Source organism: Salmo salar, chromosome ssa12 (genome assembly GCF_905237065.1).
Source record: "Salmo salar chromosome ssa12, Ssal_v3.1, whole genome shotgun sequence".
NCBI classification, from domain to species: Eukaryota; Metazoa; Chordata; class Actinopteri; order Salmoniformes; family Salmonidae; genus Salmo; species Salmo salar.
The window spans coordinates 94,184,425-94,252,099 of NC_059453.1; the positions used below are offsets into that span (position 1 = coordinate 94,184,425).

The following is a 67,675-nucleotide window of genomic DNA, read 5'->3' on the forward strand; positions in this document are numbered from 1 at the left end:
AGAGACAGAGAGAGACAGATGGAAAGAGGCATAGAGACGTGATGCTCTGAGTCCTCCAATCACATTATCACCCTCTAATGCGTGCTCCACGTGGACTAACCCTCTAATGAGTGCTCCACGTGGACTAACCCTCTAATGAGTGCTCCACGCGGACTAACCCTCTAATGAGTGCTCCACGCGGACTAACCCTCTAATGAGTGCTCCACGTGGACTAACCCTCTAATGAGTGCTCCACGTGGACTAACCCTCTGAGTGCTCCACGTGGACTAACCCTCTAATGAGTGCTCCACGTGGACTAACCCTCTAATGAGTGCTCCACGTGGACTAACCCTAAAAAAAAGAGTGCTCCACATGGACTAACCCTAAAAAGAGTGCTCCACATGGACTAACCCTAAAAAGAGTGCTCCACATGGACTAACCCTAAAGAGTGCTCCACATGGACTAACCCTAAAGAGTGCTCCACATGGACTAACCCTAAAAAGAGTGCTCCACATGCACTAACCCTAAAGAGTGCTCCACATGGATTAACCCCAACAACAAAAAAATTGTGCTCCACATGGACACATTACCATTCATTTAGGCTGACATGACGACAATATATCTACAGTACGAGTCAAAAGTTTGGACACACCTACTCATTGCAGGGTATGTCTTAATTTTTACTATTTTCTACATTGTAGAATATTAGTTAAGACATCAAAACTATGAAATAACACATTATCATGTATTAACCAAAACAGTGTTGCATAATATGGATCTTTACCAAATAGGGCTATCTTCTGTACCCCCCCACCCCCTTGTCACAACACAACTGATTGGCTCAAACGTATTAAGGAAAGAAATTCCACAAATGAAATTAAGGCACACCTGTTAATTGAAAATTGAAAAGCATTCCTGGTGAATACCTCATGAAGCTGGTTGAGAGAATGCCAAGAGTGTGCAAAGCTGTCATCAAGGCAAAGGGTGGCTATAAAAAATATATTTTGATTTGTTTCACACTTCTTTGGTTACTACATGTGTTATTTCATAGTTTTGATGTATTCACTATTATTCTACAATGTAGGAAATAGTAAAAAGAAAGAAATACACTGCAATGAGTAGGTGTGTCCAAACGTTTTACTTGTACGGTGTATACACACACACACACACACACACACACAGCATTCTAAAAGTATTCAGACTCCTTCACTTTTGCCACATTTCGTTACGTTACAGCCTTACTAAAAAAATTAAAAAATAAAAAAAATAATAGCTGTGCAGTGAAACTTCCCATCCAACCTGACAGAGCTTTAGAGGAATGGGTGAAACTCCCCAAATACAGGTGTGCCAAGCTTGTAGCGTCATACCCAAGAAGACTTGAGGCTGTAATCGCTGCCAAAGGTGCTTCAACAAAGTACTGAGTAAAGGGTCTGAACTTCTGTAAATGTGATATCATTTTTTATTTTTACTAAACCTGTCTTTGCTTTGTCATTATGGGGTATTGTGTGTAGATTGATGATGGGGGAAAAAACTACTTAATTTTAGAATAAGGCTAATGTAACAAAATGTGACAAGGGGTCTGAATACTTTCCGAATGTACTGTATATACAGTCCAAATTTGAGATTTTCGGTTACAACCGCCGTGTCTTTGTGAGATGCAGAGTAGGTGAATGGATAATCTCTGCATGTGTGGTTCCCACCGTGAAGCATGGAGGAGGAGGTGTTATGGTGTGGGGGTGAATTCAAGGCACATCATTCTGCAGAGATACGCCATCCCATCTGGTTTGCACTTAGTTTAGAATCTAAAATATTTTGATTTGTTCAACACTTTTTGGGTTACTACATGATTCCATATGTGTTATTTCATAGTTGATGTCTTCATTATTATTCTACAATGTAGAAAATAGTTTTAAAAAAAATTAAGAAAAAGCCTTGAATGAGTCGGTGTGTCCAAACTTTTGACAGGTACTGTGTTAAATCACAAAGCACCACTACACACTTCATGTGAACTTAACTTGAGAACCTTAAAACAATACCAGAGTATTTTAACCTACCAGAGTATTTTAACCAACCAGAGTAGTTTAACCTACCAGAGTATTTTAACCTACCAGAGTATTTTAGCCTACCAGAGTATTTTTAACCTACCAGAGTATTTTAACCAACCAGAGTATTTTAACCTACCAGAGTATTTTAACCTACCAGAGTATTTTAACCTACCAGAGTATTTTAGCCTACCAGAGTATTTTTAACCTACTAGAGTATTTTAACCAACCAGAGTATTTTAACCAACCAGAGTATTTTATTCAACCAGAGTATTTGTACTTTTTCCACTTTGTTAGGTTACAGCCTTATTCTAAAATGTATCAAATCTACACATTACCCAATAATAACAAAGCAAAAGCAGGTTTTTAAAAATGTTTGCAAATGTATTAAAAATAAATAAAAATGATTTCACATTTACATAAGTATTCAGACCATTTACTCAGTACTTCGTTGAAGCACCTTTGGCAGCGATTACGGCCTCAAGTCTTCTTGGGTATGACGCTACAAGCTTCGGCACACCTGTATTTGGGAAGTTTCTCCCATTTTTCTCTGTAGATCCTCTCAAACTCTGTCAGGTTGGATGGGGAGCGTTGCTGCACAGCTATTTTCAGGTCTCTCCAGAGATGTTTGATCGGGTTCAAGTCTCTGGATGGGCCACTCAAAGACATTCAGGGACTCATGCTGTGGGGATGTTTTTCAGCAGCAGGGACTGGGGGACTTGTCAGGATTGAGGGAAAGATGAACGGAGCAAAGTACAGAGAGATCCTCGATGAAAACCTGCTCCAAAGCACTCAGTACCTCGGAAAGTGAACCTTCGCCCCAGTCTAACAGAACAACAACCCTAAGCACACAGCCAAGACAATGCAGAATTGGCTTCGGGACAAGATGCTGCCACCACCATGCTTCACCGTAGGGATGGAACCTGGTTTCCTCCAGACGTGATGCTTGGCATTCCGGCCAAAGAGTTGAATCTTGGTTTCATCAGACCAGAGAATCTTGTTTCTCATGGTCTGAGTCCTTTAGGTGCCTTTGGCAAACTCCAAGAGGGCTGTCATGTGCCTTTTACTGAGGAGTTGCTTCCGTCTGGCCACTCTACCATAAAGGCCTGATTGGTGGAGTGCTGCAGAGATGGTTGTCCTTCTGGAAGGTTCTCCCATCTCCACAGAGGAACTCTAGAGGTCTGTCAGTGACCATCAGGTTCTTGGTCACCTCCCTGACAAAAGCCCTTCTCCCCCGATTGCTCAGTTTGGCCGGCTGGCCAGCTCTAGAAAGAGTCTTGGTGGTTCCAAACTTCTTCCATTTAAGAATGATGGAGGCCACTGTGTTCCTGGGGACCTTCTATGATGCAGAAATTTGTTGGTACCCTTCCTCAGATCTGTGCCTCGACACAATCCTTTCTCGGAGCTCTACGGACAATTCCTTCAACCTCACGGTTTGGTTTTTGCTCTGACATGCACTGTCAACTGTGGGACCTTATATAGACATGCCTTTCCAAATCATGTGCAATCAATTTAAATTTACCACAGGTGGACTCCAATCAAGTTGTAGAAAACAGGACGCACATGAGCTCAACTTTGAGTCTCATAGTAAAGGGTCTGTATACTTATGTAAATAAATTATCCGTTTTCTATACATTTGAAAACATTTCTAAAACAACAGTTTTTGCTTTGTCATTATGGGGTATTGTGATGTCATTATGGGGTATTGTGATGTCATTATGGGGTATTGTGATGTCATTATGGGGTATTGTGATGTCATTATGGGGTATTGTGTGTAGATTTTTTTTATCCATTTTTAAAATAAGACTAACATAAAATGTGGAAAAAGTCAAGGGGTCTGAATACTTTCCAAAGGCACTGTACATGTTGCCTTCATCAGCACACAAGAAAGAATGGAAACGTGTCCTAGAGCACGGCTACACACCACATACACATGTAGTCTACATGGAGTCTATAACCCATAGAATACTTTGTCATTGCCTCATTTATAAGCACACCAGAAGGAAAGGAGAAAGAAAATGAGGTGTAAAATAAAATATCTGCTTTTACTGAGCGATCATGCATGCCAACAGTGATCAGTCAGACATGACAGTCCCAAGCTGTGGTGTTATAGTACAGACCCATGTTGGGGGGGCTGCAATGCCCTCAGGGTAGTCAGGGCAACACGCACACACACACACACACACACACACAAATGCACATACACACACACACACATGCTTGAAACATACACACAAACGCTTGCAACATGTGCATGCATGCATGCACACACACCATCTGTTCAATAAACTGTTTGGAAAGCTCCATCTCACTCAGACTACACAGCCGTGAGTACACAGACTACACAGCCGTGAGTACACAGACTACACAGCCGTGAGTACACAGACTACACAGCCGTGAGTACAGACAACACAGCCAGTAATTAACAGCTAAAAACACCTAATAGCTGTCAGGGTGTAGACGTTATAGTGCAATTATGTTAATGTTCCTCGCAGGGATGAATTTACCGCCATAATTACTCTAGCATACACTCATGAATCTACGGACACGATTATCCGAATCATTCACACATGTTCATCAATATTATTTTATAAAAATGCCATCCATATTTAGTAGCATATTTAGAGAGCTTGATAAACGGAGTGTGAAACCAGGCATTAACAAAAGTGCATAGCTTTATTTTCACATTAAACACTAAACTCTTGGGTTGCATCCCTATGTGAGCCCTTGTCTAAAGTAGTACACTAAAGATAGGACGCAGCCTTGGTATACAGACAACCTGGGTTACTTGAAAGGGGAAAGGGGGATACCTAGTCAATTGTACAACTGAATGCCTTCAACTGAAATGTGTCTTCCACATTTAACCCCCAACCCCTCTGAATCAGAGAGGTGCGGTGGGGGGCTGCCTTAAAATCGACATCGTCGTCACCCAGGGAACAGTGGGTTAACGGCCTTGCTCAGGTGCAGAACGACAGATTTTTAACTTGCCAGCTCTGGGATTCGATCCAGCAACTTTTCAGTTACTGGCCTAACGTTCTAACCACTAGGCTGCCTGCCACCCAGTTTAGTGTGTGTGTGTGTGTGTGTGTGTGTGTGTGTGTGTGTGTGTGTGTGTGTGTGTGTGTGTGTGTGTGTGTGTGTGTGTGTGTGTGTGTGTGTGTGTGTGTGTGTGTGTGTGTGTGTGTGTGTGTGTGAGAAAATCAGGGAGGGTGAACTAATGAAGTACATCTCATCTTATAATATTGAGCACATGAGCTTATAGAATCGGAATAGTCTGTTTTAAACATCATTGGTGGATGGAGAAGTGCCTGGAAGATCTGCACATCAGTTAACCTCCCTTTACTCTGTCTTGTAGCCAGGCTACCATCCTGGTTTACACCCCACCGGCCTGAAGATAAGATCAGGACACCTTCAGACAGTCCAACCTCTTGGCTCGGATTAGAAAGTACACTTAAACGCGCACACACACCCCAAAAATGTGAAGTTTTATAGCAAACCTCATGCTATTCTATACATTTTTGCAATGAGGCTGATGGAATTTTGCTTTTTTTAAAAGCTAATTTCCTGCTATTCTACACGTTTTCCATGAGGCTGAGAGAACATATAGTGGTTCTACGGCTAATTTCCTGGTTTTCAATTATTATTATTTTTTTAAGGCATGGTTTCTTACCTGTTCATATAGTATCTTGGTTTACAGACAAGATACTGGGACGGATTACCTGTTACCAGTTTTTCCTCAGCTGAACCAGTTGGGTTCTGTGTATTTCTCCCATGATAATATTTATGCAGAGGCAAAAGATAAAAATTGGTTGAGTCTCTCCCTTTAAAATCCCACCTCTGACACCAATGCATAGCAAACAAGCAGGGGAGTTCAGGTGTCCTACTGTATGCCTGGCTGGCACATAAACCCAAACATACAACAGTGATAACAAAAGTTATTTCTCCAGTAATTCATTGTCACGTCACATCCTTTAGAGGTAGAGCACATCTACTGTAGCCCATGAAGTAACAGTGTTTCAGACTAAAATCCACGGACTACATACATGTGCATAATGACAATTTATAGTAAGTAGCATAACAGACAACAGAGTGATTTGGAATTCTGCCAAGTCGAATAGACACACACACACACACACCAATCTGACCCAGAACCAGCTGACTACGGAACCACACTATCTGTGAAGCCAAGGCTCCAGAAGCAGTCAGAAAAACAACACAGCTGTTGCAAGAGGAAAGCGGGAAGTAAAAATCACAAAGACACGTGCTGTTAAGAGCGGCGCGCAGCTCCGAGCGCTTTATTCCAATCTGATACGACATCAAAACTACCCCTCATTTCATTCAACCCGGCTTCAAATAATGTACCTAAATATCTAAGATCAGAAAGAAATGACACAAAGCTCAGCATCACAAGCAACATCGCCTTTTGCTTGGTTTTCATAATAAAAACCCTTGGTCTTACCTTGTTCGTTCATTCTCTGCAGACATAAAGTCAGTTTTATTCTCCAGCCCGGCATGTTGGTAAAGATGAAAGCGGTCTCTGAACACAGATAACGATGATGACGGAGGAGAACGGTCGTAAACGGCTACTTCTCTTCGGGATTATGTGTCAGCGAGCGCCGCAGTAAGTGTCCCTTTTCGGCACTTCAGAGAGAGTGCGACTCCCGGGAGAGAAAAACAGAACCTAAGCAGTTGGACATTGGTCCTTTTTTGGCAACCTGCGCTCAGGGGTAGATGTAACATGGTAAACGTAAAATCAATCTCACTCCATTTGATGGTATGCTACAGTGCCTTGCAAAAATAATTCACCCCCTTGGCGTTTTTCCTATTTTGTTTCATTACAACCTGTAATTAGATTTTTCATATAATGGACATACACAAAATAGTCAAAATTGGTGAAATGAAATGAAAAAAAATGACTTGTTTAAAAAAAATATATATATTAAAAATGGAAAAGTGGTGCGTGCATATGTATTCACCCCCTTTCCTATGAAGCCCCTAAATAAAATCTGGTGCAACCATTTACCTTCAGAATTCACATAATTACAGTCAATAACACAATAGAAAAAATCTATATACAGTGTGTGCAAATGAGGTAAGATTAGGGAGGTAAGGCAATAAATAGGCCGTAGTGGCGAAGTAATGACAATTTAGCAATTAACACTGGAGTGACAGGTGTGCAGATGTGGATGTGCAAGTCGAGATACTGGGGTGCAAAGGAGCAACAAAATAAATAACAATATGAGGATGAGGTAGTTGGATGGGCTGTTTACAGATGGGCTATGTACAGGTGCAGTGATCTGTGAGCTGCTCTGACAGCTGATGTTTAAAGCTAGTGAGGGAGATGTGAGTCTCCAGCTTCAGTGATTTTTGCAGTTCGTTCCAGTCATTGGCAGCAGAGAACTGGAAGGAAAGGCGGCCAAAAGAGGAATTGGCTTTGGGGGTGACCAGAGAAATATACCTGCTGGAGCGCGTGCTATGGGTGGGTGTTGCTATGGTGACCAGCGAGCTGAGTTAAGGCGGGTCTTTACCTAGCAAAGACTTATAGATGACCAGTGGGAGCCAGTGGATTTGGCGATGAATATGAAGTGAGGGCCAGCCAACGAGAACATACAGGTCACAGTGGTGGGTAGTATATGGGGCTTTGGTGACAAAACGGATGGCACTGTGCTAGACAGCATCCAATTTGCTGAGTAGAGTGTTAGAGGCTATTTTGTAAATGACATCGCCGAAGTCAAGGATTGGTAGGATGGTCAGTTTTACGAGGGTATGTTTGGCAGCATGAGTGAAGGATGCTTTGTTGCGGAATAGGAAGCCAATTCTAGATTTGCAGTCTAACCAGACACCTAGGTATTTGTAATTGTCCACATATTCTAAGTCAGAACCGTCCAGAGTAGTGATGCCAGTCGGACGGGCGGGCAGCGATCGGTTAAAGAGCATGCATTTAGTTTTACTTGCATTTAAGAGCAGTTGGAGGCCACGGAAGGAGAGTTGTATGGCATTGAATCTCGTCTGGAGGGTTGTTAACACAGTGTCCAAAGAAGGGCCAGAGGTATACAGAATGGTGTCCTCTGCGTAGAGGTGGATCAGAGAATCACCAGCAGCAAGAGCGACATCATTGATGTATACAGAGAAAAGAGTCGGCCCGAGAATTAAACCCTGTGGCACCCCTATAGAGACTACCAGAGGTCCGGACAACAGGCCTCCGATTTGACATACTGAACTCTGTCTGAGAAGTAGTTGGTGAACCAGGCGAGGCAGTCATTTGAGAAACCAAGACTGTTGAGTCTGCCGATAAGAATGTGGTGATTGACAGAGTCAAAAGCCTTTGCCAGGTTGATGAATACGGCTTTACAGTATTGTCTTTTATCGATGGCGGTTATGATATCGTTTAGGACCTTGAGCGTGGCTGAGGTGCACCCATAACCAGCTCAGAAACCAGATTGCATAGCGGAGAATGTGATCTGTTTGTTAAGTTGGCTTTTGAAGACCTTAGGAAGGCAGGGTAGGATAGATATAGGTCTGTAACATTTGGGTCTAGAGTGTCTCTCCCTTTGAAGAGGGGGATGACCGTGGCAGCTTTCCAATCTTTGGGGATCTCAGACGATACGAAAGAGAGGTTGAACAGGCTAGTAATAGGGGTTGCAACAATTGCGGCGGATAATTTTAGAAAGAGAGGGTCCAGATTGTCTAGCCCAGCTGATTTGTAGGGGTCAAGATTTTGCAGCTCTTTCAGAACATCAGCTATCTGGCTTTGGGTGAAGGAGAAATGAGGGAGGCTTGGGCAAGTTGCTGTGGGGGGTGCAGGGTTGTTGACTGGGGTAGAGGTAGCCTAGGGGAAAGCATGGCCAGCCATAGAAGAATGCTTATTGAAATTCTCAATTATCGTGGATTTATCGGTGGTGACAGTGTTTCCTAGCCTCAGTGCAGTGGGCAGCTGGGAGGAAGTGCTCTCATTCTCCATGGACTTTACAGTGTCCCAGAACTTTTTGGAGTTTGTGCTACAGGATGCAATTTTCTGTTTTTAAAAGCTAGCCTTTGCTTTCCTAACTGTCTGTGTATATTGGTTCCTAACTTCCCTGAAAATGTGCATATTGCGGAGGCTATTTGATGCTAATGCGGTACGCCACAGGATGTTTTTGTGCTGGTCATGAGCAGTCAGATCTGGAGTGAACCATGGGCTATATCTGTTCCTGGTTCTACATATTTTTAATTGAGCATGCTTATTTAAGATGGTGAGGAAAGCACTTTTAAAGAATAACCAGGCATCCTCTACTGACGGAATGAGGTCAATATCCTTCCAGGATACCAGGGCCAGGTCGATTAGAAAGGCCTGCTCGCTGAAGTGTTTTTAGGGAGCGTTTTACAGTGATGAGGGATGGTCACTTGACCGCAGACCCATTATGGACGCAGGCAATGAGGCAGTGATCGCTGAGATCCTGGTTGAAGACAGCAGAGGTGTATTTAGAGTGCAGGTTGGTCAGGATGATATCTATGAGGGTGCCTGTGTTTACAGATTTGGGGTTGTACCTGGTAGGTTCATTGATATTTTGTGTGAGATGGAGGGCATCTAGCTTAGATTGTAGGACAGCCGGGGTGTTAAGCATGTCCCAGTTTAGGTCACCTAACAGTACAAGCTCTCAAGATAGATGGGGGCAATCAATTCACATATGGTGTCCAGGCCATTGCTGGGGGCTGAAGGTGGGCTATAACAAGCGGCAAAGGTGAGAGACTTGTTTCTGGAAAGGTGGATTTTTAGAAGTAGAAACTTGAATTGCTGGGCACAGACCTGGATAGTATGACAGAACTCTGCAGGCTATCTCTGCAGTAGATTGCAACTCTGCCCCCTTTGGCAGTTCTATCTTGTCGGAAAATGTTATAGTTAAGGATGTACATTTCTGGATTTTTAGCAGGAGGGCCTTAAGGGGACGTCGTGACGGAAGAGTCTGTTGTAGCCCCCTCGGACCGATACTTCGGCAGACCAGTCGTGATGGATCGGCGGGGCTCCGTGTCAGCAGTAAAAGGGGTCCAAGCCAATTTGCAAAATAGGTATTGTAGCCCAAGAATTTGGCTGATGGACCTCTTCAGCTAACAGTCCGATTTGCTCTAGACAGCTAGCGGATGGGCCTTCAGGGGACATCACAACGGAGGAGCCTGTTGAAACCCCCTGGGGCGGATTACGTCGGTAGACCAGTCATGATGGATCGGTGGGGCTCCGTGTCAGTTTGCCAATTGGCAAAATAGGTATTGTAGCCCAAGGAGTGGCTAATGGACCTCTTCTGCTAGCCGAGAGATCGGCCTAGCACAAGGCTAGTTCCCGGCTAACTGGTGCTTGCTTCGGGACAGAGACGTTAGCCAGGAGTAGCCACTCGGATAGCAGCTAGCTAGTTGCGCTGATCCAGGTGAAAAGGTTCAGAGCTTGTGGTAGGAATCCGGAGATATGGAGATTTTGGTGGAGAAAAAGCAGTCCGGTATGCTCTGGGTTGAATCTCGCTGTGCAGACTGGCAGGAGTTGTCCGGGCTAAAGGTTAGCTGATGACCGCTAGCAGTGGCTAACTGACTACTAGCTAGTAGCTAGTTAGCTGGCTAGCTTCTGTTGGGGGTTCCGGTTTGTGTTAATGGACAGTCCAGCAGGCATCGGCTGTGTAGCCGAGTGATCATAGGGTCCAATGAACAGCATTAGATGAAACAGGACACAGTCCGATAGTCGATTACTACATTGAGTGAGCGGGAGACACAGCGTTCAGGGAGCTAGCAGGCCGGGGCTAGCAGATGGATCATCACCAAACATCCACAACGCAGAGGCCGGTTGAGAGCACATCGGCCGAGTTACTTCAGCAGACCAGTCGTGATGGATTGGCGGGGCTCTGTGTCGACAAAGGGTCCAGGCCAATTGGCAAGAGAAGTGTTGTAGTTGGTGTACTTCGTTTGCTAGACGGGAGATGGGCCTAGCTCGGGGCTAACTGGTGCATGCTTCTGGAAAAGGGCGTTACATTTACATTTTTACATTTAAGTCATTTAGCAGACACTCTTATCCAGAGCGACTTACAAATTGGTGCATTCCCCTTATAATATCCAGTGGAACAACCACTTTACAATAGTGCATCTAAATCTTTTAAGGGGGGGTTAGAAGGATTACTTTATCCTATCCCAGGTATTCCTTAAAGAGGTGGGGTTTCAGGTGTCTCCGGAAGGTGGTGATTGACTCCGCTGTCCTGGCGTCGTGAGGGAGCTTGTTCCACCATTGGGGTGCCAGAGCAGCGAACAGTTTTGACTGGGCTGAGCGGGAACTGTGCTTCCTCAGAGGTAGGGAGGCGAGCAGGCCAGAGGTGGATGAACGCAGTGCCCTTGTTTGGGTGTAGGGCCTGATCAGAGCCTGCAGGTACGGAGGTGCCGTTCCCCTCACAGCTCCATAGGCAAGCACCATGGTCTTGTAGCGGATGCGAGCTTCGACTGGAAGCCAGTGGAGAGAGCGGAGGAGCGGGGTGACGTGAGAGAACTTGGGAAGGTTGAACACCAGACGGGCTGCGGCGTTCTGGATGAGTTGTAGGGGTTTAATGGCACAAGCAGGGAGCCCAGCCAACAACGAGTTGCAGTAATCCAGACGGGAGATGACAAGTGCCTGGATTAGGACCTGCGCCGCTTCCTGTGTGAGGCAGGGTCGTACTCTGCGAATGTTGTAGAGCATGAACCTACAGGATCGGGTCACCGCCTTGATGTTAGTGGAGAACGACAGGGTGTTGTCCAGGGTCACGCCGAGGCTCTTAGCACTCTGGGAGGAGGACACAAGGGAGTTGTCAACCGTGATGGCGAGATCATGGAACGGGCAGTCCTTCCCCGGGAGGAAGAGCAGCTCCGTCTTGCCGAGGTTCAGCTTGAGGTGGTGATCTGTCATCCACACTGATATGTCTGCCAGACATGCAGAGATGCGATTCGCCACCTGGTTGTCAGAAGGGGGAAAGGAGAAGATTAATTGTGTGTCATCTGCATAGCAATGATATGAGAGACCATGTGAGGATATGACAGAGCCAAGTGACTTGGTGTATAGCGAGAATAGGAGAGGGCCTAGAACAGAGCCCAGGGGGACACCAGTGGTGAGAGCACGTGGTGCGGAGACAGCTTCTCGCCACGCCACCTGGTAGGAGCGACCTGTCAGGTAGGACGCAATCCAAGCGTGGGCCGCGCCGGAGATGCCCAGGTCGGAGAGGGTGGAGAGGAGGATCTGATGGTTCACAGTATCAAAGGCAGCAGATAGGTCTAGGAGGATGAGAGCAGAGGAGAGAGAGTTAGCTTTAGCAGTGCGGAGAGCCTCCGTGACACAGAGAAGAGCAGTCTCAGTTGAATGCCCAGTCTTGAAACCTGACTGATTAGGATCAAGAAGGTCATTCTGAGAGAGATAGCAAGAGAGCTGGCCAAGGACGGCACGTTCAAGAGTTTTGGAGAGAAAGGAAAGAAGGGATACTGGTCTGTAGTTGTTGACATCGGAGGGATCGAGTGTAGGTTTTTTCAGAAGGGGTGCAACTCTCGCTCTCTTGAAGACGGAAGGGACGTAGCCAGCGGTCAAGGATGAGTTGATGAGCGAGGTGAGGTAGGGGAGAAGGTCTCCGGAAATGGTCTGGAGAAGAGAGGAGGGGATAGGGTCAAGTGGGCAGGTTGTTGGGCGGCCGGCCGTCACAAGACGCGAGACTTCATCTGGAGAGAGAGGGGAGAAAGAGGTCAAAGCACAGGGTCGGGCAGTGTGAGCAGGACCAGCGGTGTCGTTTGACTTAGCAAACGAGGATCGGATGTCGTCAACCTTCTTTTCAAAATGGTTGACGAAGTCATCCGCAGAGAGGGAGGAGGGGGGGGAGGGGAGGAGGATTCAGGAGGGAGGAGAAGGTAGCAAAGAGCTTCCTAGGGTTAGAGGCAGATGCTTGGAGTTTAGAGTGGTAGAAAGTGGCTTTAGCAGCAGAGACAGAAGAGGAAAATGTAGAGAGGAGGGAGTGAAAGGATGCCAGGTCCGCAGGGGAGGCGAGTTTTCCTCCATTTCCGCTCGGCTGCCCGGAGCCCTGTTCTGTGAGCTCGCAGTGAGTCGTCGAGCCACGGAGCAGGAGGGGAGGACCGAGCCGGCCTGGAGGATAGGGGACAGAGGAAATCAAAGGATGCAGAGAGGGAGGAGAGGAGGGTTGAGGAGGCAGAATCAGGAGATAGGTTGGAGAAGGTTTGAGCAGAGGGAAGAGATGATAGGATGGAAGAGGAGAGAGTAGCGGGAGAGAGAGAGCGAAGGTTGGGACGGCGCAATACCATCCGAGTAGGGGCAGAGTGAGAAGTGTTGGATGAGAGCGAGAGGGAAAAGGATACAAGGTAGTGGTCAGAGACTTGGAGGGGAGTTGCAATGAGATTAGTGGAAGAACAGCATCTAGTAAAGATGAGGTCAAGCGTATTGCCTGCCTTGTGAGTAGGGGGGGAAGGTGAGAGGGTGAGGTCAAAAGAGGAGAGGAGTGGAAAGAAGGAGGCAGAGAGGAATGAGTCAAAGGTAGACGTGGGGAGGTTAAAGTCACCCAGAACTGTGAGAGGTGAGCCATCCTCAGGAAAGGAACTTATCAAGGCGTCAAGCTCATTGATGAACTCTCCAAGGGAACCTGGAGGGCGATAAATGATAAGGATGTTAAGCTTGAAAGGGCTGGTAACTGTGACAGCATGGAATTCAAATGAGGAGATAGACAGATGGGTCAGGGGAGAAAGAGAGAATGTCCACTTGGGAGAGATGAGGATTCCAGTGCCACCACCCCGCTGGCTCGATGCTCTAGGGGTATGCGAGAACATGTAGGCAGACGAGGAGAGAGCAGTAGGAGTAGCAGTGTTCTCTGTGGTAATCCATGTTTCCGTCAGCGCCAGGAAGTCTAGGGACTGGAGGGTAGCATAGGCTGAGATGAACTCAGCCTTGTTGGCCGCAGACCGGCAGTTCCAGAGGCTGCAGGAGACCTGGAACTCCACGTGGGTCGTGCGCGCTGGGACCACCAGGTTAGAGTGGCAGCGGCCACACGGTGTGGAGCGTTTGTATGGCCTGTGCAGAGGGGAGAGAACAGGGATAGACAGACACATAGTAGGCAAGCTACAGAAGAGACTACGCTAATGCAAAGGAGATTGGAATGACAAGTGGACTACATGTCTCGAATGTTCAGAAAGTTAAGCTTACGTTGCAAAAATCTTATTGACTAAAATGACGAAAATGATACAGTACTGCTGGCTGGTGGAGTAGGCTAGCTAGCAGTGGCTGCGTTGTTGACTTTGAACGTGTAGCTGGCTAGGTAACCTCGATAGTTTCAGTACTACCCCTTGTCATGATACAAAGCAACTTTGTAGCTAGCTAGCTAACATAACACTAATCAAGACGTTCCTTGTAATGTATTTAGTTTCTACAATGCTGCTCGTCGGTAATAGTTGGCTGGGTTAGGAAAAATGGCGTCGCGGGGGACGGAAATAGCTGGCTAGCTGACCTCAATGGCTGGCTAGCTAACCTCGGTAATTACTAAACTACACAATTATCAAGCTATGACAAAGACAACTAAGTTGCTAGCTAGCTAACACTGCACTAGTCAAATCGTTCCGTTGTAAAGTATTAGTATCTACAGCGCTGCTAGTCGGTAACGGTTGGCTAGCTCGCAATGGGTTAATGATGACTAGGTGTGTTGACTAAGTCTGGCGCCGCGTCGCGGCTGGCTAGCTCACCTCGATAATTACTCAAACTACACAATTATCTTAGATACAGAGACAGCAAAGACAACTATGTAGCTGGCTAACTAACACTAACACCACACTAATCAAGTCGTTACGTTAGCCACAATAGCTCCTTGGTAGCAACTAGCTAGCTGAAAAGATCTGGTGTAATGGTCCAGAGCTTGAGGCAGGAATCCGTTGATGTAGTGGAATAGAGCAGCCCGATATGCTCCTGCGCTGTGCAGACTGGCAGGTATTATCCGGGCTAAAGGTAAAGACCGCTAGCAGAGGCTAACAATGACTAAATAACTAGTAGCTAGATTCTGATGGAGGTTCCAGTTATAAGGTCTAAAAAAAATAGCTGATCTGTACCACAATGGGTGAGGGGGGTTGCAGGAATGTATATTTATTTCGAAAATGGAAAAAAAGAGATTAAAATGCATGCAAAAAACCCCCAGAAAAAGACAATATTTACATGGGACGAAAACAAACACGTCTTACTGCTGCGCCATCTTGGATACTCAGCTGGCCCCTCCCTGGATTTTGTGTTAAATGACAGGTATTCCCAAACTGGGGATTTGGAATTCTGCCAAGTCGAATAGACACACACACCACACAAATCTGACAATGCCGTAGGAGTAAATAAAAATATAAATGAAAATGTGATTCACATTAAAAAAAAATATATATGTTTTCATTTTTTTAGTTGTAATTTTTTTTTTTTTTTTTTATTTCTTCACATTTTCAAACAGTCCATTTATATTTTCCAACGGGGCTATACATTTGGGTGAGGTTTTTTTCTTGCCTGAGTGGCCTCATTTGACTGCCAAAAATAAAATTAAACCATCTAGTGTTCAGCGAAATAACAACACAACACAGCAAAATAACAACACAATGTCAAATACAGGTAGCCTAGTCAAATAATGAACATCCGATCACATTAACCGTTACTCTCTCGCGGGAATTCCACTAACGGTCCGTATGTAGCCAAACGTAGCTGCTGCTCATGTTGGTGTCTGTACTGATGGCGCAAAAGCCATGACAGGGAGACATAGTGGAGTGGTAACGCGCTCCCGATGCCACTTGGTTACACTGCAGCATCCACCGAGAGGCTCTTGCTGCCAAGGGCATGCCTGACAGCTTGAAAGACGTTTTGGACACTTCAGTGAAAATGGTTAAGGCCCCTGAACTCTCATGTATTTTCTGCACTATGCAATAATATGGGCAGCGACCATGTAACGCTTTTACACTGGTTATTAAGGGGCAAAGTATTGACACGTTTTTTTGAATTGAGAGACGAGTTTAAAGTTTTCTTTACTGACCATAATTTTCCCTTGTCTGACCACTTGCATGATGACAAGTTTCTCACACGACTGGCCTATCTGGGTGATGTTTTTTCTCACCTGAATGATCTGAATCTAGGATTACAGGGACTCTCCGCAACTATATTCAATGTGCAGGACAACATTGAGGCTCTGATTAAGAAGTTGGAGCTCTTCTCTGTCTGCATTAACAAGGACAACACACAGGTATCATTGTATGATTTTTTGTGTGCAAATGAACTCAAGCTTATGGACAATGTCCAATGTGATATAGCAAAGCAACGGAGTGAGTTGGGTGCGCAATTACGCAGGTACTTTCCCGAAACGGATGACACAAATAACTGGATTCGTTATCCCTTTCATGCCCTGCCTCCAGTCCACTTACCAATATCTGAACAAGAGAGCCTCATAGAAATTGCAACAAGCGGTTCTGTGAAAATTTAATTTAATCAGAAGCCACTGTCAGATTTCAGGATTGGGCTGCGCTCAGAGTATCCTGCCTTGGCAAATTGCGCTGTTAAGACACTGATGCCCTTTGCAAACATGTACCTATGTGAGAGTGGATTCTCGGCCCTCACTAGCATGAAAACTAAATACAGGCACAGACTGTGTGTGGAAAATGATTTAAGACTGAGACTCTCCAATACAACCCAACATTGCAGTTATGTGCATCCTTTCAAGCACACCCTTCTCATTAACCTGTGGTGAGTTATTCACCATTTTCGATGAACAAATAAGATTTTATTTGTAAAATGGTTAAATAAAGAGCAAAATTATTGATTATTATAATATTATTATTTGTGCCCTGGTCCTATAAGAGCTCTTTGTCACTTCCCACGAGCCGGGTTGTGACAAAAACTCACACTCATTCTTATGTTTAATAAATGTATCATATAGTGTGTGTGTGGAATGCTTACAATGATGGCAAAAAAAAAAACATTTGAGAGTGCGCTGACCCTGGTGCTAGAAGGGGTACGCAGCTGGAGGTTGAATGTTTGAAGGGGTACAGGACTATAAAAAGTTTGGGAACCACTGGTCTACAACAAAGCTTTCTTAGTGTCCAACAAGCTTTCTATACCCTTAACCTTGTTCTGAACACCTCCAAAACAAAGGTCATGTGGTTTGGTAAGAAGAATGCCCCTCTCCCCACAGGTGTTATTACTTCCTCTGAGGGTTTAGAGCTTGAGGTAGTCACCTCATACAAGTACTTGGGAGTATGGCTAGATGGTACACTGTCCTTCTCTCAGCACATATCAAAGCTGTAGGCTAAAGTTAAATCTAGACTTGGTTTCCTCTATCGTTATCACTCCTCTTTCACCCCAGCTGCCAAACTAACCCTGATTCAGATGACCATCCTACCCATGCTAGATTACGGAGACATCATTTATAGATCGGCAGGTAAGGGTGCTCTCGAGCGGCTAGATGTTCTTTACCATTCGGCCATCAGATTTGCCACCAATGCTCCTTATGGGACACATTACTGCACTCTATACTCTTCTGTAAACTGGTCATCTCTGTATACCCGTCGCAAGACCCACTGGCTGATGCTTATTTATAAAACCCTCTCAAGCCTCACTCCCCCCTATCTGAGATATCTACTGCAGCCCTCCTCCTCCACATACAACACCCGTTCTGCCAGTCACATTCTGTTAAAGTCCCCAAAGCACACACATCCCTGTGTCGCTCCTCTCTTCAGTTCGCTGCAGCTAGCGACTGGAACGAGCTGCAACAAACACTCAAACTGGACAGTTTTATCTCCATCTCTTCATTCAAAGTCTCCATCACGGACACTCTTACTGACAGTTGTGGCTGCTTTGCGTGATGTATTGTTGTCTCTACCTTCTTGACCTTTGTGCTGTTGTCTGTGCCCAATAATGTTTGTACCATGTTTTGTGCTGCTACCATGTTGTGTTGCTACGATGCTGTGTTGTCATGTGGTGGTGTTTATGTGGTGTTGTGTTGTCTTTCTTGTTGTGATGTGTGTTTTGTCCTATATTTATATTGTATTTATTTATTTATTTTAATCCCAGGCCCCTGTCCCCGCAGGAGGCCTTTTGCCTTTTAATAGGCCGTCATTGTAAATAAGAATTTGTTCTTAACTGACTTGCCTCGTTAAATAAAGGTAAAATAAAGGTAAAATACAATAAAAATTACAATCTGTACAATATGTTACGAATTTGTAATGCATATGATCTGTTACAAATTCCAATATGGTGTGGCTAACCTTAGCTAAACTAGGGGTTAGGGGTTAAGGTTAGGGATTAAGGCAGCGTTTCCCGAACCTGCTCCGAGGAACCCCAAGGGGTGCACGTTTTTTTTTGTTGCCCTAACACCACTCGGCTGATTCAAATGATCAAAGCATGATGATTAATTGATTATTTAAAGGCAAAAACCAAAATGCCTATCCCTTGGCGTCCCGAGGACTGAATTTAGGATAGCCTGGGTTAAAGTTAAGGGAAGGGTTAGCTAACATGTTAAGTAGTTGCAAATTAGCTAAAAAAAAAATATATATATATAGACACCGCTTGGGAAGCAGAGAGAGAGACAGAGAGCATCACACACCGCTTGGGAAGCAGAGAGAGACAGAGAGCATCACACACCGCTTGGGAAGCAGAGAGAGACAGAGAGCATCACACACCGCTTGGGAAGCAGAGAGAGAGACAGAGAGCATCACACACCGCTTGGGAAGCAGAGAGAGAGACAGAGAGCATCACACACCGCTTGGGAAGCAGAGAGACAGAGAGCATCACACACCGCTTGGGAAGCAGAGAGAGAGACAGAGAGCATCACACACCGCTTGGGAAGCAGAGAGAGAGACAGAGAGCATCACACACCGCTTGGGAAGCAGAGAGAGACAGAGAGCATCACACACCGCTTGGGAAGCAGAGAGAGAGACAGAGAGCATCACACACCGCTTGGGAAGCAGAGAGAGAGACAGAGAGCATCACACACCGCTTGGGAAGCAGAGAGAGACAGAGAGCATCACACACCGCTTGGGAAGCAGAGAGAGAGACAGAGAGCATCACACACCGCTTGGGAAGCAGAGAGAGACAGAGAGCATCACACACCGCTTGGGAAGCAGAGAGAGAGACAGAGAGCATCACACACCGCTTGGGAAGCAGAGAGAGAGACAGAGAGCATCACACACCGCTTGGGAAGCAGAGAGAGAGACAGAGAGCATCACACACCGCTTGGAAAGCAGAGAGAGACAGAGAGCATCACATCACCGCTTGGGAAGCAGAGAGAGAGACAGAGAGCATCACACACCGCTTGGGAAGCAGAGAGAGAGACAGAGAGCATCACATCACTGCTTGGGAAGCAGAGAGAGAGACAGAGAGCATCACATCACCGCTTGGGAAGCAGAGAGATTTGCGCCGCTGCTTGCACGTCTCGGGAACAGGAACGCTGGGGAACGGAGAGTCTCTGCTGATAGGCTACTCAGTTTGACATCTCACTGGCTTCAGTAGCGGAGGAGGCAGACTCCTCAACAGCCCATCTGTATGATCCCAACACTTACAAGCTCATGATTTTCTCAAACATGACAATGCTTATGGCATTATAAAATGGCGGAAAATGGTTAATTAGGGTGCATCTATTTAGTTGAATATTCTGTATATGCTACTCTCTCTCTCTCTCTCTCTCTCACACACACTTTGAGATGGCACTGCTAAACATGTTACCTCTGTTGCAATTCCATTCCTCCTCAGAGAGCTGAATGATGATGATGGTAGTGATGATGGTAGTGATGATGGTAGTGATGATGGTGATGGTAGTGATGATGATGGTAGTGGTGATGATGATGGTAGTGGTGATGATGATGGTAGTGGTGATGATGATGGTAGTGGTGATGATGGTAGTGATGATGATAGTGATGATGGTAGTGATGATGATTATGGTAGTGGTGATGATTATGGTGATGATGATTGTAGTGGGTGATGATTATGGTAGTGATGATGGTGATGGTAGTGATGATGATGGTAGAGGTGATGATGATGGTAGAGGTGATGATGATGGTAGAGGTGATGATGATGGTAGAGGTGATGATGATTATGGTAGTGGTGATGATGATTATGGTAGAGGTGATGATGATGGTAGTGGTGATGATGATGGTAGTGGTGATGATGATGGTAGTGATGATTATGGTAGTGGTGATGATGATGGTAGTGGTGATGATGATGGTAGTGGTGATGGTGATGGTAGTGGTGATGGTGATGGTAGTGGTGATGATGATTATGGTAGAGGTGATGATGATTATGGTAGAGGTGATGATGATTATGGTAGAGGTGATGATGATTATGGTAGAGGTGATGATGATTATGGTAGAGGTGATGATGATTATGGTAGAGGTGATGATTATGGTAGAGGTGATGATGATTATGGTAGAGGTGATGATTATTATGGTAGAGGTGATGATGATTATGGTAGAGGTGATGATGATTATGGTAGAGGTGATGATGGTGATAGTGATGGTGATGGTAGTGATGATGGTGATAGTGATGAGGGTAGTGATGGTGATTATGGTAGAGGTGATGATGATTATGGTAGAGGTGATGATGATTATGGTAGAGGTGATGATGATTATGGTAGAGGTGATGATGATTATGGTAGCGGTGATGATGATTATGGTAGAGGTGATGATGATTATGGTAGAGGTGATGTTGGTGATTATGGTAGAGGTGATGATGGTAGTGATGGTGATTATGGTAGAGGTGATGATGATTATGGTAGAGGTGATGATGGTGATAGTGATGGTGATGGTAGTGATGATGGTGATAGTGATGAGGGTAGTGATGGTGATTATGGTAGAGGTGATGATGATTATGGTAGAGGTGATGATGATTATGGTAGAGGTGATGATGATTATGGTAGAGGTGATGATTATGGTAGAGGTGATGATGATTATGGTAGAGGTGATGATGATTATGGTAGAGGTGATGATGGTGATAGTGATGGTGATGGTAGTGATGATGGTGATAGTGATGAGGGTAGTGATGGTGATTATGGTAGAGGTGATGATGGTGATTATGGTAGAGGTGATGATGATTATGGTAGAGGTGATGATTATGGTAGAGGTGATGATGGTGATAGTGATGGTGATGGTAGTGATGATGGTGATAGTGATGAGGGTAGTGATGGTGATTATGGTAGAGGTGATGATGGTGATTATGGTAGAGGTGATGATGGTAGTGATGGTAGAGGTGATGATGGTGATTATGGTAGAGGTGATGATGGTAGTGATGGTGATTATGGTAGAGGTGATGATGGTGATTATGGTAGAGGTGATGATGGTAGTGATGGTGATTATGGTAGAGGTGATGATGGTAATTATGGTAGAGGTGATGATTATGGTAGAGGTGATGATGGTGATTATGGTAGAGGTGATGATTATGGTAGAGGTGATGATTATGGTAGAGGTGATGATGATTATGGTAGAGGTGATGATGATTATGGTAGAGGTGATGATGGTAGTGATGGTGATTATGGTAGAGGTGATGATGGTGATTATGGTAGAGGTGATGATGGTAGTGATGGTGATTATGGTAGAGGTGATGATGGTGGTCGTAGTGATGGTGGTCGTAGTGATGATGATGGTAGTGATGATGATCAAATCAAATGTTATTTGTCACATGCACCGAATACAACCGGTGTAGACCTTACAGTGAAATGCTGAATACAACAGGTGTAGACCTTAAAGTGAAATGCTGAATACAACAGGTGTAGACCTTAAAGTGAAATGCTGAATACAACAGGTGTAGACCTTAAAGTGAAATGCTGAATACAACAGGTGTAGACCTTAAAGTGAAATGCTGAATACAACAGGTGTAGTAGACCTTACAGTGAAATGCTGAATACAACCGGTGTAGTAGACCTTACAGTGAAATGCTGAATACAACAGGTGTAGACCTTAAAGTGAAATGCTGAATACAACAGGTGTAGTAGACCTTACAGTGAAATGCTGAATACAACAGGTGTAGTAGACCTTACAGTGAAATGCTGAATACAACCGGTGTAGTAGACCTTACAGTGAAATGCTGAATACAACCGGTGTAGACCTTACAGTGAAATGCTGAATACAACCGTTGTAGACCTTACAGTGAAATGCTGAATACAACCGTTGTAGACCTTACAGTGAAATGCTTACTTACAAGCCCTTAACCAACAAATGTCGTTTTAAGAAAATACCTAAAAAAAGGTAAGAGATAAGAATAACAAATGATTAAAGAGCAGCAGTAAATAACAATAGCGGGGCTATATACAGGGGGTACCGGTACAGAGTCAATGTACGGGGGCACCGGTGTCGAGGTAGTTGAGGCAATTGAGGTAGTATGTACATGTAGGTAGAGTTATTAAAGTGGCTATGCATAGATAATAAGAGAGTAGCAGCAGCAGTGTAAAAGAGGGGGGGGGGGGGGTGGCAGACGATGAAAATAGTCTGGGTAGCCATTTGATTAGATGTTCAGGAGTCTTATGGCTTGGGGGTAGAATTTGTTTAGAAGCCTCTTGGACCTAGACTTGGCGCTCCGGTACCGCTTGCTGTGCGGTAGCAGAGAGAACAGTCTATGACTAGGGTGGCTGGAGTCTTTGACAGTTTTTAGGGCCTTCCTCTGGCACCGCCTGGTATAGAGGTCCTGGATGGCAGGAAGCTTAGCCCCAGTGATGCACTGGGCCGTTCGCACTACCCTCTGTACTGCCTTGCGGTCGGAGGCCGAGCAGTTGCCATACCAGGCGGTGATGCAACCCGTCAGGATGCTCTCGATGTTGCAGCTGTAAAACCTTTTGAGGATCTGAGGACCAATGCCAAATCTTTTCAGTATCCTGAGGGGGAATAGGTTTTGCCGTGCCCTCTTCACGACTGTCTTGGTGTGCTTGGACCGTGTTAGTTTGTTGTGGACGCCAAGGAACTTGAAGCTCTCAACCTGCTCCACCACAGCCCCCTTGATTAGAATGGGGGCGTGCTCGGTCATCCATTTTTTGTAGTCCACAATCATCTCCTTTGTCTTGATCACGTTGAGAGAGAGGCTGTTGTCCTTGCACCACACGGTCAAGTCTCTGACCTCCCTATAGGCTGTTTCATCATTGTCGGTGATCAGGCCTACCACTGTTGTGTCATCGGCAATGATGGTGTTGGAGTCATGCCTGACCGTGCAGTCATAAGTGAACAGGGAGTACAGGAGGGGACTGAGCACGTACCCCCTCAGTTTCTAGACTTTCCTCTCCTCCCTAGATTAGAGGAATATTGGAAGAGGCCTCTTTCCTGTCGTAAGTTTTCAGAGGTACAACTAGGTAATCTGTAGTTCACATTGTTTTACTTTGTAGCAATGTTTTTTTGCCTTAACTTGTCTTACACACACATTATTAGATTACTGTCTTATAATTCTAATACATTTCACACAATCATACAGGTTCAGAGTGGAACACTTTAGCCATTTTAAAACATACAAATTATTCTATCACCTAGAAAGAGATTGGAGACATCGCCGGTGTGGCGGACATCACAATCAGACAGTTGTACAGACTCATCTACCCCCGCGCTGCCGACCTTTTTCCCCAAGACTTCAAATTCGACACTCCCGTGGACCAACTGCCCCAGCTTTGATGACCTGCTCGCCCCAACAACACATTCTTCTCTACTGGGTTCTTTGTTTATTGAATTTCTATGTGTTGTTACCTACCCTTACCACCTGGGGGCAGCCCATCAGGAAGTCCAGGATCCAGTTGCAGAGGGCGGTGTTCAGTCCCAGGGTTCTTAGCTTAGTGATGAGCTTTGAGGGCACTATGGTGTTGAACGCTGAGCTGTAGTCAATGAATAGCATTCTCACATAGGTGTCCCTTTTGTCCAGGTGGGAAAGGGCAGTGTGGGTGCAATAGAGATTGCATCATCTGTGGATCTGTTGGGGCAGTATGCAGATTAGAGTGGGTCTAGGGTTTCTGAGATAATGGTGTTGATGTGAGCCATGCCCAGCCTTTCAAAGCATTTCATGGCTACAGACGTGAGTGCTGTGGGTCAGTAGTCATTTAGGCAGGTTACCTTAGTGTTCTTGGGCACAGGGACTATGGTGGTCTGCTTGAAATATGTTGGTATTACAGACAGGGAGATGTTGAAAATGTCAGTGAGGACACTTGCCAGTTGGTCAGCGCATGCTCGTCGGAGTACAAGTCCTGGTAATCCGTCTGGCCCTGCAGCCTTGTGAATGTTGACCTGTTTAAAGGTCTTACTCACATCGGCTGCGGAGAGCGTGATCACACAGTCGTCCGGAACAGCTGATGCTATTTAGCTCGTCTGGTAGGTTCATGTCACTGGACAGCTCTTGGCTGTGCTTCCCTTTGTAGTCTGTAATAGTTTACAAGCCCTGCCACATCCGACAAGCGTCGGAACCGGTGTAGTACGATTCGATCTTAGTCCTGTATTGATGCTTTGCTTGTTTGCAAATGTTGCCTGTAATCCATGGCTTCTGGTTAGGGTATGTACGTACAGTCACTGTGGAGACGACGTCCTCAACGCACTTATTGACAAAGCCAGTTGCTGATGTGGTGTACTCCTCAATTCCATCTGAAGAATCCCGGAACATATTCCAGTCTGTGCTAGCAAAACAGTCCTGTAGTTTAGCATCTGCTTCATCTGACCACTTTTTTATAGACCGAGTTACTGGTGCTTCCTGCTTTAATTTTTGCTTGTAAGCAGGAATCAGGAGGATAGAGTTATGGTCAGATTTGCCAAATGGAAGGCGAGGTGGTAGAGGTGATGATGGTGATGATGGTAAAACAAATAATAAAAAACAAATACATATTTTAGGAATTAAAGTGAGTTATGCTTCTGTACTGCTTATGAAATCGGTTATGAAGACTTCAGTAAAGTGTTGCCTTAAATACAGCCTTACCTAATTACTTTGGCTCGTCATTCCCCAGGGAGCCTAGTCCATCGATGACTCCCCTCCATCACACTCTGTTCTGGACTGTCACCTCCAGCTCCTTCCACCCCATGCTGGATCCTGTCACCTCCAGGTCCTTCCACCCCATGCTGGATCCTGTCACCTCCAGCTCCTTCCACCCCATGCTGGATCCTGTCTTCTCCAGGTCATTCCACCCCATTCCGAATATTTTGGTGTCTGCTTTAAGTGCCCGCTTCTAGGTGTTTCCTTGGCACCTCTGTAGTTGTTTCCTTGGCACCTCTGTAGTTCTTTCCTTGGCACCTCTGTAGTTGTTTCCTTGGCACCTCTGTAGTTCTTTCCTTGGCACCTCTGTAGTTGTTTCCTTGGCACCTCTGTAGTTCTTTCCTTGGCACCTCTGTAGTTGTTTCCTTGGCGCCTCTGTAGTTGTTTCCTTGGCACCTCTGTAGTTGTTTCCTTGGCACCTCTGTAGTTGTTTCCTTGGCACCTCTGTAGTTGTTTCCTTGGCACCTCTGTAGTTGTTTCCTTGGCGCCTCTGTAGTTGTTTCCTTGGCACCTCTGTAGTTGTTTCCTTGGCACCTCTGTAGTTGTTTCTTTGGCGCCTCTGTAGTTGTTTCTTTGGCGCCTCACTTGGTGTTTCTTTGGCTCCTCTCTTGGTGTTTCCTTGGTGCCCTCTTTTCCTCTTGCCTTGTGGGTTTTAGCAGAGATCTTGCCTGGTGACGGTGGAGTGCCTTTCAGAGGATGTGGCCAATCTCCATCATCAGCTCCGGATCTCCTCATCCACAGGAACCTTGTTGCTGATCTCGAGTGCGTTCCTGCCTGACTACATTGCTGACGCATCCCAGATCTTACAACGCCTGGATAGGTGTATTTTACATATCAGCTAACCAACATCATGGTATAGCAATCTGGTGCCTGACGGCACAGTCTTTGATGTGGCACGCAAACATTGGTTGATGCAATGTAATGGGACCACGGCCAATGAGGGGATTCAATTAAGGTGGCCTGGTTACCCGGAAAGTTTTCACCTGGCTGCCTCCCAGGTATGAGCCGTGTGCCTCACTCAAAGCTGATGGTGAAGTAAGCTCAAAACAAAGTGATGTATGCCAGGCATGTTATGATTTAAGATTGAGTTTTCACGTTTAAGGGTTTGCTCTTGATAAAATCCCAATATGTGCGTTCAATTCAAACATATTTTATGGAAAAGACATGTTCCTGAACAATGCACCATGCTTGTTGAAAAATCACCAGGAGGAGCAGATTACTGTTCGGTTTGTCAAGGGCGCTTCTCCCTCACCATTTTTCCCCCAGTCACGATACGGGCCATAACTCAGTGCACTCCGGTTCAGCATAATCAAACTCCCAGTGTCTCACCATCTGATGCAGGGTTGACAACTCTAGTTCTTAGGGGCCTGATTGGTATCACACGTTTTCTCAGCGCTAGCTAACACACCTGACAAAACTAATTGTATTCTAAACTGGAGACCATAATTAGTTCATTACTGGAGTCAGGTGTGTATCAGCTGGGGTAATAGTGTGTCACCAATCAAGCCCCTGAGGACTGGAGTTTCCCCCCCCCCCCCCCCATCCCTGTTAGGATCTGTTATAGACAAATAAGGCCGTTGGCATGGAATAAATAGCCGAGCCAGAAGCGAGACAATCCACTCGCTGTTATTTTCTGGTTCAATTGAAGTCAAATGAACTAAGCAGACCAAAGCCAGAGAGCCAACCCATTAAGCAGACAGGAACTGGCTATTTTATTCCCCGATGGTAAACGACCTGAGTGAACTATGTTCATTTATCCAACATCTTCCGCTGAGCTATACTGATTTTCCCTTTGAAGTTCTTTTTATTTATTTTTTTTTAAATCATTTGAAAATATGAAAATGTAACATTCTCGCTTTTAACAATCAATTGGAAAAATCTCAACAGTTTCATATTTGACAAGCAAGTATAATCTTTGAATAGTTTTAAGGCTGTTTCCTGCAATGTTCACCATTTAATATTCTAATTTCACCCTCCAATTGCATAATTGTGCATTAAACGAGTATCATTAAACAAACTAGTAAAAATAACACTTCATTATTAATAATTTATTAACACCTTGAAGTTCAGGAGCTGCGAAAAGTGGAGTTACATGACAACCCACGCATGGACCACATCTCAAATGGCATACTATTCCCTACATAAAAGCCAAAACCTATTTGCGAAACACGGCCAAAAGTAGTGCACTGTATAGGGAATAGGGCTCTGGTCTAAAGTAGTGCACTATCTAGGAAATAGGGCTCTGGTCTAAAGTAGTGCACTATATAGGGAATAGGGGCTCTGGTCTAAAGTAGTGCACTATATAGGGAATAGGGGCTCTGGTCTAAAGTAGTGCACTATATAGGGAATAGGGGCTCTGGTCTAAAGTAGTACACTATATAGGGAATAGGGCTCTGGTCTGAAGTAGTGCACTATCTAGGAAATAGGGCTCTGGTCTAAAGTAGTGCACTATATAGGGAATAGGGCTCTGGTCTAAAGTAGTGGACTATATAGGGAATAGGGGCTCTGGTCTAAAGTAGTGCACTATATAGGGAATAGGGGCTCTGGTCTAAAGTAGTGCACTATCTAGGAAATAGGGCTCTGGTCTAAAGTAGTGCACTATATAGGGAATAGGGGCTCTGGTCTAAAGTAGTGCACTATATAGGGAATAGGGGCTCTGGTCTAAAGTAGTGCACTATATAGGGAATAGGGCTCTGGTCTAAAGTAGTGGACTATATAGGGAATAGGGGCTCTGGTCTAAAGTAGTGCACTATATAGGGAATAGGGGCTCTGGTCTAAAGTAGTGCACTATATAGGAAATAGGGCTCTGGTCTAAAGTAGTGCACTATATAGGGAATAGGGGCTCTGGTCTAAAGTAGTGCACTATATAGGGAATAGGGGCTCTGGTCTAAAGTAGTGCACTATATAGGGAATAGGGCTCTGGTCTAAAGTAGTGCACTATATAGGGAATAGGGTGCCATTTGGGACTCACACCTGTGTTTTACTGAGCCAACAAACAAATTGGATCAATTTATAGAATAACTATTTAAGCTGGATCATTAAAGACGACGACACCTTAAACGGTCTGTAAGAAAATGCCATAAAATATGGTCCGTTACACAGAGCAAGAAGGGCTGCTCCTGAGTTTAACAGAGCTAGAAGGGCTGCTCCTGAGTTTAACAGAGCAAGAAGGGCTGCTCCTGAGTTTAACAGAGCAAGAAGGGCTGCTCCTGAGTTCAACAGAGCAAGAAGGGCTGCTCCTGAGTTTAACAGAGCAAGAAGGGCTGCTCCTGAGTTTAACAGATCAAGAAGGGCTGCTCCTGAGTTTAACAGAGCAAGAAGGGCTGCTCCTGAGTTTAACAGAGCAAGAAGGGCTGCTCCTGAGTTTAACAGAGCAAGAAGGGCTGCTCCTGAGTTTAACAGAGCAAGAAGGGCTGCTCCTGAGTTTAACAGAGCAAGAAGGGCTGCTCCTGAGTTTAACAGAGCAAGAAGGGCTGCTCCTGAGTTTAACAGAGCAAGAAGGGCTGCTCCTGAGTTTAACAGAGCAAGAAGGGCTGCTCCTGAGTTTAACAGAGCAAGAAGGGCTGCTCCTGAGTTTAACAGAGCAAGAAGGGCTGCTCCTGAGTTTAACAGAGCAAGAAGGGCTGCTCCTGAGTTTAACAGAGCAAGAAGGGCTGCTCCTGAGTTCAACGGAGCAAGAAGGGCTGCTCCTGAGTTCAACAGAGCAAGAAGGCTGCTCCTGAGTTTAACAGAGCAAGAAGGGCTGCTCCTGAGTTTAACAGAGCAAGAAGGGCTGCTCCTGAGTTTAACAGAGCAAGAAGGGCTGCTCCTGAGTTTAACAGAGTAAGAAGGGCTGCTCCTGAGTTTAACAGGCGGTAGTTAGCCCAGATCTGGGACCAGGCTAGGTGGTAGTTATCCCAGATCTGGGACTAGGCTAGGTGGTAGTTAGCCCAGATCTGGGACCAGGCTAGGTGGTAGTTAGCCCAGATCTGGGACCAGGCTAGGTGGTAGTTAGCCCAGATCTGGGACCAGGCTAGGTGGTAGTTATCCCAGATCTGGGACCAGGCTAGGTGGTAGTGAGCCCAAATCTGAGACCAGGCTAGGTGGTAGTTAGCCCAGATCTGGGACCGGGCTAGGTGGTAGTTAGCCCAGATCTGGGACCGGGCTAGGTGGTAGTTATCCCAGATCTGGGACCAGGCTAGATGGTAGTTAGCCCAGATCTGGGACCAGGCTAGGCGGTAGTTAGCCCAGATCTGGGACCAGGCTAGGCGGTAGTTAGCCCAGATCTGGGACCAGGCTAGGCGGTAGTTAGCCCAGATCTGGGACCAGGCTAGGCGGTAGTTAGCCCAGATCTGGGACCAGGCTAGGCGGTAGTTAGCCCAGATCTGGGACCAGGCTAGGCGGTAGTTAGCCCAGATCTGGGACCAGGCTAGGCGGTAGTTAGCCCAGATCTGGGACCAGGCTAGGCGGTAGTTAGCCCAGATCTGGGACCAGGCTAGGCGGTAGTTAGCCCAGATCTGGGACCAGGCTAGGCGGTAGTTAGCCCAGATCTGGGACCAGGCTAGGTGGTAGTTAGCCCAGATCTGGGTCTAGGCTAGGTGGTAGTTAACCCAGATCTGGGACCAGGCTAGGCGGTAGTTAGCCCAGATCTGGGACCAGGCTAGGCGGTAGTTAGCCCAGATCTGGGACCAGGCTAGGTGGTAGTTAGCCCAGATCTGGGTCTAGGCTAGGTGGTAGTTAACCCAGATCTGGGACCAGACTAGGCGGTAGTTAGCCCAGATCTGGGACCAGGCAAGGCGGTAGTTAGCCCAGATCTGGGACCAGGCTAGGCGGTAGTTAGCCCAGATCTGGGACCAGGCTAGGCGGTAGTTAGCCCAGATCTGGGACCAGGCTAGGCGGTAGTTAGCCCAGATCTGGGACCAGGCTAGGCAGTAGTTAGCCCAGATCTGGGACCAGGCTAGGTGGTAGTTATCCCAGATCTGGGACAAGGCTAGGTGGTAGTTAGCCCAGATCTGGGGCCAGACTAGGTGGTAGTTAGCCCAGATCTGGGACTAGGTGGTAGTTATCCCAGATCTGTGACCAGGCTAGGTGGTAGTTAGCCCAGATCTGGGACAAGGCTAGGTGGTAGTTAGCCCAGATCTGGGGCCAGACTAGGTGGTAGTTAGCCCAGATCTGGGACTAGGTGGTAGTTATCCCAGATCTGGGACCAGGCTAGGTGGTAGTTAGCCCAGATCTGGGACTAGGTGGTAGTTATCCCAGATCTGGGACCAGGCTAGGTGGTAGTTAGCCCAGATCTGGGACAAGGCTAGGTGGTAGTTAGCCCAGATCTGGGGCCAGGCTAGGTGGTAGTTAGCCCAGATCTGGGACTAGGTGGTAGTTATCCCAGATCTGGGACAAGGCTAGGTGGTAGTTAGCCCAGATCTGGGGACTAGGTGGTAGTTAGCCCAGATCTGGGACAGGCTAGGTGGTAGTTAGCCCAGATCTGGGACCAGACTAGGTGGTAGTTAGCCCAGATCTGGGACTAGGTGGTAGTTAGCCCAGATCTGGGACCAGGCTAGGTGGTAGTTAGCCCAGATCTGGGACTAGGTGGTAGTTAGCCCAGATCTGGGACCAGGCTAGGTGGTAGTTAGCCCAGATCTGGGACCAGGCTAGGTGGTAGTTAGCCCAGATCTGGGACTAGGTGGTAGTTAGCCCAGATCTGTGACCAGGCTAGGTGGTAGTTAGCCCAGATCTGGGACTAGGCTAGGTAGTAGTAGTCATTCTCTGTGGGGACCTCTCGACTTACTTCCAGAGTTTGACCAGGTTGTCACAGCCTCCTGAGACAAACCTCTTGATGCAGTTGGGCTTCTGACCCGATGGCTGGTCTATCAGTCTACCTGGCACCACCGCCGGAGCCCAGCTCGTTACGGCCAATCTGACAGGACAGAGGGTTGTTACAACAGACAGTCACATTGACAGACTGTTTAAAAAGCCTTGTTCATACGACTACAATACGTCTAACAATTAAAATGTCAACTACTTTAGTCTGAAACATTCTGGTTTATTCATACGAACACAGCATACTGTTATGAGAAAAGAAAGCTGGAGGGTTTTTACGTCAGACCACACAGTGAAATGTACATTCATTTAAACGGTAAACGTTGTTCTCACTGTTGTGTGCATTGTTGATCTTCTTAATGTCCCATTGTTGATCCCCGGAGCAGGTGATCAATGAGATGGCTCCATCTGAGCTGCCGCAGGCCAGGATCAGACCAAAGTCATATGGACCCCAGCACACTGAATTCACTGAAGATACACATAATGGGATAATTAAGCAATAAGGCCTGAGGAGGTGTGGTATATGGCCAATATACAACCTCTCTGGGCTAGGCGGGACGAATTCGTCCCACCTACGCAACAGCCAGTTGAATCCTGTGGCGCGATTTTCAAATACCTTAGAAATGCTATTACTTCAATATCTCAAACATATGACTATTTTACAGCATTTTAAAGACAAGACTCTCGTTAATCTAACCACACTGTCCGATTTCAAAAAGGCTTTACAACGAAAGCAAAACATTAGATTATGTCAGCAGAGTACCCAGCCAGAAATAATCAGACACCCATTTTTCAAGCTAGCATATAATGTCACATAAACCCAAACCACAGCTAAATGCAGCACTAACCTTTGATGATCTTCATCAGATGACACACCTAGGACATTATGTTATACAATACATGCATGTTTTGTTCAATCAAGTTCATATTTATATCAAAAACCAGCTTTTTACATTAGCATGTGACGTTCAGAACTAGCATACCCCCCGCAAACTTCCGGGGAATTTACTAACAATTTACTAAATTACTCACGATAAACGTTCACAAAAAACATAACAATTATTTTAAGAATTATAGATACAGAACTCCTTTGTGCAACCCCTGAGATCTACACCCCCCAAAAGGTGCTGGAAGCACAGGGTCAGGGGTCAGCCAAGGTCCCGTGCCCTTGGAGCAATTAAGGGTTAAGTGGTTATAGGAGAGGCTCTTACCTGAGGAGTCATGTACGGTGTACTCGTACATTTTGTCCCCAAGTACCGTTCTCCTCCTTCCAGATGATCACCTTCCTGTCGTAGGAACACGAGGCCAGGATGTTGCCGTACATGGGGTGAGCCCAGGCCACCTGCCACACAGGACCCTCGTGACTGTGGCGAGAGAGGAAAATGATAAAACAGCAACATTATACTTCCCTCCATGTGGGTTTGAAAATGTGAAAAAGTTCCAACACCACAATCACATGTTTTCTTACTAAGCTGACACTTGGTAGAAATCTTCCCCTCAAATTCACACACTGGTGGAAAATTTTTTAAATATATAGCTAGGTTAAATAACTAATAAAAGATAAGAACTGCGATCATAGAACAACCACAATAGATCTGAAATCATTTAGGTCACACTTACCCTCTCAAATCCGCCACAAGGATGTGTCCTCCATTGTTGACATGGAAGATCTTGACAGACCTGTCAGAAGAGCAGGTGGCCAGTCTGATGCCGTAGTAATTCATCTGGGCATCATGCTTTACACACAACACACCACATCAAGACAGATCAAAGGTTGCAGTCATATCAAATCAGTCAAGGTATAGTTAGTAATAGACTAGGCATAGCTAGATACAATCAATTCAGGAGGATAGTTTGTTGCGTAACAGTCGAGTGAGGAAAGCTTAATAAAGATTTACAGGGAAATGGAATTAACTTAATACACAACTCATTCAAAATCAAATCAATGACACACAGTCAACTATCTTAGCTACACTGAACAAAAAATATAAAACGCAACATGTAAAGCGTTGGTCCCATGTTTCATGAGCTGAAATAAAATATACCAGAAATGTTCCATACTCACAAAAAGCTTTTTTCTCTCAAATTTTGTTGAAATCCCTGTTAGTGAGCATTTCTCATTTGCCAAGATAATCCTTCCACCTGACAAATGTGTCATATCAAGAAGCTGATTAAACAATGTGACCATTACACAGGTGCACCTTGTGCTGGGGACAATAAAACACCCCTCTAAAATGTTTTGTCACAACACAATGCCACAGATGTCTCAAGTTTTGAGGGAGGATGCAATTGTCATGATGACTGCAAGAATGTCCACCAGAGCTGTTGCCAGAGAATTAAATGTTCATTTCTCTACATCGTTTTAGAGAATTTGGCAGTACGGCCAACCGGCCTCACAACCGCAGACCATGTATAACCACCCCAGCTCAGGACCTCCACATCCTGCTTCTTCACCTGTGGGATCATCTGAGACCAGCCACCCAGACAGCTGATGAAACTGTGGGTTTGCACAACCGAAGAATTTCAGAACAAACTGTCAGAAACCGTCTCAGGGAAGCTCATCTTCCTGCCCGTCGTCCTCACCAGGGCCTTGACCTGACTGCAGTTTGGTGTCATAACCGACTTCAGTGGGAAAATGCTCACCTTCGATGGCCACTTGAACGCTGGAGAAGTGCTCTTCACAGATGAATTCCGGTTTCAACCGGGCAGAAGGTAGACAGCGTGTATGGCATGGTGGGCGAGCGGTTTGCTGATGTCAATGTTGTGAACAGAGTGCCCCACGCGGGCGGTGGGGTTATGGTATGGACAGGCATGAGCTACAGTCAACAAACACAATTGCATTTTATTGATGGTAATTTGAATGCACAGAGATACCGTGGACGAGATGCTGAGGTCCATTGTTGTGCCATTCATCTGCTGCTATCATCTCATGTTTCAGCATGAAAAATGCTGGGCCCCATGTCACAAGGACCTTTACACAATCCCTGGATCTGTATACAATTCCATGGCCTGCATACTCACCAGACATGTCACCCATTGAGCATGTTTGGGATGCTCTGGATCGACGTGTACGATAATGTGTTCCAGTTCCTGCCGATATCCAGCAACTTCGCACAGCCATTGAAGAGGAGTGGAACAACATTACACAGGCCACAACCAACAGCCTGATCAACTGTATGTGAAGGAGATGTCGCGCCACATGAGGCAAATGATGGTCACACCAGATACTGACTGGGTTTCTGATCCACGCCCCTGCCTTTTTTTAAACGGTATCTGTGACCAACAGATACATATCTCCATTCCCAGCAGTGGTGGTAGGAGCTATAGGAGGCCGGACTCATTGTAATGGCTGGAATGGAATTAATAGAACAGAGTCAAACGTGTTGTTTCCATGTTTGATATCGTTCCATTTATTCCATTCCAGCCATTAATGAGCCTGTCCTCCTATAGCTCCCCCCCACCAGCCTCCACTGATCCCCAGTCATGTGAAATCCATAGAGTACTGACTGATTTTCTTATATGAACTGTAACTCAGTTCAGTGTATTTAGCTAATATAGCTGGCTGTCACAGAGTTCACAGTTCATCGATGAGGAACTTGTGGTGTCCACCGTGTTGATGACGGACACCTATATGCAAGACAAACAGATGGGATGATCAGATATCTGGAAAGCCACATTCTTCAGTGTTACATGAGCTGCTAACTAAATTATAGAGAATGCATACAATAATTAACAGATATAAACCTATGTTTAGTGGTCTAGCTAATTAAATAATAGTAAACAACAAAAAATCTCAGTGAAAAAGACACTTGTAAACGTTTGCATCTTGGCCAGCTCGCTACTGTTAAGTGATGTTTGAATGAATTTACCATCATTGATGAGTATTGTAATACTTTTTGTTTTTTGTCTCTAAACAGAGCAATAGCACTCCAAATCGTGTAACCCTGTTAACAAATGATCTCGATTTTACGATATGTCATCAAGAATTGTTTTCTGATCCGACGTGGCAACAAATATTAGCGTCTCCACAGCAACACTAAACAAAAAATGACTTCCGGTTCACGGAATTTCGGAAATGTTCAATATAAATGTCCCCCACGTTTTAGTAAATAAACATCTCATTAACATGTATTTATTTATTTATTTATTTATTTATTGTGTATGACAAATAATTCTCTAAACATGAATAAACTCACCTGTTCTGTGTTCTAGGTACTCTAGTGAGTAAACTGAATGTATTTAATCTTACCATAACAAAGGGGTTGAATACTTATTGACTCAAGATATTTCAGCTTTTCATTTTTAATGAATTTGTAAAAATGTCTAAAAACTTAATTCCACTTTGACATTATGGGGTATTGTGTGTAGGCCAGTGACACAAAATCTCAATTTAATAAATTTAAAATGTAGGCTGTAACACAACAAAATGTAGAAAAGAGGTGTGAATATATTCTGAAGGCACTGTAACGCTATTAACTAACGTTATCCAGATATCTGATCATCCCATCTGTTTGTCTTGCATATAGGTTTCTGTCATCAACACGGTGGACACCTCTTATGAGGACATTATCGTGAGTCAAGTTCCTCATCAATGAACTGTGAACGCTGCTGTGACATCTAATAAAATGGCCACACAGACTATTTGCATTGCCCCCCAAACCCCCTCTTTTACACAGCTGCTACTCTCTGTTGTTATCATCTATGCATAGTCTCTTTAATAACTTTACCTACATATTACCTCAACTAACCGGTGCCCCCGCACATTGACTCTGTACCGGTACCCCCCCCCCCCCCTCTATATAGTCTCGCTATTGTTATTTTACTGCTGCTCTTTAATTACTTGTTCCTTTTATTTCTTATCCGTATTTTTTTAAACTTCATTGTTGGTTAAGGGCTCGTCAGTAAGCATTTCACTGTAAAGTCTACTGCTGTTGCATTCATGTGACTAGTACGATTTGATTTGATTTGACAGCTTCTAACTACTATAGTTGACTGTCATTGATTTGATTTTGAATGGGTAATTTATTATCTTAATCCCATTGCCCTGTAAAACTGTATCTAGCTGTAGGTAGTCTACTACTTACTGTACCTTGACTGATTTGATATGACCGCAACGTTTGATCTGTATTGACGTGGTGTGTTATGTCTCAGCATGATGCCTAGATGAATTCATTCGTATCATACACATAGCGTTTACTGTGGACTTTTATTTTTGAAGGTAAAAATCTGAGAAACCGGAAGTCTTCATTTGGATAGGAACCCGCTCAAAGACAGTAGAATAAGAAGAACTATTCAACTATTTGCACATTGTTATAACACTGTACATAGCCATAATATGACATTTGAAATGTCTCTATTCTTTTGAAACTTTTTAATGATTGTAATGTTTACTGTTCATTTTTTATTGTTTATTTCACTTTTGTTTCTGATCTATTTCACTTCTACTGGCAATGTTAACATATGTTTCCCATGCCAATAAAGCCCATCGAAATGAACTGCTTCTCCGATCAGACTTGTAGGCGATGTCATGGCGCAACCCAGTCGCTTATTAATTCTGTACTATGTGTACAAATTAGCACAATGTTTATATGTACTAATAACGAGAGACTGGGTTGCATGGCGACGTTGGCGAGCTAAACTCATGCGTCAAGTCATCGGGTCAAACGGTCGTCTCGCTACGAACTGCGCGTCTTTCGATATAAAGTAGTTTTTTGACGAAAATGAAAACGTGTCAGTTGGTCACTTTCACGAGGTTGGAGTAATAACACGTTCAACTACTTAAGACACTGGCTCGAACATAGGTTGTGCCATTAGATTTGGAGAAAATGTACAATTTTAAGGGAGAAAAACCTTTCGGTGCGCTGAGCGCTGGTTGCTGATTGGTTCCACCAGGTGTCAGTATAAACTATGAGTTTATTCTCCACTCACTCATAACACGGTCCTATTTATAACGGACCCTGAAAGTGTCGTGTTTCTCAGTTTGTTCTTGTCCAAATTTAGCTCGTCACTATTGCCACCCTGTCTCTCGCCATGTTCTCCGGCTGAAACTTCTGCTACACTATTTCTAAGTTATTCATTCAACTTTTATCATATATAAATCAACTGTAATTGGTAGTCAAGATGTCGAATATCTCCTACCATATCTCCAATCTGTTGGAGAAAATGACATCTACTGACAAAGACTTTCGGTAAGAAGGCCGAGTGCTTTGCAATGCATGTTTGCGTGTTGGATGACACAGTAATAATGTGGGCTATCAACAATGACTGTCATTTTTTTGCCTACTTTTATTACAAATGACTTTAAAAGTGGCCTATAACGTATCTCACCTATTCAAATGATATGCTTAGTGTAGATTAGGCTATTATTACAAATGAAATGCATAAGAATAATAATAACGTCAAGGTTATGATAATATAAATAAACTCCTTTCACTAAAGTGGGTCCAACAATAATAATTATGATGTAATGCTATTTTCTAGAACCTCAGAATGACTTATCACTGTACATTATGATAATTGGATGACAGGTGTGATAAGGAGAGACATGAAAATAAGAGGTAGAATAGAATATACAGTTGAAGTCGGACGTTTACATACACTTAGGTTGGAGTCATTATTAAAACTCGTTTTTCAACCACTCCACAAATTTCTTGTTAAACAAACTATAGTTTTGGCAAGTCGGTTAGGACATCTACTTTGTGCATGACACAAGTCATTTTTCCAACAATTGTTTCACTTATAATTCACTGTATCACAATTCCAGTGGGTCAGAAGTTTACATACACTAAGTTGACTGAGCCTTTAAACAGCTTGGAAAATTCCAGAAAATGATGTCATGGCTTTAGAAGCTTCTGATAGGCTAATTGACATCAGTTGAGTCAATTGGAGGTGTACCTGTGGATGTATTTCAAGGCCTACCTTCAAACTCAGTGCCTCTTTGCTTGACATCATGGGAAAATCATTGTAGACCTCCACAAGTCTGGTTCATCCTTGGGAGCAATTTCCAAACGCCTGAAGGTACCACGTTCATCTGTACAAACAATAGTACACAAGTAGAAACACCATAGACCCACGCAGCCATCATACTGCTCAGGAAGGAGACGCGTTCTGTCTCCTAGTGATGAACGTACTTTGGTGCGAAAAGTGCAAATCAATTCCAGAACAACAGCAAAGGACCTTGTGAAGATGCTGGAGGAAACGGTTACAAAAGTATCTATATCCACAGTAAAACAAGTCCTATATCGACATGACCTGAAAAGCTGCTCAGCAAGGAAGAAGCCACTGCTCCAAAACTGCCATAAAAAAGCCAGACTACGGTTTGCAACTGCACATGGGGACAAAGATCGTACTTTTTGGAGAAATGTCCTCTGGTCTGATGAAACAAAAATAAAACTGTTTGCCCATAATGACCATCGTTATGTTTGGAGGAAAAAGGGGGAGGCTTGCAAGCCGAAGAACACCATCCCAACCGTGAAGCATGGGGGTGGCAGCATCATGTTGTGGTGGTGCTTTGCTGCAGGAGGAACTGGTGCACTTCACAAAATAGATGGCATAATGAGGAAGAAAAATGATGTGGATATATTGAAACAACATCTCAAGACATCAGTCAGGAAGTTAAAGCTTGGTCGCAAATGGGTCTTCCAAATGGACATTGACCCCAAGCATACTTCCAAAGTTGTGGCAAAATGGCTTAAGGACAACAAAGTCAAGGTATTGGAGTGGCCATCAGAAAGCCCTGACCTCAATCCTATAGAAAATGTGTGGGCAGAACTGAAAAAGCGTGTGCGAGCAAGGAGGCCTACAAACCTGACTCAGTTACACCAACTCTGTCAGGAGGAATGGGCCAAAATTCACCCAACTTATTGTGGGAAGCTTGTGGAAGGCTACCCAAAACATTTTACCAAAGTTAAACAATTTAAAGGCAATGCTACCAAATAATAATTGAGTGTATGTAAACTTCTGACCCACTGGGAATGTGATGAAAGAAATAAAAGCTGAAATAAATCATTTTCTGTACTATTATTCTGACATTTCGCATTCTTAAAATAAAGTGGTGATCCTAACTGACCTAAGCCAGGGAATTGTTACTAGGATTAAATGTCAGGAATTGTGAAAAACTGAGTTTAAATGTAGTTGGCTAAGGTGTATGTAAACTTCCGACTTCAACTGTATATATACTTTATATTGTTCATTTTGTGAGAATCAAAACTGATAGTGGACTCATTTCCTCCACGTTCATGACCATCATAAAGTAATACTGTCTAAAATACATTACAATACCAAAAGATAACTTTATGTTACTAGAATAAGTGTCATGTTGGACTCATCTTTTCCTCCAGCTTCATGGCCACCAATGACCTGATGATGGAGCTTCAGAAGGATTCTATCAAGTTGGATGAAGACAGTGAGAAGAAGGTGGTCACCATGCTCCTGAAGCTACTGGAAGATAAGAATGGAGAGGTGCAGAATCTAGCTGTCAAGTGGTAGGCTAATGCTGGCATGTCTCTTTTTATAATAACCATTGTGTTTGTAATGTCTTAAAATACACAAGGCATCACCACTCGGGCTTCTGAGTGTCGCAGCGGTCTAAGGCACTGCATCTCAGTGCTAGAGGCGTCACTACAGACCCTGGTTCGATTCTAGGCTGTATCACAACCGGCCGTGATAGGCAGTCCCATAGGGCGGTTCACAATTGGCCCAGTGCCGTCATTGTAAATAAGAATTTGTTCTTAACTGACTTGCCTAGTTAAATAAAGGTGAAATAAAATCTCCTGTGTGTCATAGACATGTTGATAGTTAAGTCTTTCTCAAGGAGCACTTGCAGATATAACAACTTTATTTGTTTTTCAATCAGTTAGTTAGGTAATGATTTGTGTCTCTCTGCTGCAGTCTGGGTCCCTTGGTGAGCAAGGTGAAAGAATACCAGGTAGAGATCATGGTGGATACTCTCTGCTCTAACATGATGTCAGACAAGGAACAACTCAGAGACATCTCCAGTATGGGTCTGAAGACAGTCATCGCTGAGCTGCCCCCATGCTCCATAGGTAGGAGTCTTTTTTTTTGTACAAGCTACACTACAGTATGGTTCTCCTCCTTGGAGGAACTCTGAAATGGAAACTGTACATTGAGAGTTTATTATATTATGTCAGCTAACCATGTAGCGAAATGGATCGGTGAAAGCAATGACTGGAGGAAGTGTCCACCATTTGTTAAATCCATGACAGTTTCTCAATCCCAAATGCACCCCTAAACCTTATAGGCAAAGGTTTTAGGGTTTAGTGGTCCATTTGGGATTGGACCAGGTATTGTAGCCTACAAGTGAACACTTTATTGGAAGGGTAGAGAATCTGAACGCAGAAAACTATACAGTTGTAGAATTCCTCTTTTGCTTTGAGTTACCAGGTCAAAGTCTGACTGCCAACGTATGTAAGAAGATCACATCTCAGCTGATAGGAGCCATGGGGAAACAGGAAGACGTTTCTGTTCAGCTGGAGGCCTTGGACATCCTGTCGGACATGTTGGGAAGGTAAGTACTGCTTTTCTAGAGTGTAATAAACAGGATTTTTTTTAAGCAGAAGACTCCATGATGACCAGTATTTATTTTATACAGATCTGGGTCAAATACAGGTCAATTCTAGTGTTGAAGTGTTATAAACATTATTTTTTTTAAAGCAGAAGACTCCATAATGACCAGTATTTATTTTATACAGATCTGGGTCAAATACAGGTCAATTCTAGTATTGAAGTGTTATAAACATGATTTTTTTTAAAGCAGAAGACTCCATGATGACCAGTATTTATTTTATACAGATCTGGGTGAAATACAGGTCAATTCTAGTATTGAAGTGTTTTTTAATTACATTTAGAGTTTTGGGGACTAAACCACAGATTCCGTTGTACTCGGGAAATCAAGCACAGCTCAGATATTTGAAAGAATAAAATCTGATCCTTTACCCTCTCTGTTCACCCCTATAGGTTGAGTGGTACGTTGATCAGCTTCCATGCCTCCATCCTGACCAGCCTGCTCCCCCAGTTGACCAGCCCCCGTATGGCTGTGAGGAAGAGGGCCATCATGGCCCTGGGTCACCTGGTGCCCAGCTGCAGTAAGACTCTCTTCACCCAGCTCACTGAGCACCTGCTGGCTGAGCTGGGCCGAGGACAGCAGACCTCCACCACACGCACCTACATCCAGTGTCTGGCCACCGTCAGTCGCCAGGGAGGCCATCGAGTCGGTGAGGCAGATAGCTAACCTTAGCATGGGGTGAGGTGCTGTTCAACAGGCAGGAGAGGGCATTGAGTCTGTGAGGCAGGAGAGGGTAGGGTGAGGTGCTGTTCAACAGACAGGAGAGGGTAGGGTGAGGTGCTGTTCAACAGGCAGGAGAGGGTAGGGTGAGGTGCTGTTCAACAGACAGGAGAGGGTAGGGTGAGGTGCTGTTCAACAGGCAGGAGAGGGTAGGGTGAGGTGGGCTGGGGATCAGTTTCTTTAAGCTTGATTGTTGAATTTATAGTTTTTTTTTATTAGAGTTCTGGAACTGAAATGACATCAAGACATTTTTTTTTTACTAAACCATCTTTATATCTGTCACGTGGTTGCAAATAAAGATGGACATTGTTGAACTTTTTAGTCACCAGAGAGCAGCATTGCATTGGTCAGTCTGGTAAGTGGTGGTGGTATTGTTCCTGTTCCAGGCGAGCACCTAGAGAAGATCGTCCCCATGGTGATGACGTTCTGCAGTGTGGAGGATGATGAACTCAGGGAGTACTGCTTCCAGGCCTTTGAAGCCTTCGTCCGCAGGTAAAAAAAAAAAACTCTCTAGTGAATCTCTCTCTCTCTCTCTCTCTCTCTCTCTCTCTCCCCTTGAGGTTTCTCTTGTGATTTATTCCACCCATTACTAGCTGACCAGAGCCCAGTGCTCACACAAGATTAGACACAGATGAAAAACAGACACATAACTACTAAATAAATTCAATACCTGATCTGTTATTGATCTGTTATTTCTATATAAGATGCCCCAAGGAGATGTCCCCTCATATATCCACGGTGATCAAGCTGTGTCTGAGGTACATCACCTATGACCCCAACTACAACTATGATGTGGATGAGGATGAGGACGGGGATGAGTCCATGGACACAGGGGACGGAGAGGATGAGGACCAAGGTACTCAAACTATCAACAAACCTATCAACAGCAACTATGCTGATTATGCAATTATTAAATAGAGTTAGGGTCAGGGTCAGATTTTGGGTTATGGTTAGGTTTAGAGTTAGGGTTAGGGTCACGTTTGGGGTTAGGGTTAGGGTCAGGTTTGGGGTTAGGGTTTGGGTCAGGTTTGGGGTTAGGGTTAGGGTTAGAGTTAGGGTCAGGTTTGGGGTTAGAGTTAGGGTCAGGGTCAGGTTTGGGGTTAGGTTTGGGGTTAGAGTTAAGGTCAGGTTTGGGGTTAGAGTTAGGGTCAGGGTCAGGTTTGGGGTTAGAGTTAGGGTCAGGTTTGGGGTTAGAGTTAGGGTCAGGTTTGGGGTTAGGGTCAGGTTTGGGGTTAAAGTTGGGGTCAGGTTTGGGGTTAGGGTTAGGGTTAGGGTCAGATTTGGGGTTAGGGACAGGTTTGGGGTTAGAGTTAGGGTTAGGGTCAGATTTGGGGTTAGGGACAGGTTTGGGGTTAGAGTTAGGGTCAGGTTTGGGGTTAGAGTTAGGGTCAGGTTTGTGGTCAGGTTTGGGGTTAGAGTTAGGGTCAGGTTTGGGGTTAGAGTTAGGGTCAGGTTTGGGGTTAGGGTCAGGTTTGGGGTTAGAGTTAGGGTAAGGTTTGGGGTTAGGGTTAGGGTCAGGTTTGGGGTTAGAGTTAGGGTTTGGGGTCAGGTTTGGGGTTAGGGTTAGAATCAGGTTTGGGGTTAAGAGTTAGGGTCAGGTTTGGGGATAGGGTCAGGTTTGAGGTTAGAGTTAGGGTCAGGTTTGGGGTTAGGGTCAGGTTTGAGGTTAGAGTTGGGGTCAGGTTTGAGGTTAGAGTTAGGGTCAGGTTTGAGGTTAGAGTTAGGGTCAGGTTTGGGGTTAGAGTAAGGGTCAGGTTTGAGGTTAGTTAGGGTCAGGTTTGAGGTTAGTTAGGGTCAGGTTTGGGGTTAGAGTTAGGGTCAGGTTTGGGGTTAGAGTTAGGGTTAGGGTAAGGGAATTTAGGGAATTTAAATGCAATCTATTGGACATTAATTGTAATATGGTATGCGTGTATGGACATTGGAACAAAGTCAACGTTCTTTTCCCTTGCAGAGTCAGATGACGAGTACAGTGATGATGACGACATGAGCTGGAAGGTACGGAGGTCATCTGTGAAGTGTCTGGAGGCTGTGATCAGCACCAGGAGAGACCTGCTAGTGGAGCTGTATGGTTCAGTAGCTCCAACCCTGCTGGCTCGGTTTAAAGAGAGGGAGGAGAACGTCAAGACAGACATCTTTGTAGCCTTTGTTGCCTTACTCAAACAGACCAGGCCTTCTCAGGGCCTCATCACCACAGCAGCAGAGCCTGGAGTCAAAGAAGACCAAGCCATCACTCTACTCAAGAAACAGGTCATTTGTTTTGTTTGGTGTTGTTTTCTAACCCTTATTCAACCAGGTTAGTCTCATGGAGATAAAATGCCTTTTAAAGTGGGTCCTCGTCCAAGACAGCAGCAGGACATACAGTAATAGCAATATTGTGTATTTCACAATACAGAGATCACAAGGTGAATTATGAGACATATTTCAGTACGTTTTTATGTGAGCTTTCATTCGTTTGAGGTGTTTCTCAGTGCTTTATTTGTTGTTTCCCAGGTCCCCACAGTAGTGAAGGCTCTCCACAAGCAGCTGAAGGAGAAGAGCATGAAGTCTAGACAGGGCTGTTTCTGTCTGCTGACAGAGCTGGCCAACGTACTGCCAGGAGCCCTGGGAAAACACATACCAGCTCTCATCCCTGGTAACCTCACTCACACCCTCACATACCAGCTCTCATCCCTGGTAACCTCACTCACACCCTCACATACCAGCTCTCATCCCTGGTAACCTCACTCACACCCTCACATACCAGCTCTCATCCCTGGTAACCTCACTCACACCCTCACATACCAGCTCTCATCCCTGGTAACCTCACTCACACCCTCACATACCAGCTCTCATCCCTGGTAACCTCACTCACACCCTCACATACCAGCTCTCATCCCTGGTAACCTCACTCACACCCTCACATACCAGTTCTCATCCCTGGTAACCTCACTCACACCCTCACATACCAGCTCTCATCCCTGGTAACCTCACTCACACCCTCACATACCAGCTCTCATCCCTGGTAACCTCACTCACACCCTCACTGCACTGAGGCTAGGAAACACTGTCACTACCAATAAATCCACAATAATTGAGAATTTAAATAAGCATTTTTCTACGGCTGGCCATGCTTTCCACCTGGCTACCTCTACCCTGGTCAACAGCCCTGCGCTCCCCACAGCAACTTGCCCAAACCTCCCCCACTTCTCCTTCACCCAAATCCAGATAGCTGATGTTCTGAAAGAGCTGCAAAATCTGGACCCCTACAAATCAGCCAGGACTAGACAATCTGGACACTCTCTTTCTAAAACTTTCTGCCGAAGTTATTGCAACTCCTATTACTAGCCTGTTCAACCTCTCTTTCGTGTCGTCTGAGATCCCCAAAGATTGGAAAGCTGCCGCGGTCATCCCCCTCTTCAAAGGGGGAGACACTAGACCCAAACTGTTACAGACCTATATCTATCCTACCCTGCCTTTCTAAGGTCTTCGAAAGCCAAGTTAACAAACAGATTACCGACCATTTCGAATCTCACCGTACCTTCTCCGCTATGCAATCTGGTTTCAGAGCTGGTCATGGGTGCACCTCAGTCACGCTCAAGGTCCTAAACGATATCATAACTGCCATTGATAAGAGACATTACTGTGCTGCTGTATTCATCGACCTGACTAAGGCTTTCGACTCTGTCAATCACAACATTCTTATTGGCAGACTAAACAGCCTTGGTTTCGCAAATGACTGCCTCGCCTGGTTCACCAACTACTTCTCCGATAGAGTTCAGTATGTCAAATCGGAGGGCCTGTTGTCCGGACCTCTGGCAGTCTCTATGGGGGTGCCGCAGGGTTCAATTCTCGGGCCGACGCAGATGACACCATTCTGTATACCTCTGGCCCTTCGTTGGACACTGTGTTAACTAACCTCCAGATGACCTTCAATGCCATACAACTCTCCTTCCGTGGCCTCCAACTGCTCTTAAATGCAAGTCAAACTAAATGCATGCTCTTCAACCGATCGCTGCCCGCACCTGCCCACCCGTCCAGCATCACTACTCTGGACGGTTCTGACTTAGAATATGTCGACAACTACAAATACCTAGGTGTCTGGTTAGACTGTAAACTCTCCTTCCAGACTCACATTAAACATCTCCAATCCAAAATTAAATCTAGAATCGGCTTCCTATTTCGAAACAAAGCATCCTTCACTCATGCTACTTTCGTGCCTTTGGCTGTGCCGGATTAAGTGCTATTCTATAAAAGAATTTCTCTGTAATTAATATCACCTGATTAGCTAATCATGTAAATGTAATTAACTAGAAAGTCGGGACACCACGGAAGAGTGTTTATAGAGCTGTTATCTTCTGAATAAACTCTTAAAGACCTAGTCATATTTTACATCAATAGCAGTCAATATTAATCATCACCTTATTTCAGTCTCATCTGAAAGTTGTAAATTCTTGGTTATCTTCACGAACCCTGGCTAACATGTTGAATCAGCAATACAAAATTGGGTTTAATTATTTATTTACCAAATACCTAACTAATCACACAGAATTACATATACACAGAATACAAATTATGTCATACAGAAAACATCCCTGGTGAACGGAACCTGTATGAAAGCTGGTTACACAAAGGAAAGGGGGTTGGGCTTGAATGAAAGAGCGGGAAGACTTAGGAATAAAGAAACAGCAGCTATGCTATCGTAAATACATTATCTTATGCATTCTAAATTACCGCCCATTTGGAAAAGGAAAATGCAATAAATATTTACTCTGAGCTGCGCTTCGGTAGGTTGGTCGTAGATGCTGGCCGTGTTGGCCAACAGAGATCTTCCTGTCCTCGGAAGAATGTCTCTGGTGGTAAATTGGATACGTTGTAGTTTCTTCGTTGTGTGTTAGACTGGATACGTCGTCCGTCCTTCCCTAGCCCACGTTTACAGCGGCCGCTGCTAACTCAATGGCTAGGAGGTATCACTTTTGTAGTGAATAAGAGTTCAAAGTTCATACCATTCGCAACCAAAGCTCACGCTGAGGTTGGCTTCGTTCTGTAGTTATTATCTGAATCCTTCTGACATCGGGCCGTCGCCCTAATGTACCCGGAACACAGGTTACATTTTCGTCAAGGGCTTATATAGTGGAGGGGGAGAAGGGTGTGTTTCATAGTTTATAACCCATGTCTCTTCACAGGGGCGAGCCACTGATTGAGCAGGCCTCTAACCTTATGAAAACCCAATTCTCTCATTTGGAAGATAAAATTACATTTAATCTTCTAACAAACAGTTTCAATATCAAACATTTAAATTGAACAACAATTCCATGTGAATCTGATAACTAGAATGTGTAGACTTTCCCAGGTACAGTTTATGTCGTCCTGTCATCAGTCATAATGTCTCAGATGACAACCGAACTGACATCCATACTCATATTTCCAACTGGTTCTATTACCGAAATATGGTTCCTTTCCCCCCACTTGTTTGATGTTCCCAGACTCTCTATGTTTAACAAAGGTTATTCAAGAGTCCTTCAGTAGAGTCAGAGAGAGAGAGGGGAAGGGAGAAAGCTATTTATGGGGGGGTCATAAACCTTACCCACAGGCCAACGTCATGACACTGCCAAACATACCCTCGTAAAACTGACCATCCTACCGATCCTCGACTTCAGCGATGTAATTTACAAAATAGCCTCCAACACTCTACTCAACAAATTGGATGCAATCTATCACAGTGCCATCTGTTTTGTCACCAAAGACCCATATACTACCCACCACTGCGACCTGTATGCTCTCGTTGGCTGGCCCTCGCTTCATACTCGTCGCCAAACCCACTGGCTCCAGGTCATCTACAAGTCTCTGCTAGGTAAAGCCCCGCCTTATCTCAGCTCACTGGTCACCATAGCAGCACCCACCCGTAGCACGCACTCCAGCAGGTATATCTCACTGGTCACCCCCAAAGCCAATTCTTCCTTTGGCCGCCTCTCCTTCCAGTTTTCTGCTGCCAATGATTGGAACAAACTGCAAAAATCTCTGAAGCTGGAGACTCTTACCTCCCTCACTAGCTTTAAGCATCAGCTGTCAGAGCAGCTCACAGATCACTGCACCTGTACATAGCCCATCTGTAAACAGCCCATCTACCTACCTCATCCCCATACTGTATTTATTTATTTATTATTCTTGCTTCTTTGCACCCCAGTATCTCAACTTGCACATTCATCTTCTGCACATCTACCATTCCAGTGTTTATTTTCTATATTGTAATTACTTTGCCACCATGGCCTATTTATTGCCTTACCTCTCTTATCTTACCTCATTTGCACATGCTGTATATATATTTTTCTACTGTATTATTGATTGTATGTTTGTTTATTCCATGTGTAACTCTGTGTTGTTGTATGTGTCGAACTGCTTTGCTCTATCTTGGCCAGGTCGTAGTTGCAAATGAGAACTTGTTCTCAACTAGCCTACCTGGTTAAATAAAGGTGAAATAAAAAATAAAATAAAAAGATACCATCTCTCATCCTTGGTAACCTCACTCACACGCTCACTTAAACACTTCTTCTTCATTAAATTACTACATTCCTTTGTTAATTTCTGGGGCCAGTAGTTTTTCCATTACAAATAGGATTTTATTTGGATCCCCATTGGCTGGTGCAAAAGCAGCAGCTACTCTTCCTGGGGTCCACAATAAAACAAGAATCATAACAGAATACAGGACAATAATAGACAAGAACAGCTCAATAACAGAGCTACATAACATTTAAAATAATCCTGACCATCTGCTGAGTGACCAGTAGGGCCTCGGAGGTACATTGAGGAAAGAGAGGGCATCGATCATGTGACCTGGCCAGGAAAAACCCAGGGCCTACTGTAGTTATAGGCTACAACAATTGTTAATTTCTTCTCTGTAGTTAGTCAAAGGACCAGGACTATTTCTCGTTCTAGCCACATGGTCAGAAAAACTCCTGTCCCTAATAGTATAGTACTATAACTTAAAAGGAAATAGTGTTTGGAATGGTTATTGTTACAATGTAAAAAAAAAGTCATCTTGACATTTATATTAACCTTTTGTCTGGCATCTCTCTTTTTCAGGTATAGTTCACTCCCTTACAGACAAGTCTACCTCGTCCAACATGAAGCTCGATGCCCTCTCTTTCCTCAATGTCCTCCTGTGCAGCCATCCTCCTGCCGTGTTCCAGCCTCACATGAAGGTATGCTGCCTGCGGTGGTGCAGTGTGTGGAGGACACCTTCTATAAGATCACCTCCGAGGCCCTACTGGTCACTCAGCAGATGGTCAAGATCATACGCCCGTTAGGAGGTAGGTACTGTAGTCCAGAGGTTAGAGAGGTGGATCAGTAATCGAAAGGTTGCTGGTTCAAGTCCTGGGCCAGGGGGGATGAAATAGTGGGGACTGAACTGGCTACTGGTGTCAGATCATTGTGTGTCTGGGGTTGGGATGAAAAGGTAGAATAAGAAATTCTGTTCCAAATAAAAGTATCTATTCTACTCTAGACAAACTACCCGCCTTTGACGTCAAACCCTACGTGAAGGATATGTTCTCTGCCACTCTGAAGAGGCTGAAGGCTGCAGACATTGACCAGGAAGTGAAGGAGAGAGCTATTTCCTGTATGGGTCACATTGTGTGTCACGTAGGAGACCAGCTGGGTGGGGACCTCCAGCCGACACTGCAGATCTTCCTGGAGAGACTGAAGAACGAGATCACCAGGTAGGTAGCCTAGTGTGTTGCAGGTACAAATCCCTGCTCCAACTGTAAAAAAAATCTGATGTAGGGTGGGAAGTAGCCTGCAACAGGACAGTTACTGGCATCAGTATCCCAATACCATCTTGTGCCATTGAGCAAGACACTCAACCCCCTAAACTGCACTGTGGCTAACTCTTTCCTCCAAGCTTCCCTGTGGGTTTATGAGTATATTGGGGGGGATAAGACAAAAAGTGTCTCCATGACAATAATGTATCTTATCCATAGAGTTGGAGGGTTCATCTTTGTATCTCTTCAATAATGGCTTCTGTGACAACATGTGCAGCATCACTATCTCTGTTTCAAAGTAGTCCAATTCTTCTCCTAACAGGCTGACAGCGGTGAAGACCCTGACTCTCATCGCCACATCGCCCCTCAAGATCGACCTCCGACCTTTACTCACTGAGGGCATCCCCATCCTAGGCTCCTTCCTCAGGAAGAACCAGCGTGCCCTCAAGCTGAGCACACTGACTGCCCTCAACATGATAGTTATGAACTACAGCGACAGCCTGAAGCCGCCCATGATCGAGGCTGTGCTCAATGAGCTACCTGCCCTGATCGAGGAGAACGACATGCACATATCCCAGGTGGCGGTGATGCTTCTCACCTGTATAGCTAAGGTGTGCCCCTCCTCCCTGTCTAAGATCGGGAACACCGTCTTACCTGGTGTGTTTCATCTGGTTCATTCCCCGTTGCTGCAAGGAGGGGCTCTGTCGGCCATCTTGGAGTTCTTCAAGGCCCTGGTGGTCACTAAGGCTGGGAACATGGGATACAACGACCTCTTGAAAGCTCTCACCGGTCCTTTCCACAGCTCAGGGAAGGCGACAGACCCCACACCCACGCACAGACAGTCTTACTACTCTGTGGCCAGGTAGGAGTAGTGGTTTGTTCGATTGATTGATTGATTGATTGATTGATTGATTGATTGATTGATTGATTGATTGATTAAGTGGAGAGATAAAGAGGATAGATATAAGTGATATACCTATAGTGTCCTGTAGAGGCATGGAGGAAACACAAAATGAGGTTTTTATTTTTTTTCTGTTTTATATTATCTCATGTTTGGCCAGGTGTGTAGCTGCTCTATCCTCCGTGTGCCCTAAAGAAGCATCCGGAATGGTCACCAGCTTCATCCAGGAAGTCAAGAACCCCAAGTGTTCCGAGTCCGTCAGAATCCTGTCCTTCCTGTGTCTGGGGGAGGTGGGGCGTACCATGAACCTGGGGGGTCAGAAGGAGCTAAAGACTGTGATCCTGGAGGCCTTCTCCTCTCCCAACGAGGAAGTCAAGTCAGCCGCTTCCTGTGCTCTGGGGAACATCTGTGTGGGCAACCTGGAGGAGTACCTTCCCTTTATGCTGAAGGAGATAGGTAGCCAGCCAAAGAGAAGGTACCTGCTGTTACACAGCCTCAAAGAGGTGATCGGCGCCTGCTCGGCGGAGAGCTTGTTGGCCCACGTCGAGGATATCTGGGCTCTTCTCTTTAAGAACCGCGAGTGTGCCGAAGAGGGGACGAGGAATGTGGTGGCGGAGTGTCTGGGGAAACTTACCATGGTCAATCCGGCTCAGCTCCTGCCCAGGCTCAAACAACAGCTTTCCTCAGGGTCTCCTGTGGCCCGCAGTACTGTGGTCACTGCTGTTAAGTTCACCATCGTTGATCAGCCTGTACCTATAGATTCACTACTCAAAGGATGCATAGGTAAGATGTCAAAGTGACTCAACATATATATATTTTTTTACACTGGTTATATGACAGCCTTATTCAACCGTAGTCCACTTTTTAGGGTTAAAGCCACATCTGGTTAAAAATAGTGCACTGTATGGAGAAATCCGGTGTCATTGAAAATGCACCCACAACATGCTAAAATGTCCAGGGTTGTATTCATTCAGGTAACGGGACAATGATGAAAAAATAAATAAATTGCAACGGGGAAAAAAATGAGTGTTTGCCTCCCTGTTTCCGTTTGATTTCTTCCATTTGGTTCTTAATGATCATCACCCTGTTCTCTATGCCAGGTGATTTCCTGAAGACTCTGCAGGACAAAGACCCGAATGTACGTCGTGTGGCCTTGGTGATGTTCAACTCAGCGGCCCACAACAAACCTTCTCTGATCCGCGGTCTGCTAGCCTCAGTACTGCCTAGCCTCTACAACGAGACACAGATCAGGAAGGACCTCATCAGAGAGGTAGTGTGTCTTATCAGAGAGAGTGTGTGTGTGTGTGTGTGTGTGTGTGTGTGTGTGTGTGTGTGTGTGTGTGTGTGTGTGTGTGGCCTGCTAGCCTCAATATCACCTAACCTCTACAACGAGAAACAAATCAAGAAGGACTAGGGCTGTTGCCGTGACCGTATTTCCGCCACACCTGATGTCATGTGTCATGACCGCAGTACAATTCTATGTGACCGTTGAGTCAGTGTGTAAACTCCTTTTATTCACTCTGGACACGTGTTAGTAGTACCCAACTCGCTAACGATCATCAGTTCACTAATGGATCTAATGTTCTTCTAACCTCAATGCAAATGAGATGGAAAAATCACATCAAAACACTGAAACAGTATGATGCTTTTAAAACTCACCTCACTGTGATTGATACATGTGAAGAAAGAAGTTCAACAGCAGGTTGAAACTGAGTGGGAAAACATGGTTGTTGTGGATGTTGTTTCAAATCCAAACACAATGAAATGGACAGCTGCTTTCTAAGGTGAGGATTCATTCAGAACACTCATATGCATATTAGAGATTATGATATATGAGTCCAAGCCCGAAAAAAACTCCTCCTGAATTAAAATAATGATTGTGTCGTTATACTACCTCATATTACACATGGCACAATAAAAATACTAAATAACACAGATTTCAGAAACCTTTGGTACATAATTGGTCTAGCCTAAACTTATTCACTTATTCAGAGTTGGGCTACAGTTATAGTGAATTTGTATTTTGAATAGCCTCGTAATAGGTCATATTTTATATTTTCATAATTAATAGGCTGACACATTACAGAATATCTGACCACCGTGCGTTTCCATCTCATCCTCTTTCTCCTTCATTCCTTTATTGAGCACGTAGAGGGGCTGTCAAACAGATTAATGGAATATGTTTCCTTGTGAAAACATGTTACTAAACTCAGCAAAAAAATAAACGTCCCCTTTTCAGGATCCTGTCTTTCAAAGATAATTCGTAAAATTCCAAATAATTTCGCAGATCTTCATTGTAAAGGGTTTAAACACTGTTTCCCATGCTTCAATTAACCATAGACAATTAATGAACATGCACCTGTGGAACGGTCGTTAAGACACTAACAGCTTACAGACGGTAGGCAATTAAGGTCACAGTTATGAAAACTTAGGACACTACAGAGGCCTTTCTACTGACTCTGAAAAACGGCAAAAGAAAGATGCCCAGTGTCCCTGCTCATCTGCGTGAACGTACCTTAGGCATGCTGTGAGGAGGCATGAGGACTGCAGATGTGGCCAGGGCAATAAATTGCAATGTCCGTACTGTGAGACGCCTAAGACAGCGCTACAGGGAGACAGGACGGACAAAGGATTGTCCTCGCAGTGGCAGACCACGTGTAACAACACCTGCACAGGATCGGGACATCTGAGCATCACACCTGCGGGACAGGTACAGGATGGCAACAACAACTGCCCGAGTTACACCAGGAACACACAATCCCTCCATCAGCGCTCAGACTGTCCGCAATAAGCTGAGAGAGGCTGGACTGAGGGCTTGTCGGCCTGTTGTAAGGCAGGTCCTCACCAGACATCACCGGCAACAACGTCGCCTATGGGCACAAACCCACCGTTGCTGGACCAGACAGGGCTGGCTAAAAGTGCTATTCACTGATGAGTCGCGGTTTTGTCTCACCAGGGGTGATGGTCGGATTCGCGTTTCTCGTCAAAGGAATGAGCGCTACACTGAGGCCTGTACTCTGAAGCGGAATCGATTTGGAGGTGGAGGGTCCGTCATGGTCTGGGGCGGTGTGTCATAGCATCATTGGACTGAGCTTGTTGTCATTGCAGGCAATCTCAACGCTGTGCGTTACAGGGAAGACATCCTCCTCCCTCATGTGGTACCCTTCCTGCAGGCTCATCCTGACATGACCCTCCAGCATGACAATGCCACCAGCCATACTGCTCGTTCTGTGTGTGGTTTCCTGCAAAACAGGAATGTCAGTGTTCTGCCATGGCCAGCGAAGAGCCCGGATCTCAATCCCATTGAGCACGTCTGGGACCTGTTGGATTGGAGGGTGAGGGCTAGGGCCATTCCCCCCAGAAATGTCCGGGAACTTGCAGGTGCCTTGGTGGAAGAGTGGGGTAACATCTCACAGCAAGAACTGGCAAATCTGGTGCAGTCCATGAGGAGATGCACTGCAGTACTTAATGCAGCTGGTGGCCACACCAGATACTGACTGTTACTTTTGATTTTGACCCCCCCTTTGTTCAGGGACACATTATTCCTTTTCTGTTAGTCACATGTCTGTGGAACTTGTTCAGTTTATGTCTCAGTTGTTGAATCTTGTTATGTTCATACAAATATTTACACAAAAACGCAGTTGACAGTGAGAGGACGTTTCTTTTTTTTTGTTGAGTTTATGTATTTGATGTTTCCCAAATTAAGCCCTGGGTAGCTGCAGGAACGGGGGTGGATAGCCCATGTTATACAGAGTTTGGGCGGAATATCACCTGTCGTGTAGGGAGAAGCTACATGCTCCCTAAACAGTGGTTTATGTGTGGAGTGAAATAACTAGCTGTTATTGGCAGAGAGGTTTGGAACTCTTTTTCTTATTGGTCTATTGAGTAATTTACCGCCTGGTGATGTCACCAAAACTCTATCCCACAGCAACAAGCAGATATTTCAGGCGGTCTTTTCAAACCTCTCTTACACTAAAAGAGAGTTATCATCATGTTCACAGTATTATACCAACCTCATAGTGTGGAAATATACACTGAGTGTACACAACATTAGGAACACCTTCCTAATATTGAGTTGTTCCTACCTCTTCCCCTACTGTATTTATTTATTTAGCTCCTTTGCACCCCATTATTTCTATTTCTACTTTGCACTTTCTTCTACTACAAATCTACCATTCCAGTGTTTTACTTGCTAAATTGTATTTACTTCGCCACCATGGCCTTTTTTTTGCCTTTACCTCCCTTATCTCACCTCATTTACTCACATTGTATATAGACTTATTTTTCTACTGTATTACTGACTGTATGTTTGTTTTACTCCATGTGTAACTCTGTGTTGTTGTATGTGTCAAACTGCTTTCCTTTATCTTGGCCAGGTCGCAATTGTAAAGGAGAACTTGTTCTAAACTTGCCTACCTGGTTAAATAAAGGTGAAATATATTTTTTGTTTTTTAAGATCGAATCCCCGAGCTGACAAGGTAAAAATCTGTCGTTCTGCCCCTGAACATGGCAGTTAACCCACTGTTCCTAGGCCGTCATTGAAAATAATAATTTTTTCTTAACTGACTTGCCTAGTTAAATAAAGGTAAAATAAAATTCTAAAAAACATGATCTCAGTATATATACACACCTGTTCTGAAAGGCCCCAGAGTCTGCAACACCACTAAGCAAGGGGCACCACCACTAAGCAAGGGGCACCACCACTAAGCAAGGGGCACCACCACTAAGCAAGGGGCACCACCACTAAGCAAGGGGCACCACCACTAAGCAAGGGGCACCACCACTAAGCAAGGGGCAACACCACTAAGCAAGGGGCAACACCACTAAGCAAGGGGCACCACCACTAAGCAAAGGGCAACACCACTAAGCAAGGGACAACACCACTAAGCAAGGGGCACCACCACTAAGCAAAGGGCAACACCACTAAGCAAGGGGCAACACCACTAAGCAAGGGGCAACACCACTAAGCAAGGGGCACCACCACTAAGCAAGGGGCACCACCAAGCAAGCAATGTTCTGGGAGAAGTACAGATCAGGGTTGGGTTATACAAAAATATCTGAAACTTTGAACATCCCACGGAGCACCATTAAATCCATTATTAAAAAATGGAAAGAATATGGCACCACAACAAACCTGCCAAGGGAGGGCCACCCACCAAAACTCACGGACCAGGCAAGGAGGGCATTAATCAGAGAGGCAACAAAGGGACCAAAGATAACCCTGAAGGAGCTGCAAAGCTCCACAGCGGAGATTGGAGTATCTGTCCATAGGACCACTTTAAGCCGTACACTCCACAGAGCTGGGCTTTATGGAAGAGTGGCCAGAAAAAAGCCATTGACAAAGAAAAAAATAAACAGACACGTTTTGTGTTCACCAAAAGCCATGTGGGAGACTCCCCAAACATATGGAAGAAGGAACTCTGGTCAGATTAAATTAAAATTGAGCTTTTTGGCCATCAAGGAAAACGCTATGTCTGGCACAAACTCAACACCTCTCATCACCCCGAGAACAACATCCCCACAGTGAAGCATGGTGGTGGCAGCATCATGCTGTGGGGATGTTTTTCATTGGCAGGGACTGGGAAACTGGTCAGAATTGAAGGAATGATGGATGGTGCTAAATACAGGGAAATTCTTGAGGGAAACCTGTTTGTCTTCTGAGATTTGAGACTGGGATGGATGTTCACCTTCCAGCAGAAAAATGACCCTAAGCTGCTAAAGCAACACACATGTGGTTTAAGGGGAAACATTTACATGTCTTGGAATGGCCTAGTCAAAGCCCAGACCTCAATCAAATTGAGAATCTGTGGTATGACTTAAAGATTGCTGTACACCAGCGGAACCCATCCAACTTGAAAGAGCTGGAGCAGTTTTGACTTGAAGAATGGGCAAAAATCCCAGTGGCTAGATGTGCCAAGCTTATAGAGACATACCCCAAGAGACTTGCAGCTGTAATTGCTGCAAAAGGTGGCTCTACAATGTATTGACTTGAGGGGTGAATAGTTATGCACGCTCAAGTTTTCAGTTTTTTTTGTCTTATTTCTTGTTTGTTTCACAAGAAAAGATATTTGTATCTTCAAAGTGGCAGGCATGTTGTGTAAGTCAAATGATACAACCCCCCCCCAAAAATCAATTTTACTTACAGGTTGTAAGGCAACAAAATAGGAAAAATGCCAAGGGGGGTGAATACTTGTATGCATTTAAAAAAATCCCCTGTATTGACTATGTGTTGAATATGTGTATGCTACAAAACGAGAGGATGGTAACACTGTGTCTATGTCAGGTGGAGATGGGTCCGTTCAAGCACACAGTGGACGATGGTCTGGACGTGAGAAAGGCAGCGTTTGAGTGCATGTATACCTTACTGGACAGCTGTCTGGACTGCTTGGACATCTTCGAGTTCCTCGACCGCGTAGAAGAAGGCCTTAAAGACCACTACGACATCAGAGTAAGACTGCACGCAAACTAACTTCCTCAAGGCCTTTGCAATCTCTAAAAACATGGTACTAGTGTGTTGGGGCACTCCTAAACCGGACAAATGATGTTTAATAAAGTACACAGCCAACTTAATGGTTTTCGATGAGAGCGGTGCATTGTTAGGGACCCGGGGATGGCCATGCTGTCTGTCAGAAAAGTTGGGGAGGTTAAATCTAAACCTTAATCACCCAGAACTCTGTTTTGTTACGAGAGACCAACTTTGATGCAATGAGAGATTTGTCAACCAATGCCGAAGGTGCATAAAGATGTACTTACCACAACCGCCTCATTTGCTAAGTTCTCCGTATTGTACAGTGTTCTCCATTACTCTTGTTTTGTATCGGCATTAGCACTGTATATATGACCCCAATTCTAACTCCAAGACGGTGGCAATTTGAAAACATGAACAAGTAGATTGTGCTGATTTAAAAAGGCACATTGAACCATGTTGCACGCTCCATATTCTGTGGCTAGTGCTCAAACTGAATTCCTCCATTTTTATGCACGTCCGGCATTGAAAACAGAATGTCTCTCCCATCTTATTTCTCTAAAATGTCTTCCCCCCCAGATGTTGACATTCATCATGCTGGCCAGACTCTGCTGTCTGTGTCCCAATGCTGTGGTCCAGAGACTGGACAGACTGATCGAACCTCTCAGGGTTACCTGCACCACTAAGGTAAGGAGACTTATGACATGGCAGTCCACAAAAGCCTCAAATAATTAAAAGTGAGGGCCTACCCGAGTGGCGCAGTGGTCTAAGGCAGTGCTAGCTGTGTCACTAGAGATTCTGGGTTCGAGTCTAGGCTCTGTCGCAGCCGGCCACGACCAGCAGATCCATGGGGCGGTGCACAATTGGCCCAGCGTCGTCTGGGTTAGGGGAGGGTTTGGCCGGCAGGGATGTCCTTGTCCCATCGCGCACTAGCGACTCCTGTGGCGGGCCGGGCGCAGTGCACACTGACACGGTCAAATCAAATCAAATTTATTTATATAGCCCTTCGTACATCAGCTGATATCTCAAAGTGCTGTACAGAAACCCAGCCTAAAACCCCAAACAGCAAGCAAAGCATGTGAAAGAAGCACGGTAGCTAGGAAAAACTCCCTAGGAAAAACTCCCTAGAAAGGGCAAAAACCTAGGAAGAAACCTAGAGAGGAACCAGGCTATGAGGTACTTAGACAATATGCCAAGTAGGAAATTGTGTGAACTAACGTACAGCTTTACCTTCTGGCTGTGCAGGGTGGATATTATAACAGAACATGGTCAAGATGTTAAAATGTTCATAAATGACCAGCATGGTCAAATAATAATAATCATAGTAGTTGTCGAGGGTGCAACAAGCACGTCCGGTGAACAGGTCAGGGTTCCATAGCTGCAGGCAGAACAGTTTAAACTGGAGCAGCAGGACGGCCAGGTGGACTGGGGACAGCAAGGAGTCATCATACCAGGTAGTCCTGAGGCATGGTCCTAGGGCTCAGGTCCTCCGAGAGAGAGAGAAAGAGAGAAAGAGAGAATTAGAGAGAGCATATTTAAATTCACACAGGACACCGGATAAGACAAGAGAAATACTCCAGATGTAAAAGACTGACCCTAGCCCCCCGACACATAAACTACTGCAGCATAAATACTGGAGGCTGAGACAGGAGGGATCAGAAGACACTGTGGCCCCATCCGATGATACCCCCGGACAGGGCCAAACAGGCAGGATATAACCCCACCCACTTTGCCAAAGCACAGCCCCCACACCACTAGAGGGATGTCTCCAACCACCAACTTACCGTCCTAAGACAAGGCCGAGTATAGCCCACAACAATCACCGCCATGGCACAACCCAAGGGGGGGCGCCAACCCAGACAGGAAGACCACGTCAGTGACTCAACCCACTCAAGTGACGCACCCCTCCTATGGACGGCATGGAAGAACACCAGTAGGCCAGTGACTCAGCCCCTGTAAAAGGGTTAGAGGCAGAGAATCCCAGTGGAAAGAGGGGAACCGGCAAGGCAGAGACAGCAAGGGCGGTTCGTTGCTCCAGCCTTTCCGTTCACCTTCACACTCCTGGGCCAGACTATACTTAATCATAGGACCTACTGAAGAGATAAGTCTTCAGTAAAGACTTAAAGGTTGAGACTGAGTCTGCGTCTCTCACATTGGTAGGCAGACCATTTTATAAAAATGGAGCTCTATAGGTCACCAGGTGTACAGTGTTTCCTCAGACACATTGGTGCGGCTGGCTTCCGGGTTAAGTGGGCAGTGTGTCAAGAAGCAGTGCGGCTTGGTTGGGTCGTGTTTTGGAAGACGCACGGCTCTCGACCTTCGCCTCTCCCGAGTCCGTACGGAAGTTGCAGCGATGAGACAAGACTGTAACTACCAATTGGATACCAGGAAATTGGGGGTAAAAAAAGTTTAGAAAAATAATAATAATTAAAAGCGCCACTTTTCTTATCTGGATGTCAACAAACTACAACAGATCCACCTTGACTTGTGCACAGGACACATATTTGTACTTTTCGTCTCGGGCTGAATTGACTAACCATCCATAAACATCTTACCATTATTACGCTAAGCTATGCTGGCTAGGAAATATAACTGTGAATAGAACACCAATCAAAACAATGATCCTGGTAATTAAAAGATGGCATCATCTTCATTCCAGGTGAAGGTAGGGCTTGTGCCAGTCCACAGTCTAAGAACCGTCTATCTGGGTTGCATAATGTACTTAGACAATATGCCAAGTAGGAAATTGTGTGAACTAACGTACAGCTTTACCGTAAACAAAGTGGTTGAATACTTATATACTCAAGACATTTCAGCTTTCTATTTTTTGTTAATTTGTAAAAATGTCAAAAAACGTTATTCCACTTTGACATTATGGGGTATTTATTGTGTGACACAAAATCACAATTTAATTCATTTTTAAATGTAGGCTATAACACAACAAAATTAGGAACAATTCAAGAGGTGTGAATACATTCTGAAGGCACTACAGTTACAAACCGTTAGTAAATCTAACCGGTTAGTTTAGAGCTGCAAACACATAGTTACAACCGTTAGTTAATTTAACCTGTAAGTTTAGTGCTGCAAACACATAGTTACAACCTGCTAGTTAATTTAACCTGTTAGTTTAGAGCTGCGAACACATCGCTCTGTGTGCAATAATAGTGTTTAACATGATATTTGAATGACTACCTCATCTGTGTACCCCACACATACAATTATCTGTAAGGTCTGCTGACCTCCCCCCTTTATTGTAATGGTGAGAGGTTAGCATGTCTTGGGGGTACGATATTTGTCTGTAACTTTCTCACTCATCATTATTCCCGATTCATTCAGGGTTATCCGTAACCATGGTAGCATCCACATTAATGTAGAAGTGTTTAGAAACATATTCTATTCTTATTTACAATTTTTTTTTAAAGTGACTCCAAAATGACACAAATCATTGTATCATTTCAAATCAAAAGTGCTGGAGTACAGAAACAAATGACGTGTCACTGTCCCAATACTTTGAGCTCGCTGTATTTACGTTAACGTCGCCAATAAAAGATGAGTGTTTAAATTAATATTTGCTTCTTCTTCTTCTATCGTCGTCCCAGGTGAAGGCGGGGTCAGTGAAGCAGGAGTTTGAGAAGCAGGAGGAGCTGCGTCGTTCAGCGATGAGGGCCGTGGCAGCCTTGCTCTCTATCAGCGAGGTGGAGAAAAGCCCTGCCATGGCCGACTTTGCCAACCAGATACGCACCAACGCAGAGATGGCCTCCATCTTAGAGAGCATCCAGGGAGACACACGCTCCGGCGCAGTGGAAAGCATGGACACCAGTTAGAACTAAACGATAGGAGGGGACACCCTCCCAGGATAATTTGAAGTTATTCTTTAAAATAGAACAGAAACAGAAACCGAAGCCAATGCCCAGCATTTTGGCTAGATGCAAATTGTATGACTGTCATAGGCCGTATTCACTGCCACTGAAATCCTTCATATTATGCCTTGAAAGTTGAGTTGGAAACGTGTTTTATTGACTCGTCAGGATGTCGTAGGGCCTAATCAATGACAATTATTCCTCTGCCTTAAAAATCAACGTTGAGATGAAAACGTGCCTTCCGGTCATTGAGATCATACTTCATTCAAAGGACTTTAAGGCCAGTGGTATTCAGTGCCATGTTGGTAGGGCTGTGATATTGATACAGTATTCTCCATGAATACATTGCAAATAAACAAACGTTTTGTTCATTTAACTGTGCATCATCTAGTGTGTAAAATGTAAGACTTGCATAATGCATTACAAACCCCCCCCCCCCCCCCCCCCCACACTAATATACAGTGCATTCGGAAAGTATTCAGACCCCTTCACTTTTTCCACATTTTGTTACGTTACAGCCTTATTCTAAAATGGATTAAATAGTGGTTTCCCCCTCATCAATCTACACACAATACAACATAATGACAAAGCAAAAAATATGTTTTTAAAGTAATCTTAAATATCACATTTACTTAACCCTTTACTCAACATTGTTGAAGCAGCTTTGGCAGCAATTACAGCCTCGTGTCTTCTTGGGTATGACGCTACAAACTTGGCACATCTGTATTTGGGGAGTTTCTCCCATTCTTCTCTGCAGATCCTCTCAAGCTCTGTCAGGTTGGATGGAGAGCGTCACTGCACAGCTATTTTCAGGTCTCTCCAGAGATGTTTGTTCGGGTTCAAGTCCGGGCTCTGGCTGGGCCACCCAAGGACATTGACACTTGTCCCGAAGCCACTCCTGTGTTGTCTTGGCTGTGTGCTTAAGGTAGTTGTCCTGTTGGAAGGTGAACCTTCGCCCCAGTCTAAGGTCCTGAGTTCTCTGGAGCAGGTTTTCATCAAGGATCTCTGTACTTTGCTCCGTTCATCTTTCCCCAGTCCCTGCCACCACCATGCTCCACTGTCGGGAAGCTGTCAGTGACCATCTGGTTCTTAGTCACCTCCCTGACCAAGGCCCTTCTCCCCCCATTGCTCAGTTTGGATGGGCGGCCAGCTCTAGGAAGAGTCTTGGTGGATCCAAACTTCTTCCATTTAAGAATGACGGAAGTCACTGTGTTCTTGGGGACCTTCAATGCTGCAGACATTTTTTGGTAACCTTCCCCAGATCTGTGTCTCGACACAATCCTGTCTCGGAGCTCTACGGACAATTCCGTCGACCGCATGGCTTGGTTTTTGCTCTGACATGTACTGTCAACTGTGGGACCTTATATAGACAGATGTGCCTTTCCAAATCATGTGCAATAAATTACCACTGGTGGACTCCAAGTTGTCGAAACATCTCAAGGATGAGCCTGAGCTCAACTTCGAGTCTCATAGCAAATGGTCTGCATGCTTATTTTCAATACAAAATTGTTTTAACTTTGTCATTATGCAGTATAATTGTGTGTAGATTAGTTTATTTATTTATCCATTTCAGAATAAGGCTGTAACACTAAAGCCGGGTTCCCTAACTAGCAGCCTGCGGGGGGCTTTATTTTACATTTTCATTGTTGGATATAAGACAAAAAAATATATAAATGTAATTCGTTTATAAAGCCCTTTTTACATCAGCCACCAGGAAATCAGCTCTAAGTGATTTAACTTTTGTAAATCAGTTCCAAGTATTCCCACGCATGGAGAAACAAGATATATATATATAAACATAGGCAAAGTTTGAAATATATCTGTTAGGGCTTCTTGCAGTCAATTTGCAGTCTTTTTTTTTTTAATAACGTTCTGGCCCCTCAACCATCTGATCAACATTATTTGTAATTGGCCTGCAGCTGAATCTCGTTGATGATCCCTGCCTTAGAGCCGTCATAATGCATTAAGACCCCCTAATATATCCCACTGAACCCAAAAGCCATTATAACCCCCCCCCCCCCACATCACACTAAACCATATCATAAAAACAGGCAAATACAGTAAATACTATTGACAGGTGTTATATATATATATATCATTTATTGAACAAACAGAGGCGTGGTCCAAGATCACTCGTGTTCCTCGCTGCGTAGCCTGGCATTGGGGTTGGTAATCTTGATGGCCAGCTGAGCTGCCCTCTCCACGATCAACTTCCTGTTCTTAGACGACACATTGTGGGCTATCTCTGCAGCATGGGTCCTGTGGAGGAGGAGGAGGGGAGAGAATAGTTACAGTAACTGACACAGGAGGGTAAAGGGGAGATTTCATTTCCCCCGGAGACAACTGATGTCATCAGGGTTATTAGGGCCAATTACATTTCAATTCAGGAAGTAAACTCCAAAATTCTAATTTGTCAATGCTTATTTATTTCAAATGGAATTGTCAACCCCCACCCCAAGCCTGGATGTGACCAGTTAAAACAAAAATCAACTTAAAGCCATGCATACACCACTTAAAAATGTCATCACACAACACGCTATATGACTAACACCAAAAACACAGATGAAGCTCAGCCACATGCAACTACAGCCACGACGCGGCTGATGTTGTAGCAGGTCATCTTCCACCTCCTGGCTACAGGGAGAGCTAAGGGTGGAATGGGTACTTCCTCTGCCGTGCTCTCCCTCCTCGTTCAAACGCCTGGCATGAGTATGGATGACCCAGCAGGCCGCGATGACAGAGGAGGAGTCAGGGAAGGAGGAGTCAGGGCCCTACTAGATGTATAGGTCATTATACGCAGGACATCTACAGGACACACACACACACACGAGGGTTAACCCACATAGCCTGGTCAAGCAGACAGACCACTACGCTCGCATTTCATTTCAGAATGTGAGATCAGGCTGGTTTCACCAGGTTAGGACACAAACACACCAAAATTAAATATTACACTTGAAGGAATACTTCAAAACAATGAATAGGAGTCTAAGAAAGACACACAAGACTTACAGACAAACTAAACCAAAACGTTGCACCACATGCTGAACCATCAGTCTACTTTCTACACCTGGGCTACGTTCAGTAGGGAACCCAAACGTTGTTCATGAACTGTCATGAATAAAGCCAACGGGACTCCTTATTATACATGTCTATTATATGAGTTGTATATGACATTTTCTATGGTGAATGTTCCACAACGTGGTGCCCTGCTGAACGCAGCCCTGCTGAACGATCACAGGTGGCATTTCTCAACCCTTCTTGTCATGGATTTAACAATGTTGGAAAGCTCTCCAGTTAATACTTACACCAATCCAATGCTTTTAAATCCATGACGGGGAGTTGGCAAGTGTACACTTTCAGAGAAATGAAAAAAATAAAAAAAGAGGATAGGGACTTACTTGTTGCTCATCATGAGGACCTCCAGCTCTCTGATGTTGTGCACCAGGAACTTCCTGAAGCCGGAGGGCAGCATGTGTTTGGTCTTCTTGTTGCTGCCGTAACCGATGTTGGGCATCAGCATCTGGCCCTTGAAGCGCCGCCGCACCCTGTTGTCGATACCACGGGGTTTACGCCAGTTTTGCTACAAAAGATAAAAACATAAGTGAGGCGATATCCTGCAAATACAGTAGCCAGCTAGTGCGGTGACCAAACTGGTTAGGAAAGGCCTTAGGCCAGTTAAGACAGACCGTTCACTTGCCCCATTCCTTAAAAGACGCACTCCAGGATTTTAAAACACAAATTGGGTTCGTAAAAAAAAAATAACAAATAAATTGTAGGCCATTACATCATCCATTTCGTACAATGTTAACAAAAAAGGGCTACTTTTGGCTTGCGAGCACCACTTTCAAAACTATTGGCTGAAATTATACCCCCAAAACAGGATGCATCTTTAGCCTCATCAGTCCCGAGACCGCAGGGGGGAAAAAAAAAAATGGTCTTCTCATTTATCTGCATCTCCAGCCACACAATGAAGCAATTTTACCATTTTCTGTTCAGGACAACAAGTAGAACACAAAACTATTTGACAAATCAGTTATATTCTTGTGTTTTATTGACGTAATCAAAAACCTGATCAAAATGAAATTTTATGAATACGATAAGTACGGAAATTGTTTGCTTAGTGGGAAATTAATATCAAACTAGTCAGTGACAATTGTGTGGAGTTGTGTTTGTGACAGCAACTATTTGAGTTTATTACAGTATTATAGACACTATGTTCTGGAATTTCCTATGGTCTTCTAGGTAAGGTGGCAGGTAGCCTAGTGGTTAGAGCGTTGGACCAGTAACCGAAAGGTTGCGAGATCGAATCCCCGAGCTGACAAGGTACAAATCTGTTGTTCTGCCCCTGAACAAGGCAGTTAACCCACTGTTCCTAGGCCGTCATTGTAAATAAGATTGTCCTTAACCGACTTGCCTAGTTAAATAAAAGTAACATACATTTAAAAAAACGTTTACCTTACTAAAGACTTGTGTAGCTTGAATTAAATAAAGCAAAACATGTTACATGTGAGTCTCAGCTTTGCTCAAACCAGTCGGACTCTACTTCCACCACCGTTAATCAAGACTAATCACACACAACGTTAAAAAGGGACTAGAAATCCAATTCTTATTTTCAATGACAACCCACAGTTTCTAGGCTTACTGCCTTGTTCAGGGGCAGAACGACAGATTTTTACCTTATCAGCTCAAGGATTCGATCTTGCAACCTTCTGGTTACTAGTCCAACGCTCTAACCACCTGCTTTACATTGCACTCCACGAGGAGCCTGCGTGGCAAGCTAACTGTTACGCGAGTGCAGCAAGAAGCCAAGGTAAGTTGCTAGCTAGCATTAAACTTACCTTAAAAAAAACAATCTTAACATAATCACTAGTTAACTACACATGGTTGATGATATTACTAGTTTATCTAGCTTGTCCTGCGTTGCATATAATCGATGCGGTGCCTGTTAATTTCTCATCGAATCACAGCCTACTTCGCCAAACGGGTGATTTAAAAGCGCATTCGCAAAAAAAAGCACTGTCGTTGCACCAATGTGTACCTAACCATAAACATCAATGCCTTTCTTTAAAATCAATACACATATTTTTAAACCTGCATATTTAGCCAATATTGCCTGCTAACATGAATTTCTTTAAACTAGGGAAATTGTGTCACTTCCCTTGCGTTTTGTGCAAGCAGAGTCGGGGTATATGCAGCAGTTTGGGCCGCCTGGCTCGTTGCCAACTGTGAAGACCATTTATTCCTGACAAAGACTGTAATAAATTTGCCAGAATTGTACATAATTATGACATAACATTGAAGGTTGTGTAATGTAAAAGCAATATTTAGACTTAGGGGTGCCACCCGTTAGATAAAATACGGAACGGTTCCGTATTTCACTGACAGGAAAAACGTTTTGTTTTCGAGATGATAGTTTCCGGATTCGACCATATTAATGACCTAAGGCTCGTATTTCTGTGTTATTATGTTATAATTAAGTCTATGATTTGATAGAGCAGTCTGACTGAGCGGTGGTAGGCAGCAGCAGGCTCGTAAGCGTTCATTCAAACAGCACTTTCATTCGTTTGCCAGCAGCTCTTCGCTGTGCTTCAAGCTGTTTATGACTTCAAGCCTATCAACTCCCGAGATTAGGCTGGTGTAACCCATGTCGATGTGTTCCTGGTTCGAGCCCAGGTAGGGGCGAGGAGAGGGATGGAAGCTATACTGTTACACTGGCAATACTAAAGTGCCTATAAGAACATCCAATAGTCAAAGGTATATGAAATACAAATGGTATAGAGATAAATAGTGCTATAATAACTACAACCTAAAGCTTCTTACCTGGGAATATTGAAGACTCATGTTAACCTGTTAGGGCTAGGGGGCAGCATTTGCACGTCTGGATAAAGAAAATGTACCCGATTTAATCTGGTTACTAATCCTACCCAGTAACTAGAATATGCATATACTTATTATATATGGATAGAAAACACTCTAAAGTTTCCAAAACTGTTTGAATGGTGTCTGTGAGTATAACAGAACTCATTTGGCAGGCAAAACCCTGAGACATTTTCTGACAGGAAGTGGATACCTGATGTGTTGTATTGACTTTAAACCTATCCCATTGAAAAACACAGGGGTTTAGGAATATTTTGGCACTTCCTATTGCTTCCACTAGATGTCACCAGCCTTTACAAAGTGTTTTGAGTCTTCTGGAGGGAGATCTGACCGAACAAGAGCCATGGAACGATGATGGCCCATTAGACACCTGGCGCGCGAGTTCATGTTGGGTACCCTCGTTCCAATACGTTATAAAAGAGAATGCATTCGTCCACCTTGAATATTATTCATGTTCTGGTTAAAAAGGCCCTAATGATTTATGCTATACAACGTTTGACATGTTTGAATGAACGTAAATATATTTTTTTCCCCTCGTTCATGACGAGAAGTCCGGCTGGCTTAGATCATGTGCTAACAAGACGGAGATTTTGGACATAAATGATGAGCTTTTTTGAACAAAACTACATTCGTTATGGACCTGTGATACCTGGAAGTGACATCTGATGAAGAGAATCAAAGGTAATGGATTATTTACATAGTATTTTCGATTTTAGATCTCCCCAACATGACGGCTAGTCTATCGCAACGCGTATTTTTCTGGGCGCAGTGCTCAGATTATTGCAAAGTGTGATTTCCCAGTAAGGTTATTTTTAAATCTGGCAAGTTGATTGCGTTCAAGAGATGTAAATCTATAATTCTTTAAATGACAATATAATATTTTACCAATGTTTTCTAATTTTAATTATTTAATTAGTGGTGCTGACTTGACTGCCGGTTATTGGAGGGAAACGATTTCCTCAACATCAATGCCATAGTAAAACGCTGTTTTTGGATATAAATATGAACTTGATAGAACTAAAAATGCATGCATTGTCTAACATAATGTCCTAGGAGTGTCATCTGATGGAGATTGTAAAAGGTTAGTGCATCATTTTAGCTGGTTTTATGGTTTTGGTGACCCTGTCTTTGACTTGACAAAACATTACACACAACTCTTGTAAATGTACTGTCCTAACATACTCTAAATTTATGCTTTCGCCGTAAAACCTTTTTGAAATCGTAAAACGTGGTTAGATTAAGGAGATGTTTATCTTTCAAAGGGTGTAAAATAGTTGTATGTTTGAAAAATTTGAATTTTGACATTTATTTGGATTCAAATTTGCCGCTCTTGAAATGCACCTGCTGTTGATGGAGTGCACCACGGGTGGCACGCTAGCGTCCCACCTAGCCCATAGAGGTTAAAAGGACCCACCAGCTTTCATATGTTCTCATGTTCTGAGCAAGGAACTTAAACGTTAGCTTTTTTACATGGCACATATTGCACATTTACTTTCTTCTCCAACACTTTGTTTTTGCATTATTTAAACCAAATTGAACATGTTTCATTATTTATTTGAGGCTAAATTGATTTTATTGATGTATTATATTAAGTTAAAATAAGCGTTCATTCAGTATTGTTGTAATTGTCATTATTATTCTTACAAATAATAAATAAAATATATATATATATATATATATATTAAAATATATATATATATATTAAAATATATATATATATTAAAATATATATATATTAAAATATATATATATATTAAAATATAT

At 44.4% G+C, this 67,675-nt stretch overlaps 2 protein-coding genes and 1 pseudogene across 2 annotated transcripts in view; 1 reads left to right on the forward strand and 2 right to left on the reverse strand.

Annotated features, from left to right (window-relative positions):
• Positions 1-30,732: 30,732 nt before the first annotated feature.
• On the reverse strand, positions 30,733-33,666 carry LOC106566203 (protein SEC13 homolog; annotated as a pseudogene).
• Positions 33,667-36,760: 3,094 nt separating this feature from the next.
• LOC106566202 (cullin-associated NEDD8-dissociated protein 1) lies at positions 36,761-60,410 on the forward strand. The gene is given in 18 exon segments (XM_074112229.1): positions 36,761-36,956; positions 39,108-39,251; positions 39,658-39,812; positions 40,171-40,294; positions 40,744-41,000; positions 41,458-41,563; positions 41,776-41,927; positions 43,023-43,318; positions 43,562-43,703; positions 48,131-48,250; positions 48,253-48,357; positions 48,552-48,765; positions 49,130-49,669; positions 49,869-50,491; positions 50,809-50,978; positions 55,992-56,156; positions 56,754-56,861; positions 59,774-60,410. Coding segments are annotated over 18 exon segments (3,714 nt in total). The 5' UTR covers positions 36,761-36,888; the 3' UTR covers positions 59,999-60,410.
• Positions 60,411-62,114: 1,704 nt separating this feature from the next.
• LOC106566201 (60S ribosomal protein L32) overlaps positions 62,115-67,675 on the reverse strand; it is a 9,512-nt gene continuing 3,951 nt past the window's right edge. The window contains exons 3-4 of the mRNA XM_014134075.2: positions 63,433-63,614; positions 62,115-62,293 (exon numbers count right to left, since the gene is read on the reverse strand). Coding sequence (XP_013989550.1) covers positions 62,164-62,293; positions 63,433-63,614 — 312 coding nt within the window. The 3' untranslated portion in view covers positions 62,115-62,163. The remainder of the gene's footprint in view (positions 62,294-63,432; positions 63,615-67,675) is intronic.